Raw genomic sequence first — 58,483 nt, 5'->3', positions numbered from 1 at the left:
TAGTTGTTTTGAGACAGGGTCTCACTATATGGGACTCACAGGCTCTGGCTTGGTTGGAACTTAATATGTAGAGTAGGCTGGCCTTGAACTCAGAGATCTGCCTCCCTTGTTTCCTGAATGCTGTGACTAAAGGATTGTGCTACCATTGCCAGCACCAGTGGGGCTGGAGACATGGCTCAGTAGTTAATAGTACTGGCTGCTCTTCCAAAAGACCTGAACTCTGTTCCCAGCATCCACAGAGCAAGTGACTCACACTGTCTGTAATTCAAGTTCCTAGCAAATCCAATACCATGGCTATACACACATGGTACACAGACATACACACAGGCAAAATACCATACACATAAAATAAATTAAATCTAAAAAAAAAACCCCAAAACCAAAAAAACTGTAACTGGTGGGACGGAAGAGATGGGCTGACGGTTAAGAGATTGCTGCTCTCGTAGAGGACCTAGATTCAGTTTCCAGCATGCACATGGAAGCTAACAACTATGTTTAACTCCAGTCCAACAGGACCCAACAACCTCTTTTGGCCTTTCAAAATACTGCATACACAAGGTGGTACACAGGCATATACTTAGACAAAACACTCATACGATCTAGCTATACCCATATCTGTCTATCCATATAACTCTCTGTATATCAAGATGGTTCTGGGCATGGTAGCAGCACACAGCTGTAATCCTAGCACTCTGGGAGGTAAACTTCAAGCTTGGCCTTGACTATATATCAAGTCTGAGGGTCAGCTTAAACAACATGAGATCCTGTCTCAAAAGCACTAAAAATAGGCACAAGCCTTTAATTCCAGCACTCAGGAGGCAGAGGCAGATGGATCTCTCTATGTTTGAGGCCAGACAGGTCTACAGAGTGAGTTTCAGGACAGACAGGGTATACAGAGAAACCCTGTCCAAAAAACAAAATCAAACAACAACAAAAAACACTGAAAATAAATAGGTAAATAAATCAAAAAAGCAAGAGTAGGTTGTCCCTCGTGCTTAGTAGACTACAGCTACCCCATGGTCTGGCCCAGGACAGTGCATTGTGTATCTCAGTGGTGGGCTTGCTTTTTAGTTGCAAATCTGAGTTTCAGAGTAATTAACTGGTGGAGAAAACACCTGTATCTCTTCTCATTGCTTAGGGATGCTGCCAGAGATGCAAAGGTTCTCCCTTTGGGGTAGCAGTGGTTCTCAACCTGTGGGTCACAACCCCTTTGGGAGTCGCATATCAGATCTTCTGCATACATCAGATATTTACATTACTAGTCATAACAGTAGGAAGCAGCAACGGAATCATTCTGTGGTGGGGTCATCACACAAGGAACTGTGTTCCGGGTCTTGGCATTAGGAGGTTGAGATGCACTAAAGCAGAGGATGCCATGTTGATAAAGGAGCTCAAGGACCACTGGTTCTGCCAGCTTAAACCCTCTCCCACATCCCCATCCATACTTGTCCTTTCTTCCCACCAGGTTCCATGCACTGAGCTCAGTGTGCCTTTGACAGAAGAAAGCTTAGCAGCCAGGACCCCATACAGGCTTCAGTCAGCTCCAACGGGCAGGAAAATGCTATCCAATTGCACCGAGGCAGGCTGTGCTACTCCTGAGTTATAACCAACACATGCTCTGCTGTCTCTAGGAGGGAGCCAAACTAAACACTGCTACTTGGTTGTAAGCACAGGACACTGGATTAGAGAAAGTTTCCCTTTGGATCATAGAAGAAGAAAAGAATGGGTTTGCCTGACGAGGCTCAGAAACAGACTGTTTTTGTTCAAAACACTCTGAAGTCTGTTTTGATGTAAGAGGATGCTATTCTGACCATTTTACATTTTTGTACCCATATAAAGTTGGTAATGGTACTTTCTTACGTCATTTTAGAATCTGTTGCTTTTCTGTGTGCAAATAAGCAATGTACATTACATTAAGATGAGCATCTATGAGGTGACTCAAGAAAGCTGTGAGCTTCCTCTGTACAACACAGACACGGACTAGAGGATAAGGCAACAAATACAGCAAGAGCCAGTGACCCCAGGCCCACAGATTCAGGACTGCCTGTATTCTTTTGACTTTATCACGGACTCTGTGACTATACGGGGTGGTTTTTCTTTTCTTTCTGAGAGGCAGGGTCTCAGGTAGCCTGGCCCTGAACTTGCTATATAGTCAAGAATGACGCTCAACTTTTGGTTTTTCTGCTTCACTTCCTAAGGGACTGTAAGTTGTCACTGTGGGCATCAGCTGTCAACCTGACATGGACCTGGAGTCACTGGGAAGAGTTCATCAACGAAATAATTACCTTAATCAGACTGACCTGTGGCCATGTCTGTGAGGCATTTTCTTTTCTTCTTCTTTTTCTTTTTTGTTTTTGTTTGTTTTGTCTTTGTTTTTTTATGACAAGATTTCACCCTGACTGCCCTAAAACTCTCTATGTAGAGCATACTGGCCTCAAACTCAAAAGATCCACCTTGCCTCTGCCTGTGAACGAAGGCTGGGATTAAAGGTGTGGGAAATGATGTGGGCAGGCTCAGCCCACTGTAGATGGTGCTGTCATCTCTAGGCTAGTAGGCCTGGGTACATAAGAGTGACGGCTGAAAGGGTCCAGGAAGCAGCTTCTTCCACACTGCGAGGATTCTGCTTGAGCTCTTGCTCTGCCTCCCTCAACAATGAACTGTAACCTGTACGCTGAGACAGACCCTTTCCTTCCCACTGCTTCTGTCCACTGTTTCATCACAACAGAAAGCAGACTAGGGCTCCAGGGGGCAGGCTCTGAATCCCGCTGTAAAATATTTTTTAAAAGATTTATTTTATGTGTATGAGTGTTTTGCCTGAACATATGTGCCTAGTAGCCTTGGAGGTCCAGAAGAGGGTGTCTGATCCCTGTAACTGGAGTTACAAGTAGTTGTGAGCTGCCATGTAGGTTCTGGGAATTGAACTTGGATCCTCTACAACAGTAACCAGTGCTCTTAACCACTGTACAATCTCTATCCTCATAAAATGTAATAAAAAAATTTGGGGGGGGGGACATTTGGAGACAGGGTTTCTCTGTGTAGCTCTAGATGTCCTGGATCTCACTCTGTAGACCAGGCTGGCCTCAAACTCACAGAGATCCACCTGCCTCTGCCTCCTGGGTACTGTAACTAAAGGTAAGCGCCACCACGCCCAGAAGAATGCCTTTCTTAAAGAGAAGCGAGTAACAGACTATTAACAAAATCGGGGGAGCCAGGAAAAAGAGAGGTTAACAAAATTAAGTTCGGAAATGGTCTCCTATCAACACAGCCAGACACAGTACACTGCCTGTAATCTCAGGACCTGAGAGGTGGAAGCAAGAGACTCAGAAACTCAAGGTCATTCTTGGCTATATGTCGAGTTTGAGGACAGGCCCAGCTATGTGAGAGCCTGTCTTAATTATATAAGTAAAATCATACAAAACCAGTCAATGTTGCCAGGATGTCCTTATCACAAATATCCTATTTTCAATTATGAAGTTATGCTAAAAACCTTGTACAAAAGCTACCCCGACCTTCCCTTAATCCACCAGAAGGAAAGAGTGAATGCAAATGAAGGGTACAAAGGGAACTGTGATCTTATTTTTCTAACACCTTTTTTCCTTGAGTGATTAGAAAAGAAAGACTTGATTAAAAAGAAGACACTTTCAGTTGAAATAAAATGATCTTTTGCTAATTTTTTTTTTTAACCTGGAAATGACTGAACCATTTATAAAAGGCTTTCGGTATAGTCCACCCACCCCTAAATCCAAGGAAAACCACGTTGAAGACAGCTGTCATCATTTGATTTCATAGCAGTTCTTTCCCTCCAAGGCTATTCCTGTTCTAGCTGCAGGCCGGGAACTGCTCCAGTGACGTCAGAGCAGTCTCCCAGCAACGGTTAAGGAGGGTTGTCCACCACAGGGGTTTCCTGAAAAGCTAATGAGAAACGACCCACATATCTGCTGCAATATCCAGATGCAAAGATGCAGTGGAATTGAGCTTACGAACCTTACAGCTCCTGTTTCTATCTATAATAAATAGGTTATTCTTTTACCCTTTCCTCCCCTCACCCCACTTCTGTCTAAATAAAGTTAAATTGTTAGTTTGAAACATTTATGGATATAATTACTGAGATACCGCAGACAATAGAACTGCACAATCTAAGTTAAACAGCTGAAACTATTATTTTTTCACTTATTACAAAGAATTCAGAATAAGTGGCAATACAGAACAGAGAAAGAAATCAAGATAGAAAACAAACAGGCAGGTTCTTAAAGGTACAACTCCACATATGCTATCCAAATATACATATTTTACAGAAAGGCAACACCTAGATTTTTCCTAGGCTCGAGTCTACTTGAGTTCTTCAAATTGACCTCTACCGGCAGCTCTCCAAAGATCAGCAGTATCCGAATGGAGTTCCTAAAAGAAAATGGAGACCAAACACAGAATCCCAAAGCAATGAGCTAGGGCTGTTGCTCCCACACCTAGGCTTATACCTGGCAAGTCCTTCCTTAGCTCTGCTTTAGCTATATAGATTCTGACTGAATTTTACTCTGAACTACAGTGGCAAGGACTTTTATATAACTACCTATTTTAAGCTCTGGAAAACACAAAGTGATCAGGACCAGTATAAATAATACAGAAAATAACCCAAATTCCAAAACTCAGTTTAAGTTCATTGTTCTGGGTTCTTAGCCCTCCCTCCTCATGAGCTCTTTTTCTTTCTTCATTTACAAATAGCAATTAGGAAAAATTCATCAGCATCAGCACTCACAGGGTTAAGTCAAGCGCCTTGCTTCAGCAATCCGGACTTTGATCTAAGCCTGTTTTAAAAGAAACAGACCCAATGGTAGCCCATCACTAAAACATCCCACTGTAGCTTCAGCTCTATTCAGTGGTCCCAGTTATCATCATCAAGTCATAAAGGGAGAACGCACCGCTTCACATCGATTTTTCTTCCTCCTCCTCTCCGCCCCTCCCTCTCAGAAGAAAAAGACTGCAAACAAAATAATACGTCACTGGAGGTAGAGGGAATCCCATCTCCGCACTCTTTAGAAACCAAAGCCAGCAAACAAAAACAAGCCGATTGTAACAAACAAACAAGTCGTCCAAAATTAGAAGTGGCGAAACCAGAGGAACTCACAAAGAACTCAACACATCACACAGCATTTGTAGGAAAACGGTTTAGCAAATTATTCCCAGATGCTTATAATCACAAAAGCTCCCTAGGTACAGAGAAGGCGACTATTCCTTGTTAACACATTTGAAGAGTAGGGGACGGTTACATAAAGACACAGGACACAGAGGCATATTCACCAGCAGGGCATGGGGACCTGGGCAATGACACAGTGAAGATATTTGTAGGGATTCCCTGCTTCCTGCAATGTGCGTCAACAGCATCACCAAAGAGAGGAGAAGAGATCACTGCGAGTCTCATAAGCAAAATCTGAATGAAGCATCGCTTAAAAACAAGCATGGAAGAGGGAGAATCTGCATACATAGAAGTTCTAGCTAACCTAATACTTAAGATCTTTTAAAGAGAAAAATAGCCCCTGAAAACGTCCAGAATCTTGAAAATTTTAATACTGGAAAATTCAATTTCTATAGTGTATATTGTACAGTTAAATCAACAATGTTATTTTTAAAATGCCAGTTTTTGTCACCTCTTCCCTCCCAGCCTGTGAAGTACAAGGACTTTGGCTTAAAGAAAGATTATCCAAAACTCACCCCAGATGGATCTGCAATTACACCAACACTATTAATGGAGACCTCATTGTAAGGATCTGCTCTGCCGGAATTCTGACGGAAGAAATTCCTTCTGGGAAACCTGTGCCTCTTCCCCCGCCCACAGTCCCCAGCCGCCCCCCTTCACCCTTGAATGAAATGCTACTGATCCTTGTTGCTGCTTCTCCAGCAAGCTGAGAGCTGACAGCAGATGCGAAGCTGACCACAGCCCAGCTGCTTTAAAGGATGTCACCCAGAGCTCTGCCAGCAGACAGACACAGACCGACCCACAGACCAATCGAGACGGACACCCAGACAGACAGACACCCAGACAGACAGACAGAAACACACACACACACACACACACACACACACACACACTCACACACGAGCACCCCCTCCCACCTCTTCTTCTTGCTTTCATTCAAGTACTTCAGTGGCATGCCTGCCTCCACACTGCTCTGAGGACAGCTTTTAAAGACACAGCAGCAGTTCTTCTGCTGCATATGTTCAGCTGCCAAAATAGATTTTTTAGTGAAGAATAATGATTTGGGGATATGTAAAAAGTTCACCTTTAAATTTATCCTGCCTCTTTCTCACCTGCAAATAATTGAGGTCAAAGAAATGCTTTTAACATAAAAGCTATGAGGCTCAACTTTAAAAATGTGAAACAAGGACCAAACCCAGTCACAGAGAATTTTCTTTCCTGTGAGCTATATTTAGAAAATCATTTATGATTGGGGCAGAAGACAAGCAGCATGGCACACTAGTAGCTATCTGCTTCTCCTCCTATACTGGTCCCCAAAGACGAAGCAGAAAACTCTAGCCATAAATGAGCAAATAAGGCAGGCACCAGGTGGGGAAGGAAGGAGGAGTCACATGATAAGAACAAATGTTAGGGAAAGATAAATACATTAAAATAAAGGAATTAATTCAGAGGAGACTGAGGGAAAAGTGCTGAGTGCAGACGGTGAGGCATGCGTGGTGAGCCGCAAAGGGAGCTCACACCTGCAATCCCAACACGGGCGGGGTGGAGACAGGAGGTGTGCTGGGGTTCAAGGACAGCCTGGGCGGCAGAAAAGACCGCTGCTGCTGCAGGGTCTCAATATATATATAGCCTTGGCGGCCGGAATTCACAGATCTCACCCTGCCTCTGCTTCCCAAGTGTTGGGATCAAAGGCGGGCTCCACCACACCCAGCAAAGACTCCATCTTGGGAGAAAAAAAAAAAAAAAAAGAAACAAAACAAAAAAAAACAGAACAGAACAAAAAACCCCAGAAATCCCTGAACACCATTTCCATGAATCTACCCTGGAGCTTCTAATTTAAGTGCAGCATGGTGGCTCACACTTATAATCCCAGTATTCTTAGAGAATGAAGCAGTTCATGGTCAGCCTGGGCTAGAGACTCTACCTCAAAAAAATACAACTAAATAAATAAAGCAAGTATGGCTTTGGAGTAACAAACTTAAACATGCCTTTCAGATTCTTTCTCCCTTCCCTCTTCAGGCCCCTTCCGTTGTTCGTAAGGACTGAATCCAGAACCTGTGCATGCTAAGAATGCATTCCACCACTGAGCTGCATCTCCAGTCCTAGGTCCTAATGTTTAACTGCCTAAAGGAAAGTGGTAATAATGTCTAATGCTGCAGGAGGCAATGGGCTGTAGAGGTAGTTCAAGATATGTAGTAACAAAACAATTACTATGGCCAAGGCCAAGGCAGCCTGAGAAATCAAGATGCTGTCAAAGAGGTTAATCCAAGCCCAGCCTCGGGAGGCCGAGGCAACAGACCTCTAAGTTCAAGGACAGCCTGGTCTACAGAGGGAGTTCCAGGACAGCCAAAGAGAAACCCTGTCTGAAAACTCACACACACACACACACACACACACACACACACACACACACACAGACTCATCCATGGAACTGGAGAGACGGCTCAGTGGTTGCTCTTCCAGAGAGGCCTGGGCTTAATCCCTAGCAGCATCCACATGGCACCTTACAGCCATCTGTAACTCCAGTCCTAAGGGATCCAATATGCTCTTCTGGTCTCTGAGGGGCATCAGGCAGGCATGTAACACTGGCATGCATGCATACCAAATACCTATACATGTAAGATAAAAAATTTTTTAAAAACTCATCCATTCATTCAGACACATATTTGTTGTATGCAATGTTCCTACTATGGGCCCTGGCACTATGATAGGCTCTATGAACATGACACGGATTTATTAAGATTCATACTAAAGACAAAAAGGCACTCTTTTATTCTGAGTGACATGGGAAGCCATTAGGCAGTTGGAAGGCTCATAGGAAAACAGCCAAACAGATCATTGGAAGAAATTCTGCTTCTATACTTTGAGATAAAAGGTTACTTGAGTTTTTTAAAGTATTGTGTGTGTGTGTGTGTGTGTGTGTCACACGTGCACGTCACAACACACAGATAGCGGTCAGAGGACAACTTTCGGGAGTCTTTCCTACCACCACGTAGGTCATGTGGCCGAGCTGAGCCATCTCACCAGCAACTTCATTAGCAGATTTTAAGCAGATGAATGACATGTTCTGGACCTGCATTTCTTTGCAGCCTCCAATTTTTTGAGAAGTTTATACTACACAGAGAATCAAAAAACACTAAAATAATCACCTAGATCTATACAAAAAGTAAATTTTCATGTAAACATGTAACTTAAAAATGTAAAATGTTCTCATGATAATTCATCATACTTCAATATCTATCCCTAGCAGATACAATACAGTCATTCTGAACTATTAAAAAAAAGCCACCAAAGCTGGATGTGGTGGCACAGGTCTTTAATCCCAGCATTTAGAAGACAGAGGTAGGTGGATTTCTGTGAGTTTGAGGCCAGCCAAGACTATATGGGGAGTTCCAGGTCAGCCAGGACTGACTATATGGGGAGTTCCAGATCAGCCAGGACTGACTATATGGGGAGTTCCAGGTCAGCCAGGACTATATGGGGAGTTGTAGTTAGTTTTCCTGCCTGGCCCACAGTCAGGACAAATCTCTCTCACCCGCCAGGACCACAGTCACTCAGACCCAACCAAGTAAACACACAGAAACTTATATTGCTTACAAACTGTATGGCCGTGGCAGGCTTCTTGTTATCTACTTCTATCTTAAATTAACCCATTTCTATTAATTTATACTTTGCCACGTGGCTCGTGGCTTACCATTACCTTACATCTTCCTTGGCATGGTGGTGGCTAGCAGTGTATCTCCACCCCAGCCTTTACTTCCCAGAATTCTCTTCTCTCTTGTCCCGCCTATACTTCCTGCCTGGCCACTGGCCAAACAGCATTTATATTTGTCATACTGTAAGTATGTTCTACTTCTGTTTAAGATATTCTGTATACTGATATACATTTAGGATTATTATCATATTGCATATTGCACTATACATTCCTACCTCTGTTAAAGATATTTTGTGTACTGTCACAATTTAAAGTCATTGTCCTTTTACTGTACATTTGCTTACAGACTGTGTGCCTTATTTATATGAAGCCTTAGACCTTAGGTTGTTGTAGGTAGATAAGACTTATAGATTTATTGTCACCTATGTTTGTCATCTCTATAATTATGTTAGTTAGGTTATCCAGATTTATAAATACATAGGTCAGATGGACAGGTAATCTTCAAACACTTCATGGACCTAGAGAATATGGCATTTAAATAACTTAGAATTCTGTTGACGTGAGACACATTGCTCCTGGCAGCACCAATTTGATCCCGAGAGAATGTTGGGCTTCTAAGACATTTCCATTTGGAAGTTTGTCTTCTTGGCACAAAATGGCCTACTGGGCAAAGAACTGCCCCTGCCTCAACTGCTGACAGTACAAATGCTGTCCTTTCTGGACAAGTGGGACACAAGGAAAGCGACCACTGTACTTTGACAAAACAGGGTGAGATGGTCTTTCAGAATTCCTGCTTCTGAAAATGGTCTGTCAGATACTCTAGGCTTGTAGCCAATTTGAATGCACCAACAATGCTGAGAAACATTAAGTGACTGTCCAGGCTGTCAGCTGTCTCTGTCTATTCTTGCAAGATTCCCAAAAGTTGCTTGCGTCCTTCTCCCATTTCTCAGGTGTTATTATATTCCTTCTCAGGTCTTTCATGAGGTTGGAGATTAGCAGTTATAGTTACAACTTAGTATATATACATATATAATATCTTAGATAGAATATGTTAAGTATTAGACTCAGGTTCCTAAGAGAAAAGGCTGGGAAAACGCTGTCGATTTTACCAGTGTCGATCTCCAGGCTGTAACAGTGAACTATAGTTATGCAACAGTACCACTGGGAGAAACGAGGTAAAAGGTTCATGGAGACCATTGTTTGTTTTTTTATTTTGTTATTTTTTAACTTCCGATTAATACATACTTATTTCACAAGAAAAGATAAAGGACTATAAGGTGTTGGCGAAGGGTTCAGTGGCAGGAAATGGACTTATCAGTACACACGGAGCCTAGGTTCAATTCTTAGCACTGCAGCCAGAACAAGAGATCCTGAAAATGAAAAAAAAAGACTGCCTGCCAGACACACAAAACTCATCATCAAGATCCCTAAACTAGTTTTTCAGGCAATAAAGATAAAGTAGAAATCAGATCTACACAAAGGAATTAAGAGTACCAGAAATGATGCAAATACAGATACTTTCTTTGGTTCACTACTTATCTTTAAAAGGAAATCAACTGTTTAAAGTGAATTAGTCAAATCATATTAACAATTGGTATATACACATAAAGAATAAGATCAGAACAGGACAGTGGCTAGGAGAGAAGAAATACGACACTACTGTAAGGATTCCTTTTATATCACTGTACATGTATTAGTTACTATGCATCATTGCAATCAAATTATCTGACATAGATGATTTAATTGAATTTTTTCTTTGTTTTTTGCACTAGAGTGTCAGGTAGCTCAGCCTGGCTTCAAACCCTCCAAGAAGTGGAGAATGACCTTGAACTTCTGAACTTCCTGCTCCTACTTCCCAAATGCTAGCAACAGCATGCCATCATGCCTGTTTTATGCCATGCTGAGACTGAACCCAAGCCTCCCGACGCATACTAGGTAAGCAATCTACCCACTGAGCTACACGCCAAGCCCCAGGAAGGACTCAGTGTGGCTCACAGTCTCAGAGGTTTCCTCTAACTTGGAAAGGAAGGCCTAGTCCAACAGCTTGGTTCAGTCACGGAGAAAAAGAATAAAAACGCAAATCAACGCCTCCCCTCTGACCGGCTTTCTTCTTTTTCTCTTCTCTGTGGCCCCCAGCCTAGGGAACCGGCTACTCATATTCAGAACAGGTCTTCTCTCAGTTAATCCTCTCAGGAAACAGCCTCAGAGACACAGCAAGACGTACCTCAGTTTCTTAGGTGACTCTCAGTTCAGTCAAACTGATAATAAGGGTTAGCCATCATACTACATAAAATCAGTATATTACCCTGAAGAAGAATTACGGCATATAACAGAAAACACAGGAATAAAACAAACAAAACCTCAAACTCAGGAAGCCCAGGCATTGGGCTCACCATTACTAAAGCATGTTTAAATCAGTCATTTCAAATAAATTCAAAAACTGAAATCATGTCTAAAAAGCTAAAGGAGAGTATGAAAACAGTGTGTCTAGTTTAGAGTCCCTGTCTGACCAGGCGGCAGAGACTTACATCTAAGAGGTTCAACAAGAGGACAAATTCAAGGCCTGCTTGGACTGCAGACCAAGTTCAAGACCAGGCTGAGCAACTTAGTAAGCTTGAAACTAACTGGAGTTCCAAGTCATCTGATGCCCTCTCCTGGTCCCTACAGGCACCAGTCGTGAAAGTACAGTACAAATGTAGGCAAATACCCATACAAGTAAAAACTGAAAATAAATAAATAAAAATCATTAAGATGTTAAAAACTATAAAAAGAAGTCAGAACCAAATAGAATTTTTGGAGTTAAAAAAAACACAGAAACTTGGAGTTGGGGATTTAGCTCAGTAGTGGAGCACTTGCCTAGCAAGCACAAGGCCCTGGGTTCGGTCCTCAGCTCAGGCAAAAAAAAACAAAACAAAACACAACACAGAAACTACTGGTGGTGGTGGCACACACCTTTAATCCCAGCACTCTGGAGGCAGAGGCAGGTGGATCTCTGTGAGTTTGAGGACAGTCTGGGCTACAGAGTGAGATCCAGGACAGACACCAAAACTACACAGAGAAACCCTGTCTCAAAAAAACAAAAACAAACAAACAAAAAACACAGAAACAGACCTAGAGAGATGGCACAGTAGTTAAGAGCACTGGATGTTCTTCCAAAGGACCCGGGTTCAATTTCCAGAACCCACATGGCAGCTTCCAACTGTCTCTAACTACAGGGATCTGACACCCTCACACCAATGCACATACAATAAATTATTTTAAAAATGTACAGAAACAGGCCAGCAGGATGGCTCAACAGAATAAAGGCACTACCACCACTCCTAGAAACCCGAGTTGAGCACTGAAACCCAAGGGTGGAAGGACAGAACTCCTTCAAGCCATCATCTACCCTCTACATACATGCCATGGCACACATGTACACTGTGCACCCCTCCACTTACACACAAATAAACAAATGTAAAAACAAAATTTAAGTACAGTAATAGGTGCTTACTTCAACGACTCATATACTAAAATTAGAACAATACAAAGACTGGTGCCAGGCATGGTGGCACACGCCTTTAATCCCAGCACTCTGGAGGCAGAGCCAGGTGGATGTCTGAGTTCGAGGCCAGCCTGGGTGACAGAGCAAATTCCAGGACAGTCAGGGCTACACAGAGAAACCCTGTCTCAGAAAAACAAAACAAAATAAAACAAAAACAAACAAACAAAACAAGAACAAAGGAAAGAAACAAAGCCAGGTGTGGTGGCAGAGGCAGCATTCTCTGTAGAGTGAGCCCAGGCTAGACAGGAGCTGTACAGTGAAGCCCTCTCACAAAGAGGAGGGAAGGGGCTGGAGAGACAGCTCAGCAGTGACGTGCGTCAGCTGCTCTTGCTAAGCCCAGGTTTGATTCCCAGCACCCACAGAGTGGCTTACAACGACCTTCTGTAAAGTCCAGTCCCCGGGGCTCCAACACCCTCCTCCTGCCTTCTCTGTCACTGCAGACAAGTGGTGCACAGACATACATGCAGGCGAAACACTCACACACATACAGTGAAAATGAAATAGAAATGAATTAGATGTCGTAAAAATTCAAATCTTTGTGTCAAAAGGATACTATCAAGTCTCTAAAAACAATCCTCAACAATGGAAACCTCACATGCAGCCCAGGCTGTTTAGCATGCAAACTTCCTTGTGAAACTTGCACTTAATGCATACACATGCATATGCATAAGTCAACTGTCCAGTTCTTCATGGTGCTGGGGCCCAGAGCCATGCCTTGTATGCAAGTCCTCGACCACTGAGTCATATTCCAGCCCTTGTGGGGGGAAACAAAGCAAAATGCATAATGGGGCTGGAGAGATGACTCAGCAGTTAAAAGCACTGGTTGTTCTTCCAGAGGACCTGGGTTCAAGTCCCAGCACCCACATGGTGGCTCACAGCATCTGTGATGTCGGCCCCAAAGGAGCTGATGCCCTCTTCTAACCTCTATGGGCACTGAATCCACACATTCAGCCAAGCACTCACACACATAAAAAAAATAAACAAAACAAAACACGAAGCCTAGCATGGCGGCAAACACCTATGATCCCAGAGTGTGGAAAGCTAAAGCAAGAAGACCGTGAATTTGAGGCCAGTCTGTGGAGTCCACCTATGGAGACCCCATGCATGTCTCAAGCAACCTAGCTAAGAAATGTCAGGTACTTACTGTCGAGCATGACCACCTGAGTTCACCCCTAGAACCCGCATGACAGGAGAGAACTGACTGCCTCAGGTGTCCTCTGACCTCCACGTGTAGACCATGGCACAGGTGCGCACACACACACAAATACCCCCACACTAAATAAATGTAAAAATAGGAAATTTAGGAAATAGACAAAAAAGTTCAACAAACACTTTTCCAAAGGACATAAATAAATGGAAAGTATATTAAAAACACTCTACATCATTAGTCATGAAGGCATGTCAAACAAAAACCATAGGGAGGTGCTGGGCTTGGTAGTGCAGGCCTGTAATCCTATCACTCAGAAGGAACAGGCAAGAGAGACCAAATTTAACAACAGGCTGGACTATAGAACAAGTTCCAGACCACCCGGAATCCAGAAAAAAGACTTATTTCAAAACTCCAAAGGCTAGGGATGTGGGTCAACAGTAGAGCACCTGCCCACCAGGTGAAAGGCCACACACAGGTTTGTAACCAGCCAACTTAAGTAGCACTTTACTGTTAAGAGGACCAAACTAAAACCTCGGTAACAGCGAGTCAAGGAAGCTCAGCAATAGCTCAGCTTCCCGGATGCTGGGATTACAGGCACGCAGCAACACAACACCACCTCTAGCTTTTCCACGTAGGTACAAGAAGTGGTTCCGGAAGTAATGGTATTAGCTGGGCACAACTATTCAGAACACATGGATCCTGGTCAAAGCCAGCCTGATCAGAGATCGAAGCCAGCCTGGGCAACTGTGCTGGCTAGTTTATGTCATCTAAGACCCAGGGAAACCTCACTGGAGAAAATGTCTCCATAAGATCAGGCTGGTGCCATCTCTGGGCAGGAGGTCCTGAGTGCTACAAGCAGGCTGAACAAGCCATGGGAAGCAGGGCGGCAAGCAGCACCTTATGACCTCTGCAGCAGTCCCTGTCTCCAGGTTCCTGCCTGTGTGAGTGCCTTGGCTTCCCTCAATGTAAGCCACACCCCTTCCTCCTGCAGTTGCTTTTGGTCACGTGTTTCATCATAGCAATAGTAAACATAACCAAGTCAGAAATATTCTGTGCTCAATCCACAGTACCCCCATCAAAAAAAGAAATGGGAGAGGTCATAACTAGGTTCCTTAAAGCCGTATTTCAAGAAAGGAAATCAACAAGAGGCTGCATAAGAAACAATCCTTACATATATTTTTTTAAGAGAGTTGCTGTTTTGTTGGTTTTTTTCAGTGCCCAGGACCAAATTTAGGTTTTCTCACATGCTAAACAAAGGCTTTATCATTAAGTTATAGCCTTGGTCCTAGAAAACAGTGGTTTTTTGAGGACTGAACCTAATGCCTTTCCCATGGCAAGCAAGGCCTCTATCACTTACCTACATCCCTGGTCCCTGTAATATTTTTCTGAGAGGCAGCCAGACACTCACAAGGACAGATAGTCCTTGAACCTATGACCTTCCTACCTCAGCTTCTGAGCAGCTAGGATAACAAATGTGAGCCATCCACACTTGGTTGCCTTAAAAATAAATAAAGACATTTTTATTTGTGTGTGTGTGTGTGTCTGTGTACCACATGTATGCAGGTGTCCACCGAGGCCAGAAGAAGGTATCAGGTTCTCTGGAGCTGGAGTTATAGACAGCTATGAGCCACCCAACATGGGGGCTGGGAACTGAACTAGCACCCTCTAGAAAAGCAGCAAGTAATCTTACTCGGTTGAGTGAGCCCCTGGCTGCCTTCTAAACATTTGTTTGGAACAGAGATGACCTGAGTTCAGTTCCTGAGACCCATCCATGGTGGAAAGAGAATACCACGGGCTGTCCTCTGGCCTCCACATGTGTACTTCAGCATACCCCCACACAGAATTAATAAATGTAGTAGGTTGTTTTGTTTTCAATTTGTTTGACACAAGGTCTTGCATAGTTGCCCAGGCAGGTCTCAAATGTGTGATCTTTCTGCCTCAGCATCCTGAATAGTTAGGATTATTGACATATACCACCACTCCCAGTTTCTAGAAAATTTGTCGAGTTAAAAATGATAAATTGGGATTGGGGATTTAGCTCAGTGGTAGAGTGCTTGCCTAGCAAGCGCAAGGCCCTGGGTTCGATCCTCAGCTCAAAAAAAAAAAAAAAAAAAAAAAAGATAAATTGGAGCCAGGCATGGTGGCACACACCTTTAATCCCAGCTGGGAGGCAGAGCCAGGCGGATCTCATGAGGTTGAGTCAGCCTGGTCTATATAGTGAGTTCCAGGCCAGGCAAGGCTACCTACTAAGACCCTGTCTCAAGCACTGGATTGTTCTTTACCAAAACTATGTCTGCTGTTTTAGAGAAAAGCAAAATGTATGTTGTAAGGACTGGGGAGATGGCTCAGCAGTTAAGAGCACTGGCTACTCTTACAGAGGACCCGGGTCCAGTTCTCAGCAGCCACATCAGCACTCACAACTATTTGTAACTCCAGCTTCAGATAATGCAATTCCTTCTTCTGGACTCCAAAGGCACCAGGCACATACTCATATAATACATGCAGGCACCAGGCACATACATAGTATACATGGACATACATGCAGGCAAACACTTGTACACATAAAACAAAAAATATTTTCTTTAAAAAATTAAAAGTATGCCAGGCGGTGATAGTCTCAGGCCTCAGGAGGCAGAGGTAGGTAGACCTCTGAGTTCGAGGCCAGCCTGGTCTATAGAGCGAGTTCCAGGACAGCCAGGATTGTTATATAGAGAAACCTTGTCTCAGAAAACAAAAACAAAAAAATTAAAGTATGATGCATTTACTAGTGGAAAAGTTAAGAAATTTCAGTAGTTCAAGCTGGACATGATGGCTCACACCTTTGATCCCAGCACCTGGGAGGGAGAGGCAGGAGGATCTCTGTGAGTTCAAGGCCAGCCTGGTCTACAGAACAAGTTCCAGGATAGGCTCCAAAGTTAAACAGAGAAACAGTCTTGAAAAACAAAACAAGAAATTCAGTAGTTCAATCCAAACCACTGTATATTCACAGCATTTACTAGAGATGAACAAATAACATCATCTATCCCAAACTATCTGCATCCCCCACTTGGACTGCATGCAGCAAAAGGCTTTTAAAACTCAGTTCAATTTAAATCCCCTCATCTAGTCAATGGGTACAATACTATTTCCAACTACACAGGGTTAGGTGACGATTAAGTGAGGAGGCAGTGTAACGCTTGGCTTGCCGCCTGGAGTAGAGAAACTACTTCATACATGTTGACTGTTATTACCTGAGGAAACGCTCAGTCCCCATGAGTCCAGTGCTGGGATGGCGTCTCATTTAAGAAACAAGTTTAACCTCAAAAAAACAAAAACAAAAGTTAAAAGCAATGTTAAATATCAACACACTGAGACCTCATGAGCAATAAAGAGATCCCGCTCAAGACCCACAGTGGAGCCTTTTGTACCTCTTCACCTCTGCCCAGTGTCTGGGCTGAGACAGCTGTGTATGAGACTCAGTCAACACAGGGCAAGGGGCTCACTGTACAGGATGACAAGTCACCCAGGACTTTTGTTGTTCTTCCTGACAGACAAGTCAGTGACATCTAGCCTTGCTGAAGATTCTTTACTTCAGATAAAAACACTGTCTATTCAAGACAGCTACGGCCTAGACACACCTTCTTCTACTACGGAGCCTTCCTGCCATGTCTTTACTTGCCCAAACTCCCCACCAAAAATAATTACTTTAGGCCCATATTAGCAACTTCAAAGGATTAGCCATAGAAAGGCTAGAAGAGAGCCCATAAAAAGACCAAAGTGTTAACCTGAGTAATTACCAACTTTAAAATAAACATCAAAATTACCTGAAGTAGAAACTAATCTTTTCAGCATCAAGAGATGTGTGGTGGTGATTTGGAGAACAGGTGATGTGTGGTGGTGATTTGGAGAACAGGTGATGTGTGGTGGTGATTTGGACAAAAGGTGATGTGTTATGGTGGTGATTTGGAGAACAGGTAATGTATTATGGTGGTGATTTGGAAAACAAGTGATTTGTGGTGGTGATTTGGAAAACAGCTGCATAATCAAAACATCAGTCCTTGGCCATGCTAAGAAACCACAGAAAAATTCTTCATCTTTTGACCCAAAATGCTTCATTCCAACAGTAACTTAAAAAAGGTGGGGAGAGAAGAGTAGCACAGCAGGGTGTGACATGCCTGTGATCCCAGACAGACCCTATCTCAAAAATATGCTTTAAGATACAGTACAATCAGAACTCTCCTAGCTTTACTGATGAAGACTAAATTAATACAGTCATTTTTGAAAACTGACAATGCTTACTAATGCTAAATATACATAGAGCCTATTACCTAGCAACCTACGCCAAGGTATATATAATCATTAAAAGTAACTCTGTCTCACAAAACAAGAACATTGTACAACATGTACAAAATATTCCTAGTAATATTATCCATAATGACCCAGACTAGCAACAAACACTATATAGAAAAATATGGTATGGATAGACAATCAACTATTATAAAGCAATGATAAAGAAAACACCATTGCTATAAACAACTATATTCACTAAGCTCAAAGACAATGTTGAACAAAAAAAGACACAAAACAGGATATATGGTTCTATTAATATGAAACTTAAAAGCAGGTAATACTATGCCAGGTAGTGGTGGCACATGCCTTTTAATCCCAGCACTCAGGAGGCAGAGGCAGGCGGATCTCTGTGAGTTCAAGGCCAGCCTGATATACAGAGCTAGTACCAAGACAGTTAGGGTGGTTACACAGAGAAATCCTCTCTAGAACAAACAAACAAATCAGAGAATACAAATCTATGGTTTTAGAAGTCAATAGTGCAAGAAGTCATTTATGCAATATATTAGAGCATTTCTTTTTCCTTTTTGCTATTATTATTGTGCGTGTTTACAACATGTACAGCAGGATGGCCTCAAACTCATGATCCTCTTGTCTCTGCCTTCCAAATGCTGGGATTACGTACAGGCCTGCGCCTTCAGGCCCAGAAGTCTAGAGCATTCCTGATGTTCAGTAGGTTTACTTCCAAAGAAAACTGTCTCAACAACATTGCTTGAGGGGACTTAACGCTCAGAGCTGACTGGGTAGAAGCAGTGATTGTATTCCAGTCTAGCTCATCTAGACACAGATGTACTACACTCAGCACTGCGTTGGGAAGCCATGCCCCACTGCCCTGCTCCGTGCAGTTACTCTTCTATGCCTCCATGAGCAAGTCAGTGTTCAAGCTCAGCATTTCCCACTGGCCTCCTTAGCATCAGAGAAGTCAGAACGTTCACTGTAAAACAGAAACGTGTTATAATCCACACAGGCAACACCCAGCAACACTCACAAATATCTCTTTAAAAAACCATTCAGTCAGCCGGGCGGTGGTGGCGCACGCCTGTAATCCCAGCACCCGAGAGGCAGAGGCAGATGGATCTCTGAGTTCGAGGCCAGCCTGGTCTATGGAGTGAGTTCCAGGACAGGCTCCAAAACTACACAGAGAAACCCTGTCTTGAAAAAAAAAAAAAAATCATTCAGTGATTTTTCACTGGCCAGAGAATATTTATTTTACACTGCTTAGCAAGTGCTTTTGTGATCTCATCCAACTAACCTTTTTTTCTCATCATGAGTTTCTATCCATGAGTTCAGAAATAAATTATGTGCAGTCAACTTTAAAGCTATGCTTTTGCCGAGCAGTGGTGGTGCACGCCTTTAATCCCAGCACTCAGGAGGCAGAGGCAAGTGCTGTGGGATGTTCTGTATGTCAAATGTGTTGCTCTGACTGGTTAATAAATAAAACACTGATTGGCCAGTAGCCAGGCAGGAAGTATAGGCGGGACAAGGAGAGAGAATAATTCTGGGAAGTGGAAGGCTGAGGTGGAGAGACACTGCCAGCCGCCGCCATGACAAGAGAGATATAAGGTACAGGTAAGCCATGAGCCACCACGTGGCAACTTACAGACTAATAGATATGGGTTAATTTAAGATGTAAGAACTAGATAACAAGAAGCCTGAGCCATTAGGCCAAACAGTTTAAATAATATAAGCGTCTGAGTGATCATTTTATAAGTGGACTGTCAGACTGCCAGGCTTGGTGGGACCTGGAGAGAAAACCCTAGCTACAGGCAGGGGGATCTCTCTGAGTTCTAGGCCAGCCTGGTCTACAGAGCTAGTTCTAGGGCAGCTAGGACTGTTACACAGAGAAATCCTGTCTTGAAAAACCAACCAAAAAATTAAAATAAAATAAAATAAAACTATGTTTTATGTCAGGCATAGTGGCACACACACCTTTAATCCCAGCACCTGGGAAGCAGAGGCAAGCATATCTGGGCTTTTTCTCTCACCTCAGTATCTCTGAATATACAATACATCCTCTATCTAGAACAACATTGCAAAAAAAAACAAAAAAAGAGACCTAAGAGGTCAAACCAGTGTCACAGCAACACGAAGATGTTATTTGCACTTACTCTGTCTTGAAGGTGTTGGGGCTTGAACCCAAGGCCTGTGCGTGCTACATAAACTCTTTACCACTGGAGTATTTTGGTTCTAGATTTATTTATTTTATGTATGTGTGTTTGCCTGCATGTATGTATGTGCACCTCGTGTGTGCCAGGTGTCTGGGGAGAGCAACAAATGTTCTTCATTGCTGAATCATGTCTGCAGCCCCACTGAAATGCCTCACCGGCCCTCTTTCTGCTCTCAGTTTTGAGACAAGCTCTTAGTAAGTTGTCCAGGTGTGCCTTGCCCTTGCCATCCTTCCACTTGAGCCTCCCCAAGCACAGGGGGTACAGGCCCACCTCATTTGTCTTCTTCACACAGAGAGATGCCACTGTAGTAAAACTGCTAGTGTGCTCACGGAAGTCAAGGTAGGCCGTTAATCCAAAGTAACAGTAGCGTTGGAGAAGTAGCTTAGTGGTAAGCCATACACGAGCACTGCAGACAAAATGAAACAAAACCAGCCGTGGTTGGAGATCCCTGTCATCCACACTCAATTTTTAAAACTAAACTAGAACATCTCACTAGGAAAGAAACACTGGAACGGGTTGGGATGTGGTTCAGTAGTGAAGGGCTTGACAGCATATGGAACGTTCTCAGTGCAGTCCTAGCACAGTCAAACAGTGAAGGCTAACAACCCTACAGCCGCTCTCATCTTCCACACCAGCCCTCGAGCTCCTACAGATGACCAAACCTCCACACACTCAAGTCCTCTACATTAAGTAGTGTATTTGCATATACTCTGTAGAGCTACAAACGTTGGTGGGGTGAAAACTGAGGGCCTTGTTATAACCCAGATTGGCTTCTGCTGGAGATGTCTTTCTCTATGCTGTGAAGGTGTTGCTCTGACTGGTTAATAAATAAAGTGCTGGTTGGCCAGTAGCCAGGCAGGAAGGACAGTATTAGGTGGAATGAGCAGAGAGGAGACTTCTGGAAAGAGGAAGGCTGAGTCAGAAGTCCTTGCCAGCCACCACCGCCATGAGGAGCATGATGTAAAGTACCAGTAAGCCTAGAGCCACGTGGCAAGGTATAGATTTACAGAAATGGGTTGATTTAAGATATGAGAACTAGATAGCAAGAAGCCTGCCCCGGCCATACAGTTTGTAAGTAATATAAGTCTCTGTGTGTTTACTTGGGTCTGAGCAGCTGCAGGAGCCAGGTGGACCCAGGAAAACTCCAGCTACAGGCTTCTGTGGTGGTTTAAAAGAAAATGGTCCCCCAAAGGGACTGGCACTAGTGAGAGGCATGGCCTTGTTGGAGAAGCGTGTCACTGTGGAGACGGGCTTTGAGGTCTCCTATGCTTAAGCTACACCCAGTGAGACAGACCACTTCCTGTTGCCTGCGGGATCAGATGTGGCTCCGTTCTCCACTCTCAGCTCCTTCTCCAGCACCATGTCTGCCTGCACACCACCATAACCTGGTCATGACAATAATAATGGACTAAACCTTTGAAACTATAAGCGACACAATTAAATGTTTTCCTTCATAAGAGCTATCATGGTCATGATGGCTCTTCATAGCGAGAGAACCCTACCTAAGGCAGCTTCACATTCTTAGTCTTCTAAGTGCTGGGATACACACCACTCAGCCTACCTATATATTTCAATCATTTCTATATTATATCTCCTACTATGTAGATAGTTGTTATGCAGTATTGATTACAAGACAATCAGGGAAAACGTGTTTGGTACAGCTGCAGTTTTTCTGATTTTTTTTTTTTAAGATTTATTTATTTATTATGTATACAGTATTCTGCCTGCATGTGTCCCTGCAGGCCAGAAGAGGGCACCAGATCTCATTGCAAGTGGTTGTGAGCCACCATGTGGTTGCTGGGAATTGAACTCAGGACCTCTGGAAGAGCAGTCAGTGCTCTTAACCACTGAGCCATCTCTCCAGCCCACGATTTATTTATTTATTTATTTTTTAAATACAGACAGCGTCTCATCATTTAGCTTTGGTTAGCTTGAAACTCTGTATGTAGACCAGGTTGGCAAATTCAGAGATTCCCCCACCTGCCTCTGCCTCCCAGTGCTGGGATTGCAGGTATGCTCTACCATGCCTGGCCTCTTTCCTGAGTATGTTTTCACTGTTATTTGGCTGAATCCACAAATGTGGAACTCAAAATTAAGGAAGGCTGGCTATAACTTCTGTCCTTCATTCATGTGTTGTTCCTCACGACCCCCCTTTGCTTGAGGCAGTGTCCCACTCTATAACCCAAGCTGGTCTGGAACCCACAGCAATCCTCCTGCCTCAGCCTCCCAAGCACTGCGACTTCAGGCATAAACCATCAAATCACATCAAACGTGTTCATGCCTTTTTAAAAGGAACGCTTTTGCTTTCGCTTTCCCTCCCTCCCTCCCTCCCTCCCTCCCTCCCTTCCTTCTTTCCTATCTCTCTCTCTCTGTCTCTCTCTGTCTCTCTCTGTCTCTCTCTTGTGTGAGTCTTCTGCTTGTGTATCTGTCTATGAGTACAAACGCCTGGAGCTTGCAGAGAGCAGAAACAGGTGCTGGAGTCCATGGAACGGGATTTATACACACTGTGAACTTCCATGTGGGTGCTGGGAATGAAATACAGATCTTCTGCAAGAACAAGTGTTTTGTTGTTGTTTTGGGTTTTTTGTTTGTTTGTTTTTGTTTTGTCTTGTTGGTTTTTCGAGACAAGGTTTCTCTGTAGTCCTGGCTATACTGGAACTCACTCTGTAAACCAGGCTGGCCTCGAACTCGCTGCCTTCCTCTGCCGCCCGAGTGCTGGGATTACAGGTGTGCGTCACTACCACCTGGCTAGAACAAGTGCTCTTAACCCCTGATCCATCTCTCCAGCTCACACTCATGTACTTACTATTCTTGGCAGCACAGTAAATATAAAATACTTCTCTCTCTCTCTCCCGTCTCTCTCTCCTCTAACACACACACACACACACACACACACACACACACACACACACACTTCCACTTCACATATATACTCACAAATGAACTGGGTCAAATACTGGGAAGGTCTGTATCACTCAGTGAATCAATACTTGTCAATCTGAGCCAGTGTGTAGATGAATAATTTTAATCCCAGCACTTGGGAGACAGAGGCAGGCAGACCTCTGTGAGTGTAAAGCAAGCCTGATCTACATAATGAATTCCAAGCCAGCCAAGGATATACAGTGAGACTTTGTCTCAAAGGCCAAAAAAAAAAAAAAAAAGGTTATCAGCTGACCAATTCATAGTATTTCCAAATCACTCATGGGTAAAGATCTATTCCGTTTATCAGATAGCTATAATACCTAGACTGAAGCTAGAGCCATGTACCTACAGAACTATCTCCCCAGACACACAAATAAATTTTAATGTCACCAAGGACAAAACTCTACTAATGCTTTCAGACTCAACAATGCACATGCCCATCACCCCGACACTCCAGAGGCCAAAGGAGGAAAACCTGAAGAGTGAGCTACAAGGAGTCTAAGGCCAGCATGAACCAGACAGACAGAAGTGAAAAGCGAAGGGCAGACTGAGGGAAGAAGGGAGAGATGAACCATTTACTCACTTATACAATACCTGATATAGTATCAAAGAAGACTGTTCATAATTAATGAAGGAGATATTAAAATTTTTCTTCATATACTTCAACAAAAGAATCCAATTGTCTTCTATTAAGTTATATATTATAGATTTGCAAAATGATAAAACAATGTCAGGAATATAGCTCAGTGGTAGAGTGATTCCCTAGTACATGTAAGTCCCTAAGTTTGATATATAGAACTAAAAAAAAAAAAAATTAAAATAAAGTAATACCTGCCTTCCTCAGTGAATTGTTTTGAAAGTTTTTTTTTTTTTTTTTTTTTGTTGTTGTTGTTGTTGTTGTTTTAAGGTATAGGAACTGGAGAGAAATCTCAGTGGGTAAAACACCTCCTGTACCAACATGAGGATGTGAGTTCAGACCCCTAACACCTATATATAATGTAGGCAGAGTCATACATTATCTGCAACTTCAAGGCTGAAGTCAGAGACAGGCAGACTCTGGGTACTTGCTGGCCTTGTAGCTCAAACAGTGAGCTCCAGGCTCAGTGAGACACTTGCTCAAAAAATAAAGTAGAAGACAATATAAATAAATTTTAAAAACAGATGGGCAGAGGGGAGTTGGAGAAGTGTTCAGCCATTAAGAATACTTGTTAACACTTACAAAAGGCTCAAGTTTGGTTCTTAGCACCCACATCAGGTGCTCACAAAAGCATGGACACCAGCTCCACGGAATACAGCATCCTCTTCTGGCCTCCCAAGTACCTACACACATGTTTATGAGCACACACAGATACACATAAATAAAACCAATCTTAAAAAAAAAAAAGGCAGACTAGAGAACACTCAATGTTGACCTCTGGCCTCCTCCAGATGTGCATGCACAGGTACAGGCATCCTTATGCATACATGTACACGCCAAATTATAGATATCAATATATAAGAAGTGTATTGTTATATTTGATGAATTAATATTTAATTGTTTTCTTAGTTTTAAACCCTAGTAAAGTTCAATATTGATAAATATAATGCACACAAGCCAAAGTTCCTTACTGTCCACTATAGGTTTTGGTTTATTTGTTTTCTATTTGAACTTTTTTTTTAATTAGTTACTCTTTTGCATGTGTGTCTGTACACCATGTCCCTGTGTTGCCTGCAGCGGCCAGAAGAGGGAGTCATATCCCCTGGAACTGGAGTTATAAACTATTGTGAGCAACCATGGAGGTGCTAGGAACCAAACCTGGGTCTTCTGGAACAATAGGCAGTTTTGCATGTCTGTCTGTCTGTCTGTCTGTGTCAAGGTGTCAGATCCCCTAGAACTGGAGTTACAGACAGTTGAGAGCCGCCATGTGGGTGCTGGGAATTGAACCTGGGTCCTCTGGAAGAGCAGCCAGTGCTCTCAACCACTGAGCCATCTCTCCGGCCTCATAATAACTTTTAAAAGAATAAAAGGGGGCTTTACTTTTAATTTTTTTTTTTTTACATTTCACCATGTGCATAAATTTAGGATCTCAGTGATACAACATTCTATTTATATAACTCTTCTCCTCCGTTTATGGTGCATTTTTGCACTCTCAAATATCCCCAGAACTTCTTACTGTGCAGTAATAGCGTCACCTTCCTACCACCAAACGATAGATTAAACATGTTTGCTGTAAGTAAAGCTATCTTCTCTTCTAAGTTATATTTACCCTAAACTGTTTACTCAAAGTGCTCACTCCGTAGAGCTGACTTTTCTTTTCTTTTAATTTATTTATTATGTATATGGTGTTCTGCCTGCAAACCAGAACTGGGCACCAGATCTCATTACAGATGGTTGTAAACGACCATGTGGTTGCTGGGAATTGAACTCAGAACCTCTGGAAGAGCAGCCAGAGATCTTAACCTCTGAGCCATCTCTCCAGCCCAGAGCTGCCTTTTCTTATGTTGATGCTCCACACATGTACATCAGCGGATCTCCACATTTCATGGACAGCTGTGTGTACACAGATAAATTTCTGCTCAAACTACTAACCCTAGTGTGAACTCACAAAACAATGCAAACATCATAAACTTTACCCATAAGGCCCCAGAGTAATGCTCACCTGATTTCTAGCTCAGATATGCTGGCTCATCCATCCAGGTAAAATATTAAGAACTGTATCAAGTAGGACTTTGAGACACTGAGGAAGGACACTGGTAGCCTCGGGCAGTTCACCTGAGAAGAAGAAAGAGTCTTTCACTACACTGAGGCCAAGCCCTAATAAGCTTTCAGCAACAAGGCAGTGACATAAAATTCTCAGAATAGTTCTGACTTTTCACTGGTCTGTGTCTTAATTAAGTGATGTGGGTGACAGCACAAGAATCACTTTGGAGCCACATATATTATCCCTTACTCTGAGAGCTGAACACTGTCTATCAGCTACCAAATCCCCAGAGATTTCAATTCTACAGACGTTGCATATAGTTCTAAATTTAGCCAAGCAATAGGAAATAGTTGGAAGACACGCAATTCATTTTAATATCTGTGATTTATGTTGCCAGGCAGCTAATGTCTTTAGTCATGTGGGAGCAGACAACCACAGGAAGGGTAAGAAATACACATGTCATACAATCAACTGACAGGCTAGTGATTGTGTTGACTAAAATACTAAGCCAGCTGTGGTAGCTCACACCCCAGATCGCAGCACCTGGGAGGCTGAGGCAGAATGATCAGGAGCTCAAGGCCAGCATGGGTTACAAGAGACCCTGTCTCAAAAGGAACCGTAAAGGGGAGCTGGAGGGATGCCTCAGATGTTAAGAGAACTAGCTGCTATTCCAAAGAACTCAGGTCTGATTCCCAAAACCCACATGGTGGCTCATAACCATTTGTAACTTTAGTTCCAGGGGATCTGATATTCTCTTCTGGCCTCCATAGGCCCAGGCATACAAGTGGTACACAGACATGCATGTACACGCAAACACCCATAAACAAAAAAGAAAAATAAAAACTTAAGTTGGGCGGTGGAGGGGCATGCTTTTAATCCCAGCACTCGGGAGGCAGAGGCAGGCAGATCTCTGTGAGTTCAAGGACAGCCTGGTCTACAAAGTAAGTTCTAGGAAGGACAGCCAGGGCTACAGAGAAACCTTGTCTCAGAAAATTTTTTTAAAAAGTAAGAACATGATAATTTATTTTTACTTTTGTATGTCAACACCAAAACAGGGGTGTACTGGTTACTCTTCTGTGGCTGTGATAAAACACCATGACCAAATGCCACTTGGGATGGATGGGGGAGCCACGGACAACACGGGAAGACCCACTGCAAGCCTAGCCCTCTTCCCTAAGTCAGTCATTGGAGTTCCTCCTCTGAAGTAGTTTAGTTTGGAAACCTCATTGCCTAAGTACATGTGGGAACAAACACAGCTGCAATTCATCCTCCTTCCCTCCATCAAAAACAAGACCCAGTTGATGAAATGAAATACAAAGAATAGACGCTGGACAATTAAGAAATAACTGTCCTGTGAAGGAACTATCCCCCACTAGAGGAATCGGGTTCTTTCACAAGTGATTAGCTCCAGGCCCGGGGCAAGTGGAGTACAAAGTTAACTAAGAGCACCTTGCCCATGAAAGTGCATGGGGTGCTGACAGTGGAGTGCCAAAGGGACAGAGAAGCCACCCCTAAGATGCTCCCATTAACCAAACTGAGAATTTTTAACATTTTTATTCTTAAACCATGTTTACAGGGTACGTATTTATGGGGTGGTGGAGGGGGTCGTGTAACACATCTGGCATGACCAGGTCAGAGAGTAACTTGGAAGAGTTGACTCTTCCTTCCACCATGTAAATTCCAGGGATGGAACTCAGGTTACAGAACATGCAGCAAGTGCCTTTACCTCCTGAACTATTTTGCTGGCCAAATTTTACAGTTCTTTTAAGGAGTTTTACTTTTATTTTTAATTATGTGTCTATGTGCACAAAAGTGCTGTGCCTACCACAGATACCCTAAGAGTGTTGGATCACCTGGGGTGGAGTTACGGGCTGTGATGAGCAGCCTACGTGGGTACTCACTCTTAACTGATAGGCCATCTCTTCAGCTCCAAATGCTCTTTTCTTTTTAATAGTCAATACTGTATTTAACACTGACAACTAGGAACTACAAATTACTGAGTTTGGGAGGGGAATAAAGTGTCTGTATGCACCACTGTGTGTGTACTTATGTGTGTGCATATGTGTATGGAGGCCCAGAGGACAACCTTGGGTGTATAACCATTGGTCCTAGTTATCTTTTCAGGCAGTTACATACACAGACATATACTGCACACACAGTAAGAAAAAAAAAAAGAAAAATATCAACTCTATAGTACTCTCCAAACAAAACCATCTAGCTAGTAAATGTAAAGGGAATGAGACAATCTGAAAATCAACATCCTGAAATCACCAATTTAATGAAAGCTTCAGATAAGACTCATCAATGGAGCCAGGTGGTGGTGGTGCACGCCTTTAATCCCAGCACTCAGGAGGCAGAGCCAGGCGGATCTCTGTGAGTTCGAGGCCAGCCTGGGCTACCAAGTGAGTTCCAGGAAAGGCGCAAAGCTACACAGAGAAACCCTGTCTCAAAAAAACCAAAAAAAAAAAAAAAAAAGACTCATCAATGGATGCCAAGGACACAGGTGAAAGGCACTTGGGAGGTAAAGGCAGGAGGATCAGAAGTTCACAGTCATCTCTGTTATAGAGTAAGTCTGGGGCAGTGTGGGGTACTACATGAAACCCTGTCTCAAAACATCAACAAATGGTTCCTAAGGAAAACAAGAATCATCAATCTTAAGACAGCCAAACGGGGTAGCTTACATAGTGAACTCTCTTGAGAGAGAATATGAATGAATGCATAGGAACTAGCAATACACCACGCTAGGCAAACCCTGTACCGACGGAGCTGTAGTGCTAGCTCCCACTTGTTCATTCACATCACCTGACCTAACTGACTTCACTGTGTAAGCACCACGTCTGGCGATTTCATTTAGTAGCCCAGGTTGCTCCTTTGCACTACATAAAGAAATGATAATCCCAGCACTCGGGAAGCAGAGACAGGAGGGTCTGGAATTCAAGGTCAAACTTAGCTATAGATCAAGTTCCAGGCCAGCCTGAGCTACATGAAACTGTCAGGAAAAGAGAAGGTAAGCCAAGTGTGGTGTCATGCACCTGTAATTCTAGCACATGGGACACAGAGGCAGGAAATCTCTGTGAATTCAAGGCCAGCCTGGTCTAAATTCAGAGTTCCAGAACAAGGATTGCATATCAGCTATCCTGATATCAGATATTTACATTACAACTCATAACAGCAGCAAAATCACAGTTATGAAGTATCAACGAAAATAATTTTTGTTTTGTTTCATTTTTCGAGACGGGGGTTTCTCTGTGAAGCCCTCCCTGGCTGTTCTGAAACTAGCTCTGTAGACCAGACTGGCCTCAAACTCAGAGATCTGCCTGCCCTGGGATTAAAGGGGTGCGCCACCACTGCCCAGCTAATTTTATGGAAGGGTCACCACACCGTGAGAACTGTATTAAAGGTACACGGCCTTAGGAAGGTTGAGAACCACTGCTCTAACCCTTAATCTGCCTCTCTCCTTTCAGTTAGTAACGCAGTCCAGTCATCCAGAACAGAAGCCTGAGCTTCAGATCCTCTCCTGGACCCACTTGGGAGCCTTCCCCACTCCCATCACGTCTGCACAGACTGGAAGGAGGATGCCAATTAAAGCCATCCCAGTTGTGCAGACGCGAGCTGGCGGCATCCTGAACTAAAGCAGCAGCACCACTCTGGAGAAAGACTGAAGAGACAGTACAGACGTGGCCACATGAGACCTTTATGACTGCTAGAGACTCGAGTAGAAAAGACTCACTTTTTAATACCCAGCTTTCCAGCTTATAAAGCTGCTAGTCACTCACAGGTACTGTTCCCAGGAAGAACTACTCAGGAGTAAGAACCCATTTCCATGAGAAGACTATATTTGGGGGTGGAGGTTTAAGACAGGGTTTCTCTGTGTAACAGCCCTGGCTGTCCTGGAACTTGCTCTGTAGACCAGGCTGGCCTTAAATTCACAGAGATCTGACTGCCTCTGCCTCTGCCTCCCAAGTGCTGGGCTTAAAGACATGCACCACACTGCCACCATCACCCAAAAAAACAAAACAAAACAAAAATATTCCTTTATTTTCTGTTTGTTTTGTTGGTATTCAGGAATCAAGACCAATGTCTCCTGAGTGCCCCACTCAAGTGAGCTATACCCCTAGTTTCCTCATAATATTTCTGTTTGGCCATGGTGAACTTGGGGTGCTATGTGAGAATCAAATGGAGACGTTCAAATACCAAAGAAAGAATGAGCCTAGAGCTAAGTGGTCAGCACTGAGGGCAAAAACCACAAAATATCAGCTTATAATAACAGACGCAAGGTAAAGTCATCAGTGGTGTCAGACTGCATGGTGCTGCTTCTGAGATGTTACCTAAGACAGCTAACCAGAGACAGCACAAGCCCTGGAGCTTGGCTAAAATATGGTTTATAGGTTGTATATCCTAAGCCCAAACACAGACCTACAGAGTAACACTCAAACTGCATGCATGTGTGTGCTCCTTCATTCATTCCTGCAGACAACATAGAAGTGCACACTGAGGAATGATTGTGGACATTAGGATTATAGCAGTTCATAAAATACAGAACATTTCTGTTCTCGTAGGCATTAGGTGTACGTCAGAAAACAGACATCAAACAAGATAACTTTAAAAGGTGGAGTTAGGAGATTAGGTAGGTATGTTCTTATAAGTCTGAAGCCAGTCAGAGCTGCACAGTGAGTTCCAGGCCAGCCTGGGATTGTACCAGTATTGAATTTGTATTGGAATCTCCTTAATTGCTTCCTTCCTAATTATTAAGTCTGCAAAAGCATTCCTAAATCTGAACCACTCTTCCAGGATACCAAGGATTACTTGAGGCAACAATGATGTTCATATGCTAAAACCCTGAATAAATTACAAATGTCACATGAAACAATGTCAACAAAAATATGAACTGCATACTTAAAACTTAGTCCTTTTCATTTTCTTTTGTTTTGAAATAGGGTCTCACTGTGTAGCTCTGGCTGGCCTGGAACTCATTTTGTAGACCAGGCTGGCTTTGAATTCACAGAGATCTGACTGCCTCTGCCTCCCAACTGCTGGTATTAAAGGCGTGTCACAGCCAGACCAAACTTATCTTTTTAACATACACACTGGTATAACATTAAGGCTCATTTGAGGGTTTTTTTTTTGGGGGGGGGAATGTTTGTTTAAACATCTATTTTTGGTGGGAAGGATCATTCCATGAAGTCAGTTTTCTGTATCCACGTTTAGGTGGATTCCAGGAATCAAACTCAGGTTCCCAGACTCGAGTAACAGTAAGAAGTACCTTTAACTGTTGGGCCAACTTGCTTGTCCTAATCAAACCTTTGGCAAAGACAAAAGTGCTTTAGAGATTATGAAATACAGGTTTTGTTATTACTAACAATAAATTTCAGGTCTGGAGATATAACTCAGTTGACACAGTGCTTGCTTGGCATGCTTGAAGCCTGGGTTCAAGGCCCAGAACCACATAAACAACAAAAAGATATGGACATGGTAGCATATGGCTACAACCTCGGTACTTGAGAAGTAGACACAGGATGATCAGAAGTTGAAGGTTAGGGCTGGAGAGATGGCTCAGAGGTTAAGAGCACTGACTGCTCTTCCAGAGGTCCTGAGTTCAATACCCAGCAACCACATGGTGGCTCACAACCATGTGTAATGAGATCTGATGCCCTCTTCTGGCCTGCAGGTATACAGGGAGGCAGAACACTGTATACATAATAAATAAATCTTTTTTAAAATTTATTTATTTAGTATACAGAAGAGGGTGCCAGATCTCATTACACATGGTTGTGAGCCACCATGTGGTTGCTGGGTATTGAACTCAGGACCTCTGGAAGAGCAGTCAGTGCTCTTAACCTCTGAGCCATCTCTCCAGCCCAATCTTTTTTTTCAGGCTTCAGGGCAGTTTATTTCATAAGGAACCAATTTCCATGAAACACACTTTTCACACTAGTTAATACACATACAATGTCTCCAGGACTCTGTCTCCTCTCCCAACAAGGCCATGCATCCTCAAAGGCAGAGCACGGTCCTCATATTCTTTTTGGCATATACCTCAAACAGAGGCAGCACAGTCCTCTGCACACTTGCTGATTTAAAAACAGTTAAATGCCTAAAGGCCAGATTACATCCGTGGCCAAGGTCCTTCAACAAGCACAGTTCTAGATACATCTGAAACTTCAGGAGGGATATGAACTCCATCACAGGGCAGCAGCATCTCCTGGCCATAATGGACCTGTGAATCTGAACCATCCTAGACACTACTGGTTTCAACCTGAAGGTTGAGACTGCAGGTAGACAGGAATGTGTGGCAGTCCAGTGTCTGCACACCCGACTAGCCAAGAGGCCTCTCTGAGACTACAGCAGCAATGTGGTCAGTGCAAAGGATGCTGGAAAAAAAAGAAGTTGAAGGTTATCCTTGGCTACAGAAGCTGTCTCAAAAATAATAATAATGGAGACCAGCAAGATGCCTTAGCAGGTAGATGCAGCTGAATTCCCAGCATCCACATACAGGATGGATAACCAGCTCTCCCTGTTGTTCTCTAACTCCATACACAACACAGCATGTAGACACTACCACACACACACACCCCATAATAACAACAAACTGCAAAAAAATGATATTATGATGTGAAACATACCAGTATACCAAAAGTAGCACCACAAAAGCAGTTAATGAAGATAAAACAGCTTATTCTATGTATTACGTTAGAACTGGCCAGATATGGTGTCACCCAGTCCTGTCACCCAGCACCCAGGAGGCTGAGGCAGAAGGGCCAAGGCTAGCCAGGGCTACACACAGAGACTGTCTCAAAACAAAGAAATCTAAGCTACCTTCCTATCTCCATAATTAACAGATTTTGCCTGATTGTCTTTAAGTGTAGGAGAAAATATGTTAAGGAAACTCAAAACAAAGGCCAAATTAAGAAAATTTCCCTATCTGCTTGTAAAAATAAAGTCACAGAGGGACTGGAGAGATGGCTCAGCAGTTAAGAGCACTGACTGCTCTTCCAGAGGACCCAGGTTCAATTCCCAGGATCCACATGGCAGCTCACAACTGTCTGTAACTCCAAGATCCGACACCCTCACACAGAAATACATGCAGGAAAAACATCAATGCACATAAAATAAAAATAAATTATTTGCCAGGCGGTGGTGGCACACGCCTATAATCCCAGCACTCGGGAGGCAGAGGCAGGCGGATCTCTGTGAGTTCAAGGCCAACCTGGTCTACCAGAGTGAGTTCCAGGAAAGGTGCAAAGCTACACAGAGAAACCCTGTCTTAAAAAACAAAAACAAAAAATATATATATATATTTTAAAATGTGCTGAATTATAAAAACAAACAAATAAGGTCCCACATAATAGACGGAATGGACAGAGTGCCTTCTAGAGAGAGAGACGGAGACAGGGAGAGTGCTATGCTGCTGCAGCAGCTAGACTGACCGTCAAGTGCAGTGTCTCCACAGAGGTGAGGATACAGCAGCTCAGGGAATACTCGGGGCACTGGATGCAAAGACCTAAAATTAGCACACCAACTGGACTCATGGACACATCTTGAAGGCCTGAGTCTGGCACACACTCCGTGGAAGGGACAACGTTCGTCACACTCACGGTCCTTTCTCCTTTGATTTTTTTAGCATTGTAGCCCAGGACAGCTTCAAACTGATCCCATCTTCCTGCCCTGCCGCCTTCTGAGTGGCAGGAGGGCAGATACACATCGACCCTCACGCCTGCCTTTCAGCTCACCTTTCCAGGGCCAAGATCTTGCTGACAAGCTTGACAACTGAGTTCCCACACCAATGTTTGGTGGCTCACAACCACAACCACAGGCAACTCCAGATCCAGGGAACTGGATGCCCTCTCTTGACCGCCACAGGATATAAACTGGCACATAAACATAAGCACACATACACACAATTTTGAAATAAAATAAAATCTTTGGCTGGGAGTGGTGGTGCATGTCTAATTTCAGCACTCAGGAGACAAAGGCAGGCATATCTCTGTGAATTCCAGGCCAGCCTAGACTACATAGGATCAGGTTAGCCAGGGCTACCAAGTCGAGAACTGTCATTAAAAAAAAATAAAATCTTAAACCAGGCAGTGGTGGTGCACACCTTTAATCCCAACACTCAGAAGACAGAAGCAGGCAGATCTCAGTGACTTTGAGGCCAGCCTGGTCTACAAAGCAAGTTCCAGGACAGGCAGGAATGCTTCAAAGAGAAACCGTGTCTCGGAAAAAACCAAAAAAATAAAAAATAAAAACTTAAAAGGAAAATTAGATAATTTTACAACATTCTCTCCTGTGAACCTACCAGAACAACATAACCAAAACACAACACTTTTCTTCCTTCCTCAAAAATCTACCTTTCACTGAGCCAGTGAGACGGCTCAAGAGGAAAAGCATTTGTCTCAACCGGAACCCATGGTAAGGTGGAAAGAGAGAACTCGCTCCACACAAAGTTGTTTTCTACCGTATGTATACACACACACACACACACACACACACAGGCCTTGGCAAATGTGCCCTCAAACATATTCATTCTATTTCTCTGTATACATGCATATATATACACACAACATATATTCATATGTGTAAATTCAAAAGTATTTTTTACTCCACCTTTTCCTGAAAACTTATGCATTCATGAAGAAACCAGGCACAGTAAGAAGCATGCTGATTCAGCAACTGTCTGTACAGAGCATTATCCGCACCTATTTATTTATCTGTGACATAGAAATGTTTACTACCTCTGAGCCTGGAGAAAAACTTACTAGAAATGCTAGGGAAAGCCCTAAAAGGGGAAAACAGAAGGTTGGCAGACACTGTTACCCATTTGTCTAGGTTATTAGAAATTATTTATAAACAAAATTACTAATAGGTGAGGTCGGCGGTGGTTCACACCTGCTATCCCAGCACCAAGGGAGTCGGAGGAAGGAGGATCTTTTGTGAGCCTGGGCTACATAGTGAGACCCTGTCTCAAAACAACAAAAACAAAATAAAACAGGGTGGGGGCTGAAGAAAAGCCTAGGTGGTTAAGAAGAGCATGTACTGATCTTATAAAGACCTGAGTTCAGCCCTCAGCATCCATGTTGGGCAGCTCACAACTACTAACAGCCTGTAATCCCAGCACTCAGGAGGCAGAGGCAGGCGGATCTCTGTGAGTTCGAGGCCAGCCTGGTCTACAGAGTGAGTTCCAGGACAGACTCCAAAGCTACACAGAGAAACCCTGTCTCGAAAGGAAAAAAAAAAAAAAAAAAAAAAGATACCTCATCCTTTGCCTTCCTGAACTGAAGAGTAGCCAAGAACTGCCCCAGAGAGCAATCTCACCCAAGCCACTGCCACCAGGTCAGAGAAGGTGACCGAGGAGGAAAAGATGAGGCTTGCTCCACAGTACTCACAGGCCTGCTTCTTTTATCCTCAAACTTAATGTAGATTTATTGAATTCAGCTAAAAATGCTAGGGAAGGGAGCAAACGTTCTCTAAAGGCCAAATCCCCCACTGTTAGAAAAAGCAAATTTTATAGTTTTAGCTCAATTTTTATCTACAGAGATGGAGAACTATCACCTTTTGTGCTGAGGCCAAGACTGCAGAGACGTACTTGTCTCAGCCAGCAATGAGTGAATCTCATGTGAGATCTAAGACCATCCCCACAGAGCTGGAGACAGAAGAGCACTTGTTGCTTTTGTGGAGGACTGGGTTTGGTTCTCATCACCCACAAGGCAACTCACAACTGTCTCTACTTCAGTTCCAGATGGTTCTATGCCCTTCCTGGCCTCTGCAGACACCAACCAAGCAAGTAAGTGGCACATACTCATACACATAAAATAAAATACATCTGTAAAAAAAGAAAATATCCTAAGAGGTGACAGGGGAAAAATATTCTCTTCCAATGAAAACCTTACAAAATCTTACCAGAAATTCACAAGGATATAGCCAGGGGCTGGAGAGATGGCTCAGAGGTTAAGAGCACTGGCTGTTCTTCCAGAGGTCCTGAGTTCAATTCCTAGCACCCACATGGCAGCTCACAATTGCTGGAACTCCAGTTCCAAGGGAATCTGGCAACCATGGCAGGACACCAATGCACATAAAATAAAAATAAAAAATAAAATAAACAAAGCCAGGGAGCCTGTAACCCCAGCTGTTTCATAGGCTGAAACAGGCAGTTCAATAGTGCCTAAGAGTTCCTGGGCAGACTGGGCACCATCAGTCCCTCTCAACTAGTCAGTCAATAAACATCGAGTCTGTCAAGCACTGACTGCATGTTCAATATGCAAAAGTGATGAGGACACAGAATTCACAAAAGAAAACCAAAAAAAAAAAATCTGTCCTCATTTTAACAGGAAAGACTAAAACTTACACAAAGTAACAGGTGAGGTCAGGAGACAAGAATCTCACAAATCCTTTGCAATTCAGAGCCAAGGAAATGACCCCGTTGGGGTCCCTGGAGTACCAACCAAACCTGACAGAGGTGAGATGACCCAAGAACACAGAAGTGTGGAGTCTCTGTGCTAGAGTCACCTACCAATAACCAGGAGATGGGTGTGTGAGTTAGGGAGATGGTGCTACTGATCCACAGTGTTAGAGACAAGCATCAAGTTTTCAGCAGGGCATCACGGTGCACACATGGAACCTCGTGCCCAGAGGCTGAGACAGGAAGACTGCCCTGAGTCTGAGAACAACCTGGGCTCGTGTGAGACTGTGTCTCAGTCAGCAGACAAAGACTAGAACCAGGTCTTACCCTGGAACAGGAAGCCATCCCTCTCCAGATTCCTTTTTTTTTTTTTTTTTTTTTTTTTGGAGACAGGGTCTCTTGTTTCTCCTCAGGCAGTCCTCAAATTGTGTATATAGTGGAGGACAATCCTGAACCTCTGATCCTCCTGCCTCCACCTCCAGAGTGCTGGTATCCCAGGAGAGTGTACTATACCTCCTGGTTTTACATAATGCTGGGGAATGACCCCCTGGCCTTTGGGCATACTAGGCAAGACTCCACCAACTCAACCAAAATCTAAGGCCAAGGCATATGATTTTTATCACATTGATTTACTTATTTATTTTTACTGTTGCTGATTTGTTATTTTTGAAACAGGATGCTGTTACAGAAACCAGGTTAGGTTTGAACTCAACCCTACACTCTTGGTTGGCCTCAAACTCTGGATCCCTAGCGCTGGAATTACAGGTCTATACCACTTCTACCAACTTTATGAGGCGAATTTTTTACTTATTTTTGGTTTGGTTTGTTTACTCAGACATGGTCTCGTGTAGCCCAGGCTGACCTCCAACTCTTTATGTAGACTAGGCTAACTTTGAACTCTGGATCCCCCTCTTCACCTTCCAAGGGATGATTACAGGTCTCATCACAGCAGACTATCTGATCAATTTTAAGTTTTGAAGCTCTGCAGGTCATTTGGCACAAAACAACTAGAATTGCGTGCGTGCGTGTGTGCGTGTGTGTGCGCGTGTGTGCGTGCGTGCGTGTGCGTGCGTGTATGTGTGTGTGTGTGTGTGTGTGTGTGTGTGTGTGCGTGCGCGTGCGCGTAGCCCTGGCTGTTCTGAACTGGCTTTGTAGACTAGGTTGACCTAGAACTCAAGAGATCCTCCTGCCTCTGCCCTGCTGGGATTTCAACTCCTGAAGTTTAACTCTCGCTGACATTTCATCAGCCCTTCCGGTAAGGTTCTCTGTTCTAGAAACCACCGTGGAAGAAAAATACATCTAATAAGTGAAAGGAAAGAACGTAATTCACATCCTTCCACTCTCCTCCAACTTTTATCTCCATGCCCCAGTCTTGGGGGATGGGTCTTTTCTGAAGTAAGGAGAAATGCATTTGGAAAAGAGGCCACACATGACTGGCATGTCAGTTTGACTATCTAGAAACACAATAAAAAGGCTAGGAATCTGTGATCTTTAGTGGTACGTGTCACATCCCCCAGCCTCCAAGTTGCCTCCCAAAATCAGCTAAGACTGTGGAGGTGACTCAAGTCCTGCGGGGATTCGGGGGTGTGGGGGGGGGATCTGGATTTAAATTTTCCCTCTTTCCTCTCTTCGGGGAGGAGGTGGGGTAAGGGGGCTGCGATGCGGCCAGGCACCGTCGTGCAAAACAATTCACTTGGGAGTCCACAGTCTCCGCAGCTACTAGGCTCCCGGTGACCCGCGTGGAGGGAAAGGGGACACAAACCAAAAAACAAACAAACAAACAAAAAAAGCTCAGCCCTACGAGGACGCACGAGCTGCGGGCCCCGCACAGGCCCAACTTCTTCAAGCTCCCCAACATCCCCCCGCAGCCCGGGGCCAAACTCCTCCGAGGCGCGCGCGTGCAGGGGCAAACTCCGGCACCTCGGGCGTCCCCTGCTCCCGAGGGCTCCGGGGCGAGCGGGGCGGGCACCCCCGGGCATCCCCGGCCCGGGCCACAGGTGGCGGCGCCGCCCCCGGCCCCCGGCCCCCGGCCCCGCTGCGCGCGCGCCCGCTCCGCGTCCGTCCGTCCGTCCACCCGCGCGGGGCCGACCCTTCCCGGGCGCTGCGGCCCTGCCTGGCCACCCCCGCGGCCCGCCCGCCGCCCGCCCGCCCCGCCCGCCCCGCCCCGGCCCGCCCGCCCCCCGGCCGGAGGTGGCCTCACCTCACGGGGGCCAGAGCGGGGAGGGCGCCCGGTCTCCGCCCGCCGCCCGGGCCCACGGCCGCTCGGCTTGCGGCTCGGCCCCGACGGCCGGCGGCGGCGCGGCGGCGCGCTCCTGGGGGCGGGCTCTTCTCGGACGGGGGGGGAGAGGGGAGGGTCCTCCCCGGGGGCCCGGGGCGGGGAGGCAGGGGAGCGGGGCGGGGGAGGGGAGAGGGGCGCGGGGAGGAGGGGAGAGGGGGAGAGAAGGGGGCCAAACCCGGGGAGGGGGAGAAGCAGAAGGGGAAGAAAGGCCCGGAGTCCGCCCCCCGCTGCGGCCTGCGCGCTACGTCACCACGTCCGGCGTGGGCGTCAGCGCGTCCTGCGCCGCTCGCGTCCCTGCTTCCTGTGGGGCGCCTCTCCCCTCTCTCTCTCTCTCTCTCCCCCCGGGCCCACCGGCTTCGCACGCTCGCACGCTCCTTCCCCCCTCCCTGCCCCTGCCCCTGCGCGCGCTCCCGCCGCGCGTGGCCCCGCTGTGCTGCCCCTGAGGGCGGGCCCCCCGTGCCCCGAGCCCGCGCACTGTGATTAGGGAGGGCCGGAGAGGAGGTGTGGCTAAGTAACCTGAGGCTGGCCCCACTCACCCGTAGCCCAGGCTGGCCTCGCCATGTGTAGAGCCCAGGCTGGCCTCACCCTGTAATCCCATGCTGACTTCACTGTGGAGCCCAGGATGGCCTCACCCTGTAATCCCATGCTGACTTCACTGTGGAGCCCAGGATGGCCTCACCCTGTAATCCCATGCTGACTTCACTGTGCAGCCCAGGCTGGCCTCTCCTGGTAATCCCATGCTGACTTCACTGTGGAGCCCAGGCTGGCCTCTCCTGGTAATCCCATGCTGACTTCACTGTGCAGCCCAGGATGGCCTCTCCTGGTAATCCCATGCTGACTTCACTGTGGAGCCCAGGCTGGCCTCTCCTGGTAATCCCATGCTGACTTCACTGTGTAGCCCAGGCTGGCCTCTCCTGGTAATCCCATGCTGACTTCACTGTGGAGCCCAGGCTGGATGGACTCTGGCTCTGGAGTCCTTCATTCTTCTTGGGGCTGGTATTTCTGGTGTGTACCACCACAAGCTAGGACTGCAACTCCTGCACCCAAAATAATCTTAGAACTCACTCTGTAGACCAGGCTGGTGCTGAACTCACTGTGTCTGGCCAAAGTCATATTCTTAGGCCTTCTCAAAGATCCTGATCCATTTTGGAACACTCAAATGTTTAACCGCACATGGTTAACCCGGCCGTGGTGGTGCACCCTTTTAATCCCAGCACTTGGGAGGCAGAGCCAGGTGGATCTCTGTGAGTTCAAGGCCAGCCTGGTCTACAGAGTGAGCTCCAGGAAAGGCACCAAAACTACACAGAGAAACCCTGTCTCGGGGGGGAGAATATATATATTCTAATTAGAAAGATCAGGCCCGGCCGGGCGGTGGTGGTGCACGCCTGTAATCCCAGCACTCGGGAGGCAGAGGCAGGTGGATCTCTGTGAGTTCGAGGCCAGCCTGGTCTACAAAGCGAGTTCCAGGACAGGCTCCAAAGCTACAGAGAAACCCTGTCTCGAAAAAAAAAAAAAAAAAAAAAAAAAAAAAAAAGAAAGAAAGAAAGATCAGGCCCATCAACTTAATGGACATACCAGACTAAGGAAGAAGGGTTCACTGTCCACACATACACACCTCAGTCACACAGACCCCTAAGAGGAAGGACACCTAACTCTGTGACAGACAGACAGCCTCCATGACTTGTCTGACCACCAGGTACATGCACCAAGGGACCAATAGGCAGAGAATATCAGCTCAGCCCAGTTTCGTGGCCATCCGTCTTTCCATATTTCTATCCATCCGTGTTTTGAGATGGTCCTGCACCTCGCTCTTCTGTGATCCACGTCTTCTAGCTCAGCCCTGAAGCTCCGCAGCAGCTCTTCGGCTTAGTTATTAATATCTAGCCACCTACAGTGACTCTTTGTATCTGTGTCAGCTCTTGGCCTCTGTATTCAATAGGATGTTCAAAAGAAACTTGATTACCAACAACCACCACGGGCGCTAACGAGGGAAGCTGGGATGGCTTGGTAAATTGCAGCCAATGAAACTGTCATGCTTGCAAATTTATTGTTTTTGTTTTTAATAATTCTGACACGTCGATCTATGTTTCTGACATAGCATACGAGCAACATCTGTTTTTGGACACTTCTTTTCTCTCCCATTTCCTTAGCTTTCAGATGAAAACTTTGACTCGATGGGCAAACTCCAACCAGAACTAACAAAGAAGGTTGAGCTGAGAGCATCGGGGAGGGAATACTGGGCTGGGTGGGCTTTAAGGAGAGCTGGGGCATAGCGGCCCTCGCCTTTAATCCCAGCACTTGGGAAGAAGAGTCAGCCTGATCTACAGAGCTGGTTCCAGGGCGACAAAGGGAAGAAGAAAGAGAAGAGGAGGAGGAGGATGCAGCTCTGAAGTAGTTATGCCTTGCTCTTTTTCTTTAAGAGTCACCCTTTCGGTCAGATATGATGGCACTCTCAGCACTTGAGAGGCAGAGGCAAGAGGATCATTGTGAGTCTAAGGCCAGCAGGGTCTACATAGCCAGCTCCAGGCCAACCAGGGCTACATCATGAGATCCTGTCTCAAAACCAAACAAATAAAAGGAGTCACCCTTGGAGGGCTGGAGGGATGGCTCAGTGGTTAAGAGCACTGACTGCTCTTCCAGAGGTCCTGGGTTTAGTTCTCAGCACCCACATGGTGGTTCACAACTGGCTGTAACTCTAGTCCTCAGGGATCAGATGCCCTTTTCTGACCTCCACAAGTACCAGGCTATAGCTCTGCCTCCCGAGTGCTGGGATTAAAGATGTGTCACCAGCCAGGTCCTGAGAACCTGGGCAGAGGAGGCAGGGAGCCCACAAACTGTGAGACTTCCCAGGCCTGTGCCATGGCACAGTTCATCAAAAAGAAGGTTTCACCAGGTGGTGGTGGCACACACCTCTAATCCCAACACTCGGGAGGCAGAGGCAGGTGGATCTCTGTAAGTTCCAGGCCAGCCTGGGCTACAGAGCTAGTCCAGGACAGGCTCCAAAGCTACAGAGAGAAACCCTGTCTTGAAAAACCAAAAAAAAAAAAAAAAGAAGAAGAAGAAGAAGAAGAAGAAGAAGAAGAAGAAGAAGAAGAAGAAGAAGAATTCAACCTGACTCCAGCTGAGAGAGAAATTGTGGAAGAGGAAGCAGGACAGAGTTGGCTTGAAGTTGGAGGGACTGGATTTGAGGGGAGTAAATGATGTTACAGGGGATTTTAGGGACAAGGCAACAATCTGGTTTGTCTAGCCATCCTCAGGACCTACCTTCCTCAGCAGCAGCTTGGAAAACTACAGGTCTTTGATAACTGGTCAAAGAATGGAGCATGAGTGTCTCTCTGGTTCTGGGTGGTAACACAACATTCTGATCTGCCTAAAAGGTCATGAGATACCTATCTAGTCAGGGCTTTCCAGTAAATAACAAAGGTGTATGTAGTGGGTAGCTGCTCTGGCTTTGACCTTGAAGCCCCTAGAGAGGGAGCAAGTAACTGCTCTCCCTGCCTATGACCTTGAAGTACATCCCTCCCACTAAGGCATAGCCTCTTAGAACTGAGATGTACTTATGCAGTGTTCTCTCTCTCTCTCTCTCTCTCTCTCTCTCTCTCTCTCTCTCTCGTGGTTTTTGGATGTTGAGATGGACCAGGTAGAAGAACATCATGGACCATGGCTTGGCTTTCCAGGATCCTATGATAACTCTCCTGTGCTGTAGAGTTTTTATCCTCTAATAAATTCCTTACCATTAAAAAAAAAAAAAAAAGGTGTGCGTCACCGCCGCCCAGCTATATATAGCTCAAATTCTAAATGTTTTATTAATAAAAACCCAGAGCCAGATATTGGAGTAAGTGCTGAAAGATCAGAGAGAGAAAGGAGCAAGCCACAGCCACCTCTCACCTCACCAACTCCTCAGCCAGAAGGGACTGAACTCCTGTCTCTTCTGGCCTTCTATTTCTCTCTCTGCCCTGCCATATCACTTCCTGTCTCAACTTCCCTAGTGCTGGGATTAAAGGCATGTGCCTCCCAAGTACTGGGAGCAAAGGCATGAGATCCCAAGTGCTGAGATTAAGGGAGTGTGCCACCACTGCCTGGCTCTGTTTCTCAACTGGAGCAATCTTGTGTAGCCCAGCATGGCCTTGAACTCACAGAGATCCGTCTGCCTCTGCCTCTCAAGTGCTGGCATTCAAGGTGTGTGCCACTACTGCCTGGCCTCGATAGCTAGCTAGTGGTTTCGCTCCGCACTCTGATCCTCAGGCAAGCTTTATTTGTTAGATTACAAACAAAATATCACCACACCACGCACATACATGGTGCACAAACATACAAGCAAGCAAAACATGCACATAAAATACAATAATAAGCCGGTTGTGGCAACACACGCCAGTAGGATTTGCTGAAGGAGGCGGAGGCAGGAGGATCACGAGTTCGAGGCCAGCCTGGGCTACACATTTTAAGGGGAGCTGGAGAGATGGCTCAGAGGTTAAGAGCACCGGCTGCTCTTCCAGAGGTCCTGAGTTCAGTTCCCAGCAACCACATGGTGGCTCACAACCATCTGTAATGAGATCTGGTGCCCTCTTCTGGCATGCAGGGACACATGCAGGCAGAATACTGTGTACATAATAAATAAAATTTTTTTAAAAATACAATAATAAGAAAAAAAGAGATGGCTCAGTGGTTAAGAGCACTGGCTGCTCTTTCCAGTGGACCTGAGTTCAATTCCCAAGTCATGGCAAGTCACAACTGTCTGTAATTTAGCTCCAAGAGATTTGACACCCTCACACAGACATAGATGCAGGCAAAACACCAATGCACATAAAATAAAAATAAATAACTAAAAAATAAGTAAAATTACATTTACTTATTAAAAAAAGAATCACTCTTTTATAAGAAAAGATTTATTTATTTATTATGTACACAGTGTTCTGCCTGCATGTTTGGTGAATGCCAGTAGAGGGGACCAGATCTCATTACAGATGGTTGTGAGCCACCATGTGGTTGCTGAGAATTGAACTCAGGGCCTCTGGAAGAGCAGCCAGTGCTCTTAATCTCCGAGTCATCTCTCCAGACCCAAGAATTACCCTTTTCACTGGTTGTGGTAAGTCCACGTCTGCAAGACCAGATTTAAGAAGAGGAGGCAGGAGTTCAACGCCAACCTCCACTACATAGCAAGTCCAAAGCAAGCCTGAGTTACATGAGAATCTGACCCAACCACCCACCATGCAGACACAAACATAAAGAATTGCCATTGATTGATTGATTGATTGACTGATTGATTTTGAGAAGTTAAGGAAGGCCTGAGCTCCAGTATTCACCCTGCCTCGGCCCCTGAAGTAACACTGTCTTATAACCCCTACTCACAGCCTTTCCCCCAGGCCTCACAAGGCTCTGCAGAGGAGGAATTCCATTTCTAACCTTTGTCCCCAGGCCTGGCAGCTCATGTGGTTAACAATCTCCCAACAGTAGCAAGGGACAGACATCTCTCTCCAAACAATCCAACCTCTCCTCACATCCCCCCGCTCTGTACTGTCACTGGAACATTCTGCCAAGTTCCACCTGTCCTGGCTTCATTTTTCAGGTCAGATGTTTGGCTGCTCTATCTCTAGCAAAAAAAAAAAAAAAAAGAGTCAAGCCAGCCAGAGGTATACTCCTCCCAGGGTCCCTGGTGTTGAGGCCACTACTGCCGAGACCCTGAGCACTGGATGTGTTCTTCCAGGAGGGCCTCCTCCAGCAATGCCTTCCTCCTTGTTCCTGGTTGTTTTGATACTGACTCCAGCCACAGTGGCGAACCTCAAAACTGCTGGTCCATGTCCAACGTGTTGGGGGGCCACCTTCGACCTGGAGAGCCAGAGAGAGCTGCTTCTCGATTTGGCCAAGAAAAGTATCCTGAGCAAGCTGCACCTCAGCCAGCGCCCAACCCTGAGTCGGCCTGTGTCCAGAGCTGCCCTGAAGACCGCGCTGCAGCACCTTCGTGGGCCTCGCCGGGAAACCCTGCTGGAGCATGACCCGACGCAGGAATATGAGATCATCAGCTTTGCTGAGACAGGTGGGTCCATGGTCTGCAGCTCTGACCCCAAACCCGACCCTGGAAAGAGAAAATCTCCCCACTTCATTCACTCTGGCTGCCTCTCCCAAACCATCCAGCTCCCGCCTCACACAGTCTGCGTCTCATCCCGAGGTCCCAGCCCCAGGGTCTCTATGATTGGTCAGGTCCACCTGGTGGGAGCTGGGAAATGTTGAGTTTCATTTCTTCTGAAACTGCTTGTCCTCACCTCCTCTGACACATCCCCAAAACCCACAACCCCCACCCCCAAGTGAACCTGCCCATTCCCCAGGCCAAGGACTGGTTACTGGGGGGGGGGGGGGGGGGCGTGATTTCTCTGGCACCAAGACCTATCACTTCCATCTCGTCTTCCTCATAAGTACCCCATTTATGTCCAAAGAGAAGTAAAACACCAAGATTATAATACCTCTCCATACCTCAGGTCCTCATGTCAGAACAAGGTCAAATAGCACTCAGAAAGAGGTGTGCAAGATAAATAGTAAAGAAACTCACTCTCGCCAGGTGTGATGGTGCACACCTTTCATACCGGCACTCTGGAGGGAGACAGATCTCTGAGTTCAGGGTCAGCCACGGTGATAGGTGAGATGCTGTCTCAAAAATAAAATTTTTAAAAAATTCAGTAAACCAGGTGAGGTGGCTCACACCTTTAATCCCAGCACTAGTGAGGCAGAGGCAGGTGGATCTCTGTGAGTTCGAGGCCAGCCTGGTCTACAGAGCAAGTTCTAGGACAGCCAGTGCTGCTATGCAGAGAAACCCTGTCTCAGAAACAAGAGCAAAAGTATAAAAGGCAGAGAGGAAAGAAAACATTGCTTCCACAGAGGAGAGAGCTAGAGAGAAGAGAGGAAATCTCAGCGCTTAGAAGCAAAATGCAAGACTACTGCAAGCTTCCTCTTACTTAGGTCTGGGCGATGTCATTCCCCACCTGACCCAGCTCCTTTCCCCTGGTGGCTGGCACCTACTCTCCTCCCTCGACACCCAGCACAAGCCTGGGCTCCCTCTCTTGAGGAGCCACTTCAGCTGAGTGACCTGGGTAATTAGTAACCAGTTTTCTCATCCATAAACAAGGACAATGAGAGCACAGCTTAGAGATGTCAATGCGTTAATACGTATAAAGTCCTTAGGATGCGAAAAAGGAGGAAGGAGCAGGAAACAGAGAGGAAGCACTCGGCTCCTGTGTAGCAAGGGTCTCCTCTCTGGGTCTTCACATGGCCCAGAGAGCCAAGGACACGCTCTCAAGTCTCTTTTAACAGGGCATGCATCCCCCCCCCCTCTCCAGGGCTCCACCCTCATGACCTAATAACCTCCCAAAGGCTCCACCTCCAAACACTATCACCTTGGAATTCAGATTTCAACACAATTGTTTTTTTTTTTTCCTTTTTTTTCTTTTTTTGAGAAAGGGTCTCCTTACGTGGCCCAAGCTGGTTTGAAACTTAAAATATAGCTCAGATTGACCAAGTACGCATGACCTTCCGGCCTTAGCATCTGAAACGCTGGATGTGCCCAGCTTCAATGTACAGATTTTGAGGGGACAGAAGCAAAGAAATCTATAGCAGCCTTTCTCCATGAAACCTCTGACCACTCCAGCCCAGTCTTCCTTAAACGTGGTGGCTGGCCTCCAGGAGGGCAGTTTCAGGATAAATGACTGTCCAGCTTCTGCACACACTGTGTTTACTTTTGTCCCGTGGGCAAAGCATGTCACTGCGGCCAAGTCCAGAATCGGGGTGGGATGGAACTGATTAAAATCATGCAAACCAGGAGCTGCTCACTGGGGGCTGCCAAGACAGCAATCCACTATAGTCAATTCTCTGGCCCTGAGTAATTAATTTCCTTCCCACTGCCACATACGAAACACAATCACCCCTTCTGGGTTCTTCCATGTCACATTTTCATCTATGATAATGTTAGGATCAGGTTTGAAGTCCATGATCTCGTCACATAAATCAAGAGGCTAAATCATGAGGCTCCTCAGGTACTTTTCTCCAGGTTCAGAGATCTTCAATGGTGTCCTAAAACTGGTTCAGACTGCCTTCTGACATCTGATGGTGAACATATCTGGGTTCAGTTATGTCACATTAGAAGCTTAAAATTGGACCTCACGGAAGAATTTATACTAGAGAAATTGTCAATCACTGCAAATCAGGGCTTTTAAGGTTCTTCTCCCGGGGACCAGCTGTTCAGTGTTTACTAACACACTGCCCATGTCCTGAAAATAAGTTACATCTTCCCCCTACCCACCTAACACCATGCTGCTAAGACAGGAGGGTAACCATAACAGATGTTCTCCTTCAGGATTGTGGTGGGAATGGGGCTAAGACAGGGACATGCGGTGGTAGCACACGCCTTTAATCCCAGCACTCGGGAGGCAGAACCAGACGGATCTCTGTGAGTTCGAGGCCGCCTGGTCTACAGAGCGAGATCCAGGACAGGCACAAAAAAAAAAAAAAAGCAAAAAAAAAAAAACAAACCAACAACAACCAGGGACAGGGTAGCCACAACAAACGTTCTCTCCTTAGGAGGGTATGGAGGAATGGGACACGGAGCAATCACTGATTCATAAACACCTCCTTTTCTGACAGGTCTTGTTAGCCTCAATCTCATGATCATAAATACTGGGAGAGGTGTGTGTCACCAAGCCCAGCAGTGATCCATAAAAGTCCTGATTTCCTGTCTGGTACAGATTTCAGTCTACACAGATAATTTCCATGGTGGGGCCTGATTCTGCTCTGCAGGGAGCTCGGGTCCACAGTCACAGCCCTTGGCGTGCTCTACCTTCAAAAATGTCCTTTCTTTTGAACAAGAAATTACCTATGTTTGCCAGCGAGTGCAGAGCTCTCTGTTGGTCTGTTTGTTTGTTTGTTTGTTTGTTTTGAGATAGGGTCTCACTACGTGGTCCTTGGCTGGCTTGGAACTTACAATGCAGACCAGGTTGGCCTCTAACACTTAGAAATCCGCCTGCCTCTGCTTCTCCAGGTGCCCAGTCTTTTTCCTGTTTGTTTTGTATTTTTGCAATGCTGAGGACAAACACTCTACTGAATGATGCCCTTAACTTCCTCTTTTCGTTTTGAGTTATCTCCATCCCTTTCAGTCCAAATGGTTGCTCCTTTGACTATTACATTTTTCCTTAAGACCATGGGCACAGCAACTTTCTCTTGAGGAGGCTCGGGTTTCTCATACAGTATCATACTGTCTCCTCTTAAGCCCTTTTCTTTTCCTTGCTCTCCCTCTCAAAGGTGGTTGGCGTCCGAGCCAGGTGTTTCCAAGTTCTGATCCAAGTAATTAAAAATAAAGGCACACACAGACTTGAAAAAGAAGATAATTTTACTTGGAGCAAAGCAATAGTATAGATTAGCTGGGGGTGGGGGCAGGTATAACTGGGTCACATGAGTAAGGATACTCGAGGGCTCCAACTATTCCTTTCAGGGGGTTCAAGGAAAGGAGGACTTGGTTTTAAGGGATGTAGTCTATATAGTTCATTATTTTGATTAATAGATTAAGCCGTACATTCATTGTTCCTACTGTCCATGTCCCTTCCCATAATGCATCAGATTTTAATCATATGGACACCCGATTATGAGCAGGCACAAGATGGAAAATAGGAGATTCTCTCTGAAAGGTCACTAGAGGACAGTTTTGCCTTACTGTGAATGCACACAAAACCAGTTCAGTCAAGATCAGCCCTTCTATTCTTCATACCTGACTATGTTGGGAATATATTTGAATAAAAACTGTCTGAATATGGTTGTTACCAGGGGCAGGGAAACTCATCAGTGTTCAAGGGCGGAAGTCCAGTGCAAATAAGGGGCTGGGGGGGGGGGGCTAAGAGTGCTAAGTGCATTGTTTGGAGAGTGGTGTGTGTGTCTAGTATGTGCAAGTGAAGGAACTGGGCTGCCAAGTACATTATTGTAAGGGGGTATGTGTGTGTAACTAAAACTACATGGAGGTGTCAGGGTACCAAACATTCCTATGCTTACCTGCCTCAAATGGCTATGATTAAATCTGTATTAAAAATCTTTTCTTAATAAACTAAATGAAAAAAAAAAAGACTTCACAAGTCTCTAAATAATATAGTGTGGTCTATCTATTCAGATGTTAACATATCCTGTGCTGTCCAGTCAAACTCTAAGCCATCAAGGTATTTCATACCTGTAATCCCAGCACTTGGGAAACTGAGGTCACCCTGAATTTGAGGCTACGTAGTGTAACTCTGTCTCAGAAAACCAAATACATGAGTAAATAAATAAATGAATTTTTAAATCTTAATGGGTTGGTGTTTTCCATCTCACATTTTTTAGCCTAATCTTTATTCTGGCTGTATTCCACTGCCAGTGCCCTGGATTTTAATTTTTTATTTTTTTTTAGATTTATTTTATGTGCATAAGTATTCTGCCTGCACGGATGTACGTATGCCACATTAGAAGTCAGAAGAGAGCTTCAGGTTCCCTGGAACTGGAATTACAGATGGCTGTGAGCCACCATGTGGGTGCTGGGAATCGAACCTGAGTCCTCTGCAAGAGCAACATGTGCTCATAATTAACCACTGAGAGATCCCTCCAGCCCTGCATTATTATTATTACTATTATTTACTTATTTTTGAGACAGGATCTCACTATGTAGTCCTTCCTGACCTGGAACTTTCTATATAGACCAGGCTGGCCATGGTCTTACAGATCTGGCCACCCATATCCAACAAGGATTTTTGTTGTTGTTGGTCCTGAGGTTATTTTTTTATTTTAAGAGCCTTTTGTCTCTTTTAAAAGATTTGTTTATCAATTTATTCTGTGTATGTATGTGTGCCTGTGTGAGTTTATGTATACTATACAGAGGTCAGAGAACATCATATTTCTTGGAATTGGGGTTACAGCTGTGAGTCAGTCACCAGATGTGTACACTTAACTCAGGTCCTCTGGAAGAACAGTAGGATCTTTTTTGTTTTGTTTTGTGTAACTTTGCAGCCTGGCCTGGAACTTGCTCTGTACACCAGGCTGATCTCGAACTCACAGAGATCCACCTGCCTCTGGGTGCTGGGATTGAAGGTGTGCACCACCACCACCACCACCACCAGAATCTTAATAACCTTGGAGTCAACCAAAAAGGAAAGAAAAATGATTTCACTTTTCAGTCTTGCACATCCTTTTAGGATTACTTTCTCTAAGTTCTGCTAGGTAACTGAGTAGGGGTGTGTGTGTGTGTGTGTGTGTGTGTGTGTGTGTGTGTTTATGTTTTGTTTTTTATTTTTGTTTCATGTGCATTGGTGTTTTGCCATGGGTGTCAGGTCCCTTGGAACTGGAGTTACAGACAGTTGTGAGCTGCCATGTGGGTGCTGGGAATTGAACCCGGGTCCTCTGGAAGAGCATCCCTGCTCTTAACCACTAAGCTATCTCTCCAGCCCCTGTTTTGTTTCTTTGAAGCAGGGAGGGCTTCATGATATAGTTCAGGCTGAGTCCAGAACTCACTAAGTAGCTCAGGTTGGCCTCCTACTCACAGTAATCCTCCTGCCTCAGCCCCCCAAATGCTACTAGGATTACAGGTGTGAGTCACCACTCCCGGCTCTCTGGCTCCCTCAGCCCCCTGCAACTCACGTCTCCTGAAATGCCTTGTCACAGGAAGCTAGAATAAGACAACTGACATTCTCAACATTCTGCCAGGAGAGCTCTCCAGCTAAACTCGCAACTTAGAAATGGTTTCTGGCTCCCAAGTTACACAGGTGACAGACAACCCGTGACTTGAGTTCCTCTTCCTCCAACTTCCAGCCTCCTCACTTCTCCTGTCTTTGCTGACAGTCTCTTCTCTGTCCTTCCAAACTTTGCCTGACACCGAGTCCCAAAATCAATGCTGCAAATTCGAGGTTTGGGTTACAGCGGTAGCACCCCACTTCTGATACACAGTTCTTTTCCTGTCACTTATGAGTATTGTATACCAACATCACACAGTCCAGCGGCCGCTGTTGCTGTGGGGGTTCTGTTCGATGGGTTCTGTCAACAAACCCCACTCATCACACATACTAGGTAACCGCTCTGCCGCTCGAACTACACCTCAGCCCTAACATAAAAACTTTTTTTATAATTTATTTACATTTATTTTATATGCATTGGTGTGAAGGTGTCAGATCCCCTAGAATTGGAGTTACAGACAGTTGTGAACAGCCATGTGGGTGCTGGGAATTGAACCTGGGACCCCTGGAAGACCAGCCAGTGCTCCTAACCCCCGAGCCATCTCTCCAGCCCATTGAAAACTCTTCTCTTGTTGCATTTTTAACACAGGTGTTTGTTTGGTTTTGTCTTATTTTCTTCAGAACCTCACTGTGGAGGTGAGCCAGACCTAAGGTTTTCAGCAGCCCTCCTGGTCCAGCTTCCAATCTAGAAGGAATACAGGTGTGAGCCACCACACCCAGATTAACATGCTGTCCTAAAACAATGAATTCATTCTTCTCATGATTTTGTGTCTCGGATCCAGCTGAGAGATAAATGGGGCTCATATGCCTCTGATGGGCTCCGATTCTCCAGGTCTCTCTCCCTACAGGATTTCTCATCCTTTAAAACACTGCCCAGCTCCTAAGAGCACAAGGTCCCAGTGTGTAAATTGTTATCAAACTGTTTCCTAATGTCTCACTGACCAAACTATTACAAGACCAGAATCTTTACAAGAGAGTCGTACATAAAGTCATGAATATTAGAAGATACTGGTCATTGGGAACCTTTTGTTGTTCTTGGGTTTTTGCTTGTTTATTTGTTAGATTTCATTTTTACTGTTTTTTATTATATATAGTGTATATCTGTGTGTGAGTATGCACAATTAAGTGCAGCTGTCCACAGAGGCCATAGGGGTCAGAATCCCTTGGAGCAGGAGTTCCAGATGGTTTCCAGCCATTCAATGTGGGTGCTGGGATTTGAACCTGAGTCCAGTGGAAGAACATACACTGAGCTATTTCTCTAGCCCTAGTCTTTGTAACAGGGTCTCACGTAGCCCAAGCTGGCCTTGAAATCCTGATACTCCTGCTTCCACCACCTCTGAGTGCTGAGACTTTATGGGTGTGCAGCACCAGATCTTGTTTTGTTCGGTGCTGGAAATGGAACCCAGGCTTCATGTATGCTGGGCAGGCACCCTGTCAGCGGAACTTAGGGATCAATTTCCAGCACCACAGAAATGAAACAAAAGCCAAACTCGGTGGTACACATCCGTAACACCAGCGCTAAGGCGGCAAGGGTTCCTTAGTTCTAGAAAAAGATACCTCAGTAGGGAAGATAAGAGATGATGGGGAAGCGGGCAGTTCCATAAAGAAATGTGCAGCCTGGTATTTGGACACACACCTACACCAGCACTTGGGAGGTCAAGGTCTGAGCTTTCCAAGCCAGCTTTGTCTACACAGTAAGAACCTGTCTCAAAATCCATCCCCCCACCCAACCGACACTAAAAAAATATCAAGGTGATACCATTACTACCTTTTTTCAAGACAGGGTTTCTCTCTGTAGCTTTTGGAGCCTGTCCTGGAACTCACTCTGTAGACCAGGCTGGCCTCAAACTCGCAGAGATCCCCCTGGCTCTGCCTCCTGAGTGCTGGGATTACAGGCGTGCGCCACCACTGCCCAGCACCTTTTTTTTTTTTTTTTAATAAAGAAGAAAACAGATGTGTGGACAGTAGAATCATTTTGGAGAGGGACTGGATGTGGGAGGAGAAGGAGGCAACCGTGGGGTGTGTAGAGGCGAGAAGGCAGGGAGTTGTCCCATCAGTGTTATTCACACACAGAAAGAGGAGTGAGTAGTGATGCTGTCATTAGAATAGGTGGACGGTGATGTGCCGGCGGGACATTCAGGTGCCACCATTTACCAGCTATAAATTTAGGCATGAATTTGGTGATACCCAAATCTCCAGGCGTCTCCCTATGCAAAAATGCCCTAGCCTAGACACACAGACGTGAGAATCACTGACGGACAGACTATGTCAGCAGTCTATGAGTATGGATGAGTGCCTTTAGCATAGAGCAACAGGAATTGAAGACGGAAAACAGGCCTCAGAAAACAACCTGGAGAACCTTTGCACGGGAGGTGCGGACAACCAAGGAAAACCAAGGAAGAGCCTGAAGCTGCTCGGTGTAGGGCTGGGACGCAGCTCAGTCAAGGAGTGCTTGCCTAGCACACACAAAGCCCCCAGACCCCCCCCCCCATAGAAGCACATCAAGGTGGTGTGGTGGGTGGCACATGCCTGTAATCCCAGCACTCAGGAGGCACACTCCAGACCCTTCCATCCTCCAGGCCAGGCTAGACCCCAAGAGACTATGTCTTGAAAAAAGCAAAACCGAAACAGGACAGTCAAAACGAAAGAGATTTCTCCCATCAGATAACCGTGCTGAACTCTTCTTCACTTGGTCCTCGTCAAAGACTGATGCTTGGCCCAGGGTCACCTCCCTTAACGTCTGTTTTTCATAAAACCCTACGGCAATTCAGCCAAGTGACCGGCTCCACTGTAACAAGATTGGAGAATGGATTTGATTCCAGTTTCCAATAAGAGATAAGACATCCCTTAATTTCCATCTGCGATTTCAACAGAACCCTCCACCCCATCCATATTCCTTTGTTTGTTTGTTTGATTGGTTGGTTTTTGGTTTTCCAAAACAGGGTTTCTCTCTCTGTGTAACAGTCCTAGCTGTCCTGGAACTCACTTTGTAAGCCAGGCTGTCCTTAAACACAAAAGATTTGCCGGGTGGTGGTGGCGGCGGCGGCGCACGCCTTTAATCCCAGCACTCGGGAGGCAGAGCCAGGCTGATCTCTGTGAGTTTGAGGCCAGCCTGGGCCACCAAATGAGTTCCAGGAAAAAGACACAAAGCTACACAGAGAAACCCTGTCTCTAAAAACAAACAAAAACCTCAAGAGATCTGCCTGCCTCTGCCTCCCAAATGCTGGGATTAAAGGCGTGCGTCACCACCGCTTGACTCCCATCCATATTTCTACTAACACTTTTTTCCTGAGGAAAGGTCTCATTCTATAGCCCAGGCTGGTCTCAAATCCACAGCAGACCCCCCCCCCAGCTTCTCAAGTGCTGGGATTGATCACAAGCATAGGCCACCATGCCTGGTTCTACCACTATTTTTTTTTTCTGGAGCTGAGGACCGAACCCAGGGCCTTGCGCTTGCTAGGCAAGCACTCTACCACTGAGCTAAATCCCCAACCCCATTATCTTTTAAGTTTTATGTGTGTGGGTATTTTGCCTGCATGTATGTCTGGTGCCCTCAGAGCCCAGAAGAAGCATTAGATCCCCACTGGAGTTGCAGATGATTGTGAGCCACCATGTGGGTGCTGGGACTCTGGAAAATTGGCCCTTGCTCTTAACCTTTGAGCCATCTCTTTAGACCCTTCTGCTCCCTCGGTAATTATGACCGACCACTAAGTCACCTCTGAGAAGTGTCAAACCTTATAATTCTCCACCTTTTCTTGTTGTTGTTTTGTTTTTGAAACAGGGTCTTGCTATATAGCCCTGGCCAGCCTGAAACTTGCTATGTTCCACACTGATCTCGAACTCAGAGATCTGCCTGCCTCTGCCTCCTGACAATTCTCCATGTTTGAACCCTTACCAGAACTGCCCTCTATAGTGGATGGAAATCTAGGCTGTTCTTTAAACTGCTTCTCCAGATGCTTCTCTCTTCGACCCATTTCCAAAGCCACGCACAGCTTCAGGTGTTTGCCATTGACCATCTCATTCTCAGAACCATTCAGAACACTTACTGCTCTTCCTGAGGACCTGAGGTCAGTTCCCTGTAACTCCAGATGCATAGGACCCAACACCCTCTTCTGGACTCTGCAGGTACACACTCACACTCAAAAAACAAACAAACAAACAAAAAACAAAAAACAGAGGGCTGGAGAGATGGCTCAGCGATTAAGAGCACTGACTATTCTTCCAGAGGACCTGGGTTCATTCCCAGCACCCACATGGCAGCTCAGAACTGTCTGTAACTCCAGTTCAGACACCTTCACACAGACGTGAATGCTGGCAAAACACCAATGCACATTAATAGAAGGAGGAGGAGGAGAACAAAAAAACAAACAAACAAACAAAAAACAAAAACAAAAACAAAAAAACAGGTGTGGTGTTACACACTGTAATCCCAGAGTTTAGAAGATAGCATCAAGAAGATTAGAAGTTCAAGGCTCAGCCGGGCAGTGGTGGCGCACACCTTTAATCCCAGCACTTGGGAGGCAGAGCCAGGCGGATCTCTGTGAGTCAAGGCCAGCCTGGTCTACAGAGCAAATTCTAGGACAGGCACCAAAACTGCACAGAGAAACCCTATCTCAAAAAAAAAAAAAAAAAAAAAAAAAGTTCAAGGCTCCAAAAATATATGAATAAATATGGGGGTGGCTGGAGAGATAGCTGAGTGACTGAGTACCAGCGGCTCTTCCAGAGGACTGGGTTTGATTCACAATCATCTGTAACTCCCTCTGACCTCTACATGTGTGCTGTCTTACGTGATCCCACTCCTACATGCATATACACATATACAAGCACACACAATAACAAATTAAAAATCAGAACAAGCCGGGTGGTGGTGGCGCACGCCTTTAATCCCAGCATTCAGGAGGCAGAGACAGGAGGATCTCTGTGAGTTCGAGGCCATCCTGGACTATAGAGGGAGATCCAGGAAAGGCGCAAAACTACACAGAGAAACCCTGTCTCGGGAAAAAAAAATCACAACAAAGTAAAACAAAAACTGGGCATATGGATGCTACAAGCCTGTCATCCCCACACTCAGAGTGGAGGCAGGAGGATCACCAGTTCAAGGTTGTCCTTGTCTGCATATTGAGTTTAAGGCTGGTTTGGACTACCTGAGCCATTGTCTCAAACAAAGGGAGGGGAAAAAAGTATGCTGAGAACAGAGAGGTCGGTGGTAGAACTGACTTAGAAGGCCCGGGATGACTTGACTAGGGTTGCTTATGGTTACAGGCTTCTCCAGCATCAACCGGACTCGTCTGGATTTCCACTTCTCCGACAGAACTGCTGGTGGCATGGAAGTTCGGCAGGCCCGCCTCATGTTCTTTGTGCAACTCCCCTCCAACGCCACCCAGACGGTGAATATGAAGGTCCTTGTGCCCAGACCGTGTGACACCAACCTCACCTCGCCAAGTCAGCACCGGCTGCAGGTGGAGGGCAGCGGCTGGCACCAGCTTCTCCTGGGGCCCGAAGCTCAGGCTGCTTGCGGCCAGGGCCACCTTACCCTGGAGCTGATACCTGAAAGCCAGGCGGCCCACAGTTCAGTCATCCTGGGTGGGTTTTCTCACAGGCCTTTTGTGGCAGCCCGGGTAAGCGCTGGGGGCAAGCACCGGGTTCGCCGCCGAGGCATCGACTGCCAGGGAGGGTCCAGGATGTGCTGTCGGCGAGAGTTCTTTGTAGACTTCCGTGAGATCGGCTGGCATGACTGGATCATCCAGCCTGAGGGCTATGCCATGAACTTCTGTACCGGGCAGTGCCCGCTCCATGTGGCGGGCATGCCTGGCATCTCTGCCTCCTTTCACACCGCGGTGCTCAATCTACTCAAAGCCAACACGGCTGCGGGCACCACTGGAGGGGGCTCATGCTGTGTGCCCACGGCTCGGCGTCCTCTCTCTCTGCTCTACTACGACAAAGACAGCAACATTGTCAAGACGGACATACCTGACATGGTGGTGGAGGCCTGTGGGTGCAGTTAGCTCACAAGTCATAGAGGAGCCAAGGGAGAGCGGGCAAGGCAAACGCGTCCTTACAAAGACCGCCTTCCTCAGAAGGTGGCAGAGACTAGTTCTCTCCTCTGTCTACAATGTAACCACCTTCTTTCTAAGCATGCAGACTCCCCTCTGTTGACCCCAGGAGTTCTACATCTAAAGGGAGTCACCCATGACCACCAGCCTCTCTCTCTCTCTCCTGGGAGGTGGTTGACCCAGAACACCCCGCATCCTAAACCCTAGTCCAGGGGCTAATCCACTGCCAAACACAAGCAACATGGTTTCGTTCGCAACAAAGACACCCCTCGCTCACCCCTGATCAACGTTGTGTAGTGGTATTTGCTCCGACCATGATCTTGGGCTATAGGGCACAAAGGAGGCGGTGCTTCCTGCCATTGTACGTGTCCTCTTATAAGGAGCTGGAGAAGGGTCACATGCCCCTGCTCCCTGCTCCTGCCTGGGAGGTAGATTCACTCCCGGTCAGATCAGAGGACGATTTCCGTCTACTCCGTTCTGTAATCATGAGTGTATTGCCTCAATTTGTACCTTAATAAATTCTGTTACCCATTTAATAGACTCAGGTGGGTTGATCGTAATAAGGGATGTCGTCTACTCTGCCTCCTGCCATAGCGTCTTCCCTCTAGGTATACGGTGCTCAAAGAACCCCTTCCTTGGGTTCACTGGATTGCTGTTTTCCGAAGCCAGAGCCTTGCCCAAACTTCCTAATACTGTTAGCACAGCCCTCTGTCTTCCTCGGCCTGGGAGGGGTGTCTGTCACACCTGAGCCACATCATCCCAGCTCTCCTCCCCTCTGTCCTCCAGCTGCATTTCCGGCAGACTCAGGGTGGAGAGTAAAGGCTAGGGAAGGGCAGAGGTCAGAAAACTCCATCAGGCACAATGTCTCACACTTAGAATCCCAGCACTTAAGAGAGTGCTACCTAAAGGCTGAGGCCAGCTAGTTCTAGGCTAGCCTGGGCTACACTATTAAGACTTGGTCATAAAGTAAAAGAAGGGAGTAGAAAAAAAGAGGATATTTCCTATTCCCGCTCCTCACCTGATTGCAAGACGCGCCTCTCTGTAGCCATGGCTGTGCTATGTCCGCATGGCTGCAGATTTGGGGACTCTGGCCTGTATCATTATGTCAACACTAGAGAATCTGGATGGCTTGCCTTTTTTCTAGTCCCAGTGTTTGAACATGCTGGGTTTTTTGTTTTGTTTTCCAATTCACTATGTAGAGCAGGCTTGCCTAGAACTCACAGAGCTCCACCTGCCTTCACCACCATGCCCAGCTCTGCACACTGTCTTTGGTTGGGCCCCTCCACCCCACCTATGACCCTGTGACTCCTTTCTTGAGATAGTTCAAAATGTCCTCTGTCTCCTGTTGAGACCTTCCTCTCTCTTCACATGGTCCCCTCCGGCTCAGTCGTTCCATCCATCTCATACTTGATGCCTCCTCCTCCTCCTCCAGGCTGCCCCTTCTTCCTTAGTCTCCCTCCATCCTCCTTCCAGAACTATCTATCCTTCAGGGGTTTCATGGCTAATAATGAACTAGCTATTGCCTGGATCTCATTCCCCTCTGAACTCACTCCAAGAGATGAGACAGATCGATAGTCAATTATCAAGTAAGCCAACGGTGGCCACACAGGGTGAGGGCAAAGACATTCTCATAGGTGGTTGTTGGAATTCGGGTTCACCTTCCTTCACCCGTTCTTAGAGCTCCTGTTCCGTGAGTCCTGCCTGGAAGCTTGAGAGGGACAAGAAGAGGAAGGTCTAGGATGAGGAGAGGGCAGCGTTCACTCTGGGATCGGATTCTCTTTAGACCTTTACCCTCTTTCCTCACCGTCTCCGCCCTGCGGCTGGAGAGCCCTGAACCATGGGGTCGATACCGTCTGCAGCCCAAGGCCAGGTTTGCGCAAACCCCGTGTGCCCTGTGGGTAATGTGATGTCTGTGTTTGCTCAGCGTGTAACCCATCCTACCAGGGCACGAGGTTCCTGTAACGGAAATGCAGAAGAACAGATCTGCAAGAGACCTTTTTGGGGGGCTGCAAGTCTGAGCTGCGGAGTCTCCTACGCAGCCCATGGGAGACCTTCATCTGAAGAGGTTCCCTGGTGTCTCTTCCTCTGCCTTTTGCCAAAGTGTCCCACTTTACCCCCCTCAGCTCTCAGTTCTTCCCTTATAATGACGCTTTCAGTGCCCAGGACCAAGACCAGGGTAAGGCAAAGTGAGGCCCTCACCTGGTGGGCAGAATTTTAAGGTGAAGGCAAACAGTTCATCAATGGAGAAAAACAGTATTTTAATGAAAGCTTCTCAAACACGGTGCATGCTGCAAATCCATGACGAACAAAACAGCATCTTTAAAAATAAACACAGGATCCATGTTATTCACTTTCTTTTTTGGCTCTGCTTTAAAAAAGTGGGGGGGGGATGGAAG

At 45.7% G+C, this 58,483-nt stretch overlaps 1 protein-coding gene and 1 long non-coding RNA gene across 2 annotated transcripts; one reads left to right on the top strand and one right to left on the bottom strand.

Annotated features, from left to right (window-relative positions):
- Nucleotides 1–13,637: 13,637 nt before the first annotated feature.
- Nucleotides 13,638–38,420, bottom strand: LOC118570825. The gene is made up of 4 exons (XR_004943259.1): nucleotides 38,234–38,420; nucleotides 25,596–25,708; nucleotides 16,771–16,838; nucleotides 13,638–13,665 (listed from the first exon to the last, which is right to left on the bottom strand). It is a non-coding gene; the product is annotated as an uncharacterized LOC118570825 (long non-coding RNA).
- A 5,612-nt stretch (nucleotides 38,421–44,032) lies between these two features.
- On the top strand, nucleotides 44,033–56,039 carry Inhbc (inhibin subunit beta C). Its single transcript, XM_036169507.1, has 2 exons — nucleotides 44,033–44,345; nucleotides 55,297–56,039. Exons 1-2 carry the CDS (start codon nucleotides 44,033–44,035, stop codon nucleotides 56,037–56,039), a joined length of 1,056 nt encoding a protein of 351 aa, XP_036025400.1.
- Nucleotides 56,040–58,483: the final 2,444 nt, after the last annotated feature.

Source organism: Onychomys torridus, chromosome 20 (genome assembly GCF_903995425.1).
Source record: "Onychomys torridus chromosome 20, mOncTor1.1, whole genome shotgun sequence".
NCBI classification, from domain to species: domain Eukaryota; kingdom Metazoa; phylum Chordata; class Mammalia; order Rodentia; family Cricetidae; genus Onychomys; species Onychomys torridus.
This window is presented reverse-complemented; position numbering and strand designations above follow the sequence as displayed.

Bases quoted from the DNA above. Each gene is read 5' to 3' on its own strand.
- Inhbc (XM_036169507.1), top strand. From the start codon at position 44,033: ATGCCTTCCTCCTTGTTCCTGGTTGTTTTGATACTGACTCCAGCCACA. The intron at 44,346-55,296 runs GTGGGTCCATGG...TTATGGTTACAG, and splicing joins CATCAGCTTTGCTGAGACAG to GCTTCTCCAGCATCAACCGG.